At 44.8% G+C, this 67817-nt stretch overlaps 16 non-coding genes and 42 pseudogenes across 16 annotated transcripts; all 58 read right to left on the minus strand.

Moving 5' to 3' along the window:
• Positions 1 to 14459: 14459 nt before the first annotated feature.
• On the minus strand, positions 14460 to 14574 carry LOC136737862 (U5 spliceosomal RNA). Its single transcript, XR_010812485.1, has one exon. It is a non-coding gene; the product is annotated as a U5 spliceosomal RNA (small nuclear RNA).
• Positions 14575 to 21033: 6459 nt separating this feature from the next.
• Positions 21034 to 21152, minus strand: LOC136737624 (uncharacterized; annotated as a pseudogene).
• Positions 21153 to 21373: 221 nt separating this feature from the next.
• Positions 21374 to 21492, minus strand: LOC136737718 (uncharacterized; annotated as a pseudogene).
• Positions 21493 to 21701: 209 nt separating this feature from the next.
• LOC136737587 (5S ribosomal RNA) lies at positions 21702 to 21820 on the minus strand. Its single transcript, XR_010812450.1, has one exon. It is a non-coding gene; the product is annotated as a 5S ribosomal RNA (ribosomal RNA).
• Positions 21821 to 22036: 216 nt separating this feature from the next.
• Positions 22037 to 22155, minus strand: LOC136737626 (uncharacterized; annotated as a pseudogene).
• Positions 22156 to 22369: 214 nt separating this feature from the next.
• LOC136737846 (uncharacterized) lies at positions 22370 to 22488 on the minus strand (annotated as a pseudogene).
• Positions 22489 to 22704: 216 nt separating this feature from the next.
• On the minus strand, positions 22705 to 22822 carry LOC136737635 (uncharacterized; annotated as a pseudogene).
• Positions 22823 to 23043: 221 nt separating this feature from the next.
• LOC136737815 (uncharacterized) lies at positions 23044 to 23162 on the minus strand (annotated as a pseudogene).
• Positions 23163 to 23383: 221 nt separating this feature from the next.
• LOC136737687 (uncharacterized) lies at positions 23384 to 23502 on the minus strand (annotated as a pseudogene).
• Positions 23503 to 23718: 216 nt separating this feature from the next.
• On the minus strand, positions 23719 to 23837 carry LOC136737748 (5S ribosomal RNA). The gene has a single exon (XR_010812465.1). It is a non-coding gene; the product is annotated as a 5S ribosomal RNA (ribosomal RNA).
• Positions 23838 to 24052: 215 nt separating this feature from the next.
• LOC136737688 (uncharacterized) lies at positions 24053 to 24171 on the minus strand (annotated as a pseudogene).
• A 220-nt stretch (positions 24172 to 24391) lies between these two features.
• LOC136737686 (uncharacterized) lies at positions 24392 to 24510 on the minus strand (annotated as a pseudogene).
• Positions 24511 to 25065: 555 nt separating this feature from the next.
• On the minus strand, positions 25066 to 25184 carry LOC136737578 (uncharacterized; annotated as a pseudogene).
• A 209-nt stretch (positions 25185 to 25393) lies between these two features.
• LOC136737488 (uncharacterized) lies at positions 25394 to 25512 on the minus strand (annotated as a pseudogene).
• Positions 25513 to 25737: 225 nt separating this feature from the next.
• Positions 25738 to 25856, minus strand: LOC136737570 (uncharacterized; annotated as a pseudogene).
• Positions 25857 to 26067: 211 nt separating this feature from the next.
• Positions 26068 to 26186, minus strand: LOC136737705 (uncharacterized; annotated as a pseudogene).
• Positions 26187 to 26395: 209 nt separating this feature from the next.
• Positions 26396 to 26514, minus strand: LOC136737693 (uncharacterized; annotated as a pseudogene).
• A 227-nt stretch (positions 26515 to 26741) lies between these two features.
• On the minus strand, positions 26742 to 26860 carry LOC136737639 (uncharacterized; annotated as a pseudogene).
• Positions 26861 to 27071: 211 nt separating this feature from the next.
• LOC136737681 (uncharacterized) lies at positions 27072 to 27190 on the minus strand (annotated as a pseudogene).
• A 215-nt stretch (positions 27191 to 27405) lies between these two features.
• Positions 27406 to 27524, minus strand: LOC136737849 (uncharacterized; annotated as a pseudogene).
• A 214-nt stretch (positions 27525 to 27738) lies between these two features.
• Positions 27739 to 27857, minus strand: LOC136737717 (uncharacterized; annotated as a pseudogene).
• A 210-nt stretch (positions 27858 to 28067) lies between these two features.
• LOC136737465 (5S ribosomal RNA) lies at positions 28068 to 28186 on the minus strand. Its single transcript, XR_010812424.1, has one exon. It is a non-coding gene; the product is annotated as a 5S ribosomal RNA (ribosomal RNA).
• Positions 28187 to 28405: 219 nt separating this feature from the next.
• Positions 28406 to 28524, minus strand: LOC136737628 (uncharacterized; annotated as a pseudogene).
• Positions 28525 to 28740: 216 nt separating this feature from the next.
• Positions 28741 to 28859, minus strand: LOC136737661 (5S ribosomal RNA). The gene has a single exon (XR_010812457.1). It is a non-coding gene; the product is annotated as a 5S ribosomal RNA (ribosomal RNA).
• Positions 28860 to 29073: 214 nt separating this feature from the next.
• Positions 29074 to 29192, minus strand: LOC136737741 (uncharacterized; annotated as a pseudogene).
• Positions 29193 to 29410: 218 nt separating this feature from the next.
• On the minus strand, positions 29411 to 29529 carry LOC136737633 (5S ribosomal RNA). The gene has a single exon (XR_010812454.1). It is a non-coding gene; the product is annotated as a 5S ribosomal RNA (ribosomal RNA).
• A 212-nt stretch (positions 29530 to 29741) lies between these two features.
• LOC136737723 (uncharacterized) lies at positions 29742 to 29860 on the minus strand (annotated as a pseudogene).
• A 209-nt stretch (positions 29861 to 30069) lies between these two features.
• LOC136737760 (5S ribosomal RNA) lies at positions 30070 to 30188 on the minus strand. Its single transcript, XR_010812466.1, has one exon. It is a non-coding gene; the product is annotated as a 5S ribosomal RNA (ribosomal RNA).
• A 209-nt stretch (positions 30189 to 30397) lies between these two features.
• Positions 30398 to 30516, minus strand: LOC136737462 (5S ribosomal RNA). Its single transcript, XR_010812421.1, has one exon. It is a non-coding gene; the product is annotated as a 5S ribosomal RNA (ribosomal RNA).
• Positions 30517 to 30740: 224 nt separating this feature from the next.
• LOC136737757 (uncharacterized) lies at positions 30741 to 30859 on the minus strand (annotated as a pseudogene).
• Positions 30860 to 31067: 208 nt separating this feature from the next.
• Positions 31068 to 31186, minus strand: LOC136737725 (5S ribosomal RNA). The gene has a single exon (XR_010812463.1). It is a non-coding gene; the product is annotated as a 5S ribosomal RNA (ribosomal RNA).
• A 213-nt stretch (positions 31187 to 31399) lies between these two features.
• LOC136737803 (uncharacterized) lies at positions 31400 to 31518 on the minus strand (annotated as a pseudogene).
• Positions 31519 to 31728: 210 nt separating this feature from the next.
• On the minus strand, positions 31729 to 31847 carry LOC136737683 (uncharacterized; annotated as a pseudogene).
• A 209-nt stretch (positions 31848 to 32056) lies between these two features.
• LOC136737445 (5S ribosomal RNA) lies at positions 32057 to 32175 on the minus strand. Its single transcript, XR_010812405.1, has one exon. It is a non-coding gene; the product is annotated as a 5S ribosomal RNA (ribosomal RNA).
• Positions 32176 to 32400: 225 nt separating this feature from the next.
• LOC136737597 (uncharacterized) lies at positions 32401 to 32519 on the minus strand (annotated as a pseudogene).
• Positions 32520 to 32728: 209 nt separating this feature from the next.
• Positions 32729 to 32847, minus strand: LOC136737556 (uncharacterized; annotated as a pseudogene).
• Positions 32848 to 33055: 208 nt separating this feature from the next.
• On the minus strand, positions 33056 to 33174 carry LOC136737586 (uncharacterized; annotated as a pseudogene).
• Positions 33175 to 33389: 215 nt separating this feature from the next.
• LOC136737640 (uncharacterized) lies at positions 33390 to 33508 on the minus strand (annotated as a pseudogene).
• A 220-nt stretch (positions 33509 to 33728) lies between these two features.
• LOC136737524 (uncharacterized) lies at positions 33729 to 33847 on the minus strand (annotated as a pseudogene).
• Positions 33848 to 34398: 551 nt separating this feature from the next.
• On the minus strand, positions 34399 to 34516 carry LOC136737476 (5S ribosomal RNA). The gene has a single exon (XR_010812434.1). It is a non-coding gene; the product is annotated as a 5S ribosomal RNA (ribosomal RNA).
• Positions 34517 to 34736: 220 nt separating this feature from the next.
• Positions 34737 to 34855, minus strand: LOC136737436 (5S ribosomal RNA). The gene has a single exon (XR_010812396.1). It is a non-coding gene; the product is annotated as a 5S ribosomal RNA (ribosomal RNA).
• A 221-nt stretch (positions 34856 to 35076) lies between these two features.
• LOC136737729 (uncharacterized) lies at positions 35077 to 35195 on the minus strand (annotated as a pseudogene).
• A 554-nt stretch (positions 35196 to 35749) lies between these two features.
• On the minus strand, positions 35750 to 35868 carry LOC136737658 (uncharacterized; annotated as a pseudogene).
• A 210-nt stretch (positions 35869 to 36078) lies between these two features.
• LOC136737573 (uncharacterized) lies at positions 36079 to 36197 on the minus strand (annotated as a pseudogene).
• Positions 36198 to 36406: 209 nt separating this feature from the next.
• On the minus strand, positions 36407 to 36525 carry LOC136737442 (5S ribosomal RNA). Its single transcript, XR_010812402.1, has one exon. It is a non-coding gene; the product is annotated as a 5S ribosomal RNA (ribosomal RNA).
• A 228-nt stretch (positions 36526 to 36753) lies between these two features.
• On the minus strand, positions 36754 to 36872 carry LOC136737737 (5S ribosomal RNA). Its single transcript, XR_010812464.1, has one exon. It is a non-coding gene; the product is annotated as a 5S ribosomal RNA (ribosomal RNA).
• Positions 36873 to 37083: 211 nt separating this feature from the next.
• Positions 37084 to 37202, minus strand: LOC136737656 (uncharacterized; annotated as a pseudogene).
• Positions 37203 to 37429: 227 nt separating this feature from the next.
• Positions 37430 to 37548, minus strand: LOC136737571 (uncharacterized; annotated as a pseudogene).
• A 210-nt stretch (positions 37549 to 37758) lies between these two features.
• Positions 37759 to 37877, minus strand: LOC136737756 (uncharacterized; annotated as a pseudogene).
• Positions 37878 to 38086: 209 nt separating this feature from the next.
• LOC136737463 (5S ribosomal RNA) lies at positions 38087 to 38205 on the minus strand. The gene has a single exon (XR_010812422.1). It is a non-coding gene; the product is annotated as a 5S ribosomal RNA (ribosomal RNA).
• Positions 38206 to 38414: 209 nt separating this feature from the next.
• LOC136737506 (5S ribosomal RNA) lies at positions 38415 to 38533 on the minus strand. Its single transcript, XR_010812442.1, has one exon. It is a non-coding gene; the product is annotated as a 5S ribosomal RNA (ribosomal RNA).
• Positions 38534 to 38758: 225 nt separating this feature from the next.
• Positions 38759 to 38877, minus strand: LOC136737614 (uncharacterized; annotated as a pseudogene).
• A 212-nt stretch (positions 38878 to 39089) lies between these two features.
• Positions 39090 to 39208, minus strand: LOC136737735 (uncharacterized; annotated as a pseudogene).
• Positions 39209 to 39435: 227 nt separating this feature from the next.
• Positions 39436 to 39554, minus strand: LOC136737762 (uncharacterized; annotated as a pseudogene).
• Positions 39555 to 39764: 210 nt separating this feature from the next.
• LOC136737809 (uncharacterized) lies at positions 39765 to 39883 on the minus strand (annotated as a pseudogene).
• A 219-nt stretch (positions 39884 to 40102) lies between these two features.
• Positions 40103 to 40221, minus strand: LOC136737545 (uncharacterized; annotated as a pseudogene).
• Positions 40222 to 40438: 217 nt separating this feature from the next.
• LOC136737680 (uncharacterized) lies at positions 40439 to 40557 on the minus strand (annotated as a pseudogene).
• A 210-nt stretch (positions 40558 to 40767) lies between these two features.
• Positions 40768 to 40886, minus strand: LOC136737511 (uncharacterized; annotated as a pseudogene).
• Positions 40887 to 67817: the final 26931 nt, after the last annotated feature.

Below are 67817 nucleotides of genomic sequence, written 5' to 3' on the forward strand. Positions count from 1 at the left end.
GCGCTCCTTTTTTTTTTTTTTTCTAATAGTAGGTCAAACCCACTTAAGCCTGCGGGAACCCAGACAGGAAAACACAGTCCTGTTCCTTCACAAACAAGAAGACACAGTCAAGTCTATGGTAACCCTAAGAAACCATGCTCCTCGGTTATTGATGTCAATGGATCTCATTATCCTGAAACTTTCATGATCGAAACATGGAATACTGTTTGTCAGTTTCCATAAAACTATGCATTAAGAGTAATGCAACAGTCACTTATCATTTTGAGCAGCTGTATCAATTGATAGTTAGATCTTTGTAATGAAATGAATAGACAGTGATCTCAGATGTAATGTGTGAATTGCATTTTGAAATGGTAATACTTTGATGTTAAGTTGTGTCATTTTAGTTCAATGAACAAATGATCTGAGGTTGATGTGTATTGTATCCAAGCAATTGTAAAAAAGTGTTAGAGTTTTGAAAAATGTGCATTTTGATCATCGGGTGTGAGTTTAGTGTCTAGAGTTTTGAAAAATGACATCAAGGTTCTGAAATGAGTGCCAAAGTGATTGTAAAAAAGTGTAATATCAGGGGACAGTGGCTATTAGTGATCTGGCCTTCCGTGGCCTCTGTATTAATGTAACAGGTCACATTGTATGTGTACACTGATACTTGATAGTATAATATAGTACAAGTAAAAAACATACATAGGTATCATAGAAGTATTTTGCAGAAATGATTATGGATAGTTATCAAAATGGAGAGGAAATGCTAAATCCAGTCTCCCCAGGCTGAGCTTCTATTGCTGCACCTGCTAAGTGGCTGCTGGCCCCACTATATGGATAGAGCCACACCAAGTACAAGAGTCTCCCCATTGCTATTTATATCTCCCTATCCAATCTTTTATACGTGTCAGGGTGGGGTGCCTATTCCCCTGCATGCTTTGAAACCTATAGCACCTGGGACGCACACTTGGGATCCGGTTCCTCTGCCCCTCACATACACATGAGGAATCCCAGGTGCTCAATACGTCATACTGTCTCTTTCATCTCATGTGTAAACTATGGACAAATACATGACTAAACGTGTTTAGTTGCTTTTCCCAGAATGCTTTGCGCCACGATATGCAAATAAGGGGGACTATGATTGGCTCCCTGACATTACCCACACTGCGACTGATGCTACCCATTTCACTACCCAACAAAGACCCATAATATGCATGTGTCTGTCTGTCTGTCTGTCTGTCAAAGTATGTGTCTGTGTCTGTTTGTGTGTGTTTGTGTGTCTGTCTCTGTGTGAAAATGTGCCTGTCTCTGTGTGAAAGTGAGTGTGTCTGTGTCTGTGTCTGTCTGTCTGTGAAAGTGAGTGTGTGAAAGTGTGTGTGAGTGTCTGTCTGTCTGTCTGTCTTTGAAAGTGTGTGTGAGTGTCTGTCTGTCATGTAACTTGCACATCTGTTAGGGCACCATATGCAGAGATGTACACATATTGTTCCTTTTCCATATACACTCACCTAAAGGATTATTAGGAACACCATACTAATACTGTGTTTGACCCCCTTTCGCCTTCAGAACTGCCTTAATTCTACGTGGCATTGATTCAACAAGGTGCTGAAAGCATTCTTTAGAAATGTTGGCCCATATTGATAGGATAGCATCTTGCAGTTGATGGAGATTTGTGGGATGCACATCCAGGGCACGAAGCTCCCGTTCCACCTGTAGCGTAAGGTACACTTATAAATTTCAATTAAAGAAGTGAATTTATAGTATCACCTTATCACGAATCCTGGAATCTTGTAGAACTCAATTTCTGTAATAATTGGACACAGACACCAATTCCAAAGATATAAATTGTCAAATTTATTCAAAACAAAGACTAAATGTAGCACTACACTAATTATACAAAAGGGAAAAACTAATTAAAATTCAACTCTAGATCAACAAATCAAAGACAAATCACTTCCGTGACCAAATCAAAGACCATGGGATCGCATATGATAACACAAATCGTTAAACAAAAGAGGTTATAAACACATTGACTACAATACCAGTTAGTAAGATGAAGGTGAGTCTCTTGTTAGTATTATTAGTCAGACATTAAATAACTACGCAGGTTAGTATTTATGTCAGGTAACTTCTCGTTATATATATATCAGTCTCATTAACGTTTAGGTGGAGAGAAAGATCCTATCATTACTTGTTACCACAATTTCCCTTAACTGATTATTATTCAATGATTAAGGATAGGCAGGGCCACCTATAATCTGGTGTCTATTAACTTGTGTCAATTTCAGACTAAACAGTTAAACAGGAATGAGAAGATATTTCTCGGCGTTGACAGATTTTATTTCTAAAATTATCAACAAAACAGTTGAATGCAACACACATTTATATTTAAGAAAACTAAATGATATTACACATTCTAGAGTTATGAATCACAGATTAACATTTCTAATTGATTTCTCAAATGTCATGAATCATGAACTCCAAACTGTTAAACTTATCTGAACTTCGTCGCAGAGAGGCCTCTCTGCCTTCGGGCTCAGATAACAGCACACGGCACGAGGTCCGTGTGGTTTGGAACAAAGGCAGTCCGGTTCGGCTTTGTCCAAGAACTTCCACTCAGTCGATGCACCTGGAAGTTGGGGTTTCGCGAAAGTAGAGTCGTTTCCAAACAGATTTTCCACTGGTTTGAAGGCTCCAAGGTTGTGCACAAAATCTTCTTTGTAAGCAGGGTTCCACCGTAGTTACTTGAAGACAAAGTCTTTGAGGAAAGCAGGGCCCTGTTTGTTCCAAGGGTCAAGTTTCTTAAAACTCAAATAGCTATTTAAATGACTGACACTTTCGTATTCAGTCGACTTAGTCATTTGTCCAGCTGTAAAACTCCACTGATCAGGTGGGCACAGGCGGGCAGCGCAGTCTGTAAAGTTCTTTATTTAATAAAGTCCTTTAAAAGAATTCTTTGTACGGCTCAATCTCCTTCTCCCAGTTTAACTCTTCTGTTGCCGGCAAAGACTTGGTTGGTTTCTGGTTCCGGTTCGGGCAACAGAGCTACAGGTTGAGCTGTGGCAGCGAGTTACTGGTTCAGGTGAGAGAGAGAGAGAAAGAAAGGCCGTGTTTGTCCTTTATAGTCTATCAGATCAATAGGTGATTGGTTCCTGAGTTCTTGAGATTGGATTTCGGTTTCAGCCCCCAGTGTCCTATTGGAGGGGGGCTTGATTTATGACTGATGTCAATCCATGCCATCTTTTGGAAATGCCGGTTGGCCTGGGTTCGTAGCTCTATGTCGGGATTTCGGCTCTCATCCACTTCAAAGAGTTTTTATCACCTACAGGCCCCTTTCTCCAGACATCTCATAGCAGAATAACAAACTATTTGGACTCTTCTCGGTGCCATCCTCCCCAAAACTGTCACTTTGATGCAAACCAGTTCCAAGCTGATGAGCTAAGGAAATCTGATAACTTTGGGGGGGAGAGGTCTTCTTTAGATCCGTGCTTCAGCTCAGAGCCCAAATACTCTTATCCAAATACACCCAACATAACGCTACATACCCCCTTTCTTGAATGGGACTGAGGTCGACTAGGGCGTTATCCCCTTCAAGACAAAATAAGACGTTAAGCATTTATCTCAAAGTTATGTAACAGAATTCAACAGTGGACTTCACCATTCATGACCCCGAGAAATCAAAGAAAACAAACTAATAGTTCATTATTTAAGCAGAATGTATTCCAATCAAATTGACAATCCTATACTAGCACATATACAGGTTACATATTATAACACAAGTACATTAAAACAAAAAAACAATTGGTATTACTCAGTATTGAGTATGGTTACTGACGGTAACCAATAGGTGGAAGTTGATTAACAGAGGGAGGTGACTGGGAATTCAGGTGTTATTCAGGCACCTGACCTTCACTATGTCTATAATAGTTGGTAGGGACCTGGGTTCGAATGGTTGGCTTACATGGTAAGCCGGTGCCCCCTTTAGGGACATGCACAAAAAATGGTCTCATTGGGAAGTTGTACCTTGGTGGCTGTATCATATCTGTCATTCAATTCCACAGGCTTTGGTGATTCAACTTGAGCCCACAACCTGTTCAATAGGTCCTGACCAATGATCAACTTCTCTGTTTCAAATTTGGAAATATAAACTGGATGAACCAACTTAATCTTCCCAAAGGTGAACTCTAACAATGCCTTTTGAGTGAGCTGTGCCTTAGTCTCTGTGTAACTTGTAATGTTCACACTACAAGCTTCCACTTTCAGTCGTTGGTCTGAGGTTTCCATAATTTGTTTCAGGTTGCCCATTGTGGTGGCAGACATTAAACAAATTTCAGCCCCAGTGTCCAACAAGGCTCCTCACTCCCACACATTCTCAATGGTCACTTCTATGTAAACTTGCTTGGCTCTGCCTCTCTGTGTCAGATCACCCAGTAACATCACCAAAGGTTCAGCTTGCCTGCAGGCAACTTCCCCCACTGGGAGGTCCCAGTGGGCTGATGTGTCAGAGAAACCCCCCTGCTGTTCCTCACATCCAATCAAAAACACAGAGGCGGGGACAGGGGGTGGTTCCAGAGCTAGTCATTCCTTAGGTGGCGAGTCCGGCCCTTTACCCTGGCTACTAACTTCCAGTTTGGGAAGAGGGGGCAAAGGGAGCAGAGCTAAGCGTAGCAGTAGCTCAGAAACTGCAACATTGCTCAGAGACTGAGTTAACCCACCTAGGCTAGGAGCAGATTTCTTTTTTTTATTGTAAGCCTGGGTGTCTTGGATTCCATCCTTGGGAGGTTCTTTCCTTCTTTGAATCTCTGTCCCCTCTAACTCCAGTGGAGAAATAGGGCTCTCAGAGCGCCTTGCCAGTACTTGGGTGCTTGAATCTTTACGATCAGAAGTGCTATTGTACTTGCTTTCCCAAGCTTTCTGTGCCATTTTTTCGAATTTCAGCTATGTTCATATACGTTGCGTCTGCATGTAATATGATCATTTCCTTAATCGTTGGGAACAAATTAGCAACAAACAACCCTTTAAAGCTCACCTCTTCCTCGGCCCCGGGTCGATCTTGACCCGCAAAATAGGTTTTCCTAAGCTTTTCATAGTAATCACAGGGGGACTCATGCTTACCCTGTTTGATCTGGTGTGCGGCAGTCACTGCTGCCACTGGATCAATGAACCTGGAATAGTCCCTAACTAATGCTCTGCACAAGCGTTGAAACCTATCGCAGACCATGGACCCTTGCCTCTCCATCCAAGAATGGACTTGGCGAGAGGTAGTTTTGCGGATTAGGAGAACCTTTTCCTTCTCCGTAGCCTCAGGATAGAAACTCAAAGCATACTTAATGTCCTTAATATACGCTTCCACATTTCCTTCCTTGTCTGCTGGGTTAAAGGTTTCACAATCTTTAGCCAGTTCTCTCAACTGGCGCATGTTAACCTTTCGGTCTGGACTCTCGGGAGAGGAAGTTCGTCTGTGCGACGAGCTTCTTACCCTGGATGGAGAAAGACTACAGGGAGGGGTACGATCAGGACGAGGCAACCCGGGGCCTAAATGTGGAGACGGTGTGCGACTCCGTGCATTGGCCGGTTCCGGCTGTTCCTTTATGCTGTCAGGTGTCAGCTTTGCAGCCCACCAAGAGGCAGCTTTCAGGGCCCCTATTTGTTGCTTGAGACGCTCATTTTCAACTTCAGTTGATTTGAGTTCTCCCCTAAGCACCTGATTTACTCTCCTCATTTCTTCACTGTCCCTTTTTAAATGTATGACCTCGCCTTCGAGTATCTCCATTTTTACAGTGCCCAAATCTTTCTCCCTGACTGTTTTGCAAAGACGCATTTCCAAAACATCCCGGTCCTTCAAAACTATCCTTTCATTTTCAACCGCTTTACATCTGTCATTTTGCAGACCTTTTACTTGGATCAGAGTTGTTTCCAATTCAACTTGACATTGTCTTAAATCATTTCCTAATTGCTCTCTCTGTTCAATTAAGTCCTCTTTTTCAGCATTCAACACAATGACTTGTTTTCCACAAGTATCTAGCTTTCCTTCAAATTCTAAAACCATTCCATGCCGTTTGGCTCTTTCTTCTTTCGCTTTAGCATACTTTTCTCCTAGCTTTTTCAGTTTTTCAAACTTGCTTATGATCCAGTTCACTACCCTTGAGCTCGCAAGTGCTAAGCTAGCCATAACTTTCATCAGCTCTATCGACTCTTTTTCGAGTTGCGTCGTAGTGTCGTTTACCAACTGAGTTCGACGCGACTCTACTTCAAAGTCCAAACTGCCTAGGCGTCCAAGGAATTCAGGAATCTCTGTTCCTGGTACCTTAACAATCAATGCTTCACATGGGGACATTTGGGTAATCATTGTTTTGGCTATTCAGTAACAACCCAACAGAACAGTACTCGATTAATCACCTAATGACTCTAATGCCAACGCTTAGGATATCAACAATTTATCACAAGTAACTAAAACAGACTTAATCTTTTGTGACTTTGGATTTATGACTGATGTCAATCCATGCCATCTTTTGGAAATGCCGGTTGGCCTGGGTTCGTAGCTCTATGTCGGGATTTCGGCTCTCATCCACTTCAAAGAGTTTTTATCACCTACAGGCCCCTTTCTCCAGACATCTCATAGCAGAATTCCAAACTATTTGGCCTCTTCTCGGTGCCATCCTCCCCAAAACTGTCACTTTGATGCAAACCAGTTCCAAGCTGATGAGCTAAGGAAATCTGATAACTTTGGGGGGGAGAGGTCTTCTTTAGATCCGTGCTTCAGCTCAGAGCCCAAATACTCTTATCCAAATACACCCAACATAACGCTACACACCACATCCCAAAGATGCTCTATTGGGTTGAGATCTGGTGACTGTGGGGGCCAGTTTAGTACAGTGAACTCATTGTCATGTTCAAGAAACCAATTTGAAATGATTCGACCTTTGTGACATGGTACATTATCCTGCTGGAAGTAGCCATCAGAGGATGGGTACATGGTGGTCATAAAGGGATGGACATGGTCAGAAACAACGGGCCGTGGCATTTAAACGATGCCCAATTGGCACTAAGGGGCCTAAAGTGTGCCAAGAAAACATCCCCCACACCATTACATCCACCACCACCAGCCTGCACAGTGGTAACAAGGCATGATGGATCCATGTTCTCATTCTGTTTACGCCAAATTCTGACTCTGAAATCGAGACTCATCAGACCAGGCAACATTTTTCCAGTCTTCAACTGTCCAATTTTGGTGAGCTTGTGCAAATTGTAGCCTCTTTTTCCTATTTGTAGTGGAGATGAGTGGTACCCAGTGGGGTCTTCTGCTGTTGTAGCCCATCCGCCTCAAGGTTGTACGTGTTGTGGCATCACAAATGCTTTGCTGCATACCTCGGTTGTAACGAGTGGTTATTTCAGTCAAAGTTGCTCTTCTATCAGCTTGAATCGAGTCGGCCCATTCTCCTCTGAGCTCTAGCATCAACAAGGCATTTTCGCCCACAGGACTGCCGCATACTGGATGTTTTTCCCTTTTCACACCATTCTTTGTAAACCCTAGAAATGGTTGTGCGTGAAAATCCCAGTAACTGAGCAGATTGTGAAATACTCAGACCGGCCCGTCTGGCACCAACAACCATGCCACGCTCAAAATTGCTTAAATCACCTTTCATTCCCATTCAGACATTCAGTTTGGAGTTCAGGAGATTGTCTTGACCAGGACCACACCCCTAAATGCATTGAAGCAACTGCCATGTGATTGGTTGGTTAGATAATTGCATTAATGAGAAATTGAACAGGTGTTCCTAATAATCCTTTAGGTGAGTGTATATGTATGTATGTATGTATGCATGTCCAATTGCTTTGACAATTCAAATGCATTGAATTGAGAGAGAGAGAGAGAGAGAGAGAGAGAGAGAGAGAGAGAGAGTTGTAGTCCAGACCACTGCAAAATTCCTGCTGAAGTGATCTGGATCACCACCCAATGGCCCAAGGACCACTGCAAACTTGGATTTCAATGTATTTGTGTAATCTGTGTTGCAATAGCACCTACCATGTTCCTTTGTGGTGATCTGGTTAATTCTGATCTGGGAAAACCACAATCCTGCAGGTTTAATAAGTCTCTCTACACATCAGTCCCTGAGTACCTTCAACCAATGGTCATTTTGACCAATTAAGCCCAAGATTTGAGTCAATTAAGTTGTCAAGGACTACCCAGTGAAGACGTGAACTCACGACTAGGTCACACTGTGAGCTCACCAGAGCAGACATTACACTGAGCTCACTGTGAGCTCACTTAGCGCTTTTCCAGCGACATGGTGACGGTGCTGGAGCCGGAGCCGCTGCCCTTAGCCGGTGGCTAACCCACCTCTATGTTACAAATGTTCCCTAAACACTTATTTTGCAAGATCAATAAAAATCCTTTAGGAAATTTAAACTTTTACTGACACACATAGTTAATAGCAATGTATTATAACTTTACCAAAAATAATAATCTGTATATCTTTAATTGTTTAGACGTTATTAAGATATAATGCATCTTTCACATAGGGAACATTTGTAACATGTTAGGAAAAACAAACAAATGATTTGAAAATATTCATAATTACAGCATACAATTTGTCAGGCTTCATAACAATGGTATTTATAACATACTCTGTAAAAATCAAGCAAATAGCATTTGTGGTTCACGAGAAAATATATATATATAATCAAAGCTATCAGACTATAGCAGCCGGTGTATGAAGACACATACGATTATACAGCATTATTTGGCAGCTTCGCAAGACCTAATTTGAAACGTTGTTGGTAAGTTAGATAATTAGTGGGGACCCTCTATTTGCAGTTCTTCCCCTCCATAATTGCTAAAATAAAGTTTTACTGACATTTTATTGACCCTACCACTGCATAGGGCACATCTGTAACATGAACGCTACTGAATGGCACATACATTGAAAACTACGGAGAACTGAGACAAATCCACTTTACACTTCATAAATAATCTTAAAACGTTTCCAACCAAGGCAACACCCACTTGAAATACGTTCATTCTCATTTTTGGTAAACAAAAAGAGAGATTGTTACATATGTTCCCTATGATGCATCTACAGAGAGAGAGAGACAGACAGACACTAACTCTCTCTCTCTCTCTCTCTCTCTCTCTCTCTCTCTCAGCTGGGAGTGTGTGGGAGGGGTCTGCAGTGAGCGGGAGTGCTGCTGAGAGCTCTGTCCTTTGGCTGCGTTTTTTTGTTGCTTTACTTTTTTCAGTTTGTTTATTTTGTCTTCTGTTTTCAGTGCTTTTCTTATTGTGGGGGAACAGGGGAGGGGAGGGGGGAGTACCGGTAGTTCTTCCCGGGTCGGGGGGTCGGACCCCCTGAATGCGTCTTTTGAAAAACTGACCCGACGCCATGGAGTCAAGATCGCTCCGGTGCAGTTCTGCCCCCTAGAGCAGTGTGTGTTAGCGGTTGGGGAGGTAGCAGGGTGTGAAAATATCAAGTCTGCTGCCATTGTTATCTTCTTAAAAACCACTGATCTGCTCAATCAGCTAGTGGCTAATGGCACAGTGTTAGACGACACTTTCACCCCGGTGTTGCCGCTCGCTGCTCCTGCCCGGAAGGTAACGCTGTCTAACGTCCCTCCGTTCATCCGCACCGGCTCGGGCAGCTGATGTCCGGCATTAAGAGGGTCCCGCTGGGCTGCAAAGCCCCGCAACTGAAACACGTCGTGTCCTTCCGAAGGCAGCTGTATATGATCCTCAATAACATCAATGAGGATCTTAATGTCTCCGAAGTTGGATCTCTCTTGCTGCCACCACCACGAAGATTGCTCTTTAGTAATGTTGGAAAGTCAAAGACAGCAACCGTCAGGGTTCTTGCATATGACGTATTCGTGCTGCACCTCTCTGCAAGGATCCAGGACAGTTTGTCAATGTAAACTCCAGTGCCTGGGAACTTTTCCACCTAAAAGACAATGGTAAATAAAAAACAAGTTTATCCCCAAACTATTCTTATATTATGTTAAGTGGAATACATTATCAGTAAGGCTGTGATTTTGTTACAGAAATGTGTTATTAAAGACCACAGTATGTCTCAATTCTAAGTTTATTAATTTACAGACATAATAAAGTCAGTGAATCTGTGACACCCATAATTCAATTACATTCTTATTATCAACTATAACTATGAATATAACTGATAATGTAGCATCATTAGATTGTTTACAACCAATATTTGTTTTCAATATATATATTTTTACCTTGTCTTTGTAATATTGTAGACCAAGAGTGTTATACCTGTTTTGGTGATTCTTTGTCAGATTCAGAACAATTTGCTGTGGGGCTGTCAGAACCACTTGATGGTGACACACTTTTGTCTTCATTGCTGATAAATGTGGCTTTTGTTACAATTTTTTTCAGATTGTCCAAAAGGTCTGGAATCTCTGGAGAAAAAAACCTTAGTATTAAATGATAATCATTTCTAGTAATATATTTAATACAAAGTGAAAACAAAACCATCAATGCCTGCAATTATACTTGAGAGACTTGCTCTATGTTATTGGCAAACTGACCTTTTTGTGGGTCATTAACATTAGCTACGAAAAAAATAAAAGAGATAAAATACAAGAATTACCAGGTCTAATGTAATGCATATAGTCATTAATGTAGGATTATGAAGTTATGTTGAAAAACTTTATTTAATAATCAGTATTATTAAACTATTAGACAGTGCACATTAAGAGTCTGTATTGTGGTTCTAGATTACTTCAGTATGATCAACTATAATACATTACTCTGGAATCTAAATTACTGAAGAATAACATTTATCAAGGTAAGGAATTATTTGCTATAAATAAAAAAACTTACCATCAACCATACGGTTTCGAAGACATTGGTTTTCAATTTTAAGTCTTGTGTTTTCCTTTTCGAGCTGCTTAACGTTTTGCTGTAGCTCAACTTCACTGGACTCTTTAAATGTCTGTAGAATATGACGGGATCTAATTCTTGAAGCTCCATCGGTTTTCTTTCTTATTTTGTGCTGTATTCAGAGAGAAAAAGAGTTTAAAATGAATATATATATATATATATATATATATATATATATATATATATATGAAAATGATTTAAAAAACACAATCCTGCAATACATTTATTTAATATTTGCAGTAATTATCTCACCGGTAACTGTGGTTCATCAAGGTCACTATCATCTGAAATTTGAAGTTTTTTGTTTGGTTTAGGTACTGTCTTCATTTTAGGACAGGGCATTTTTGTTAGGTCATTAAGTTTTCTTCTTAGTTCGCCTTCTTTTCCTAAAATAAAAATAAAATAAATAAAACCCTGCATTATGTCCACAGATATTTGGGGATTATATTTATTTGTCATAAAAATACTGTGCTTTGACCATACAAATTAAGATGAACAGCCAACACTGAATCAAAACTGAAGTTAAATTATATCTGGTTTAATTTATTTTGTGATTTGGGGGATTTTATTGTAAAGCACAACACACAATAAATCGTTCTTACAAATGCCAGTCATGTATGACGAGTTTTTAGTGCCCTCACCACCACCTACCATGTTATAAGAGTATGTTAGAAGTACAACACATTAATAACTTAAACATTCATTTCAAATATACTGTGATTGTATATATCAAATAGCATGTAAAGACTTTAATGTTTTTTTTTTTTAAATAAACATTGTTACCAGTCATAATGATCTGCGCTTCATGGACAGGCCATCCACCTTTTGGAGGTTTGTTCGTGTCTCTCCACTCTGCTCTGAAGTTTCGAGTCGTCTCTTCGTCATCATCAGCAATGCTGAATAAATCAAAATTGCGAAAGCAAGCAGTGGGAATCACGCTGTAAGAGTCTTTGTCGACCCCGCTTTCCCACTTCACCAACGCGTGCATCACCGCCATACTACCTTCACCTTCTCGTCCGTTTTTTCTGCGCGTTTTTCCCCCGACAAGTCACGGCACAAAAAACAGTCCCGCTCTGCATTCTGGTACTTGGCGTTCTTAATAACACCAACAGGGTGTAATCGCATAGACCACTCGAGTATAAAGTACTACATATCCCATCTGTTACAGTTTTTTTTCTTCTTCTGAAACTGCAAGCGCACTACATAAAGTTTGGCAAATGAAGAAATTTGGATGATGAGTTTACAATCTTATAAACAGTATTTAAGTAAACCTAGATATGCAATTCCAAAAAGAACAGCATCGAGATGGAGAAACAGGATACAAAAATAATAATACAATGTTTATACTTTTTGTATTTTAATTACAGTATGTAATTATTGCCTTTTGATTTACATTTACAGAAAAAGAACGGCGGCAAACGTGGACTACCCAACAAGAAGCAACAAAGTTACTAAAATATCAGATTCTCAGGTAAGCTTCATGCAGCCATACATGTATAATTATAAAATCAATCCAAAAAATAGACCTTGTTTACCCTACAACTGATTTGAGTGTTAATTCTATTTAAGATATAAAAAAATATTTTGTTTTCTGAACTAATAATCTGTGAACATTCTATTATCTCTATAATTTTAATTAATACATTTATTTTATTATTGGTGGAACATTATATTTTTCAGCTCAGATGATTTCACGTACCATCAATTTTTCTGTTAATAAATGTGCAAAAACAAATCAGATGGATAGGCCCCTACATATGAACATTAAGTTAAAGGCCTAGAGTGAGTGTTCTTCACTTCCAGTCATGGCGGGCCACAATCCAGCTCTTTGTAACTCATCAACAACCAAAGACCTGGGAAAAGGGTTAAATGGCTTCAGTTAAGCCAATTAGGTAAGTAAGAGCTCAACTGGAAAAAAAACAGCAGGCATAGGGGTACTTTAGGACCACAGTCACTGATATAACCTACAATGTTGTTGTAATGAAAATCAGCAGACAGTGGGCCTCCTCCAGGACTAAGGTTGAGAAGCACTGGTCTTGAAGACCACAATAACAATCGACCTCAAGGGCTAGGGATATTCGAGGTGATGCTAAACCAGTCCTGAATGTTTAAATATAATGTTATTTTCTTGTAGTGTGCCGTTGCTGTTAATGCAACCAGTTATATTGAGCCATCAAATACAGAAGCTGACGAAAGACATCAACATGTAAATTTAGTTGTAAATTTAAAGTGTGTGTGAAAAGTATTTTGTATATGGAGATTAACCCATAGTTTCACAGATAAATTGTGGACCAGTGATATTCAGGATCTTCAAAACAAGTCCTGAATGCTCAAACTTAACACTTCTTTTTTTAGAGTGTCGTTGCTGTCAATCCAGCCAGTGATGTGGAGCCATCAGATACAGAAGCTGATGAAAAACAACATGTAAATTTCCTAAATTAATATGGTGCATCAAAATACTTATTTAGCACTTTCAACTGTTTCTTTGTGATTCCTAAAATTACTTTACAGGCTGGGGCTGGGGGAAGACACTGCGCCCGCCTGGAGAAGCCTGTACAAGCCCCCCTCAATAAGAGAGCTGGCAATCTGCAGTGGAGGGTGTTACACACCATTATTGCTGTCAATTCTTTTATTACTGTTCTTAACCCTGCTGTGTCCGACGCCTGCCCATTCTGTGCTCAGAGAGAGACCGTGTTTCACTGTTTCAGCACTTGCTCTCGGTTGTCACCCATTTTTAGTCTTTTAACTCGTCTTTTTACTGATCTTAACCTGATTTTTAACACAAAGGTTTTTATTTTAGGGGCGCGATACACCAGAAGGACCAAACATGTGGACCAGCTGGTAAACTTCTTGCTGGGCCAGGCTAAAATGGCCGTCTATAAGACTAGGAAGAACAGAGTGTGTGGGGAGGGCAGTGAGGATGCAGTGAGAGTGTTTGCCATGCTGGTCAAGTGCAGAGTCAGACTAGAGTTTAACTATTACAGGCTGATGAATGATTTGGAGAGTTTTGAACAGGTCTGGTGTATTAATGATGCCCTTTGTGAATTGTATGACGGGGAGTTGGTTTTTATTATGTAATTCATTTATAGGGTTTAGTATTTGATGGTTGTTTTGTTGTGTGTATTGGGTTGCTTTCTTTAAAAGTGTACAGATCAGTGGCGGAGTTAATGCTTGTTGGGGGGAGACAAACAAAGGGGAACACTATTTTTTATTTATTTATTTATTTTCTTTTGTATGAATTATTGCGTGTTGCAAACAGGCAATGAAGTCTGATAAAAGTCAAAAAGTCTCTCTCTCTCTCACACACACACACACAGCCAGCAAGACACACAGAGCCAGCCAGCTCAGCGATGACATCACAAACATCTCTCTCAGGTGACTCCTATGACATCACAGAGCACGTACATTCCGTTGCTTGCCGTCTGTCAACCACTCAGTCACTGCCAGCCAGACTGGCTGGCTGACTGGATGGTGGGGCTGCTTGCTGCTGCTGCGTACCTTAGCAAGCTTATTTGCTTGACCGGCCTTCCTCCTCCGCCCACATGCCCACCTATGTCCGATCTGCTGTTCACCTGGATCACAGCTCCGCCCCAACAAGGCAGAGCCTCCCAAGAATGGTACAAACTCACCCACGATCCCCTCCACGGAAAGCTATAGCAAAAGGCAAAAGCATTATACGTAATGAAGAGGAACCCGAGTCCAAGACGCATCCGACCAGCCATACATATTTGTGTGTATTAAAGATCACATTTTATTACATTTAGATTTTCTGTACTTTATTACATCTTTTTGTGATTTTTAAATGTATTGTTTCTTTTCCTTATATATGTATGTATGTATGTATGTATGTGTGTGTGTGTCTGTGTGAAAGTGTATGTGTTTGTGTGTCTCTGTGTGAAAGTGAGTGTGTGTGTGTCTGTCTCTGTGTTTGTGTGTCTGTCTCTGTGTGAAAGTGAGTGTGTGTGCGTGTGTCTGTCTGTGAAAGTGTGTGTGTGTGTGTGGGTGTGACAGTGTGTATGAGTGTCTGTCTGTCATGTAACTCGCACATCTGTGAGGGCACCATTTTTGCAGAAAGAGATGTACACATTTTGGAGCAACATATGCTGCCATCCAGACATCGTCTTTTCCAGGGACGTACCTGCATTTTTCAGCAGGATAACGCCAAACCACATTCTGCCCAGATTTCAAGCGCATGGTTGCGTAGGCAGAGAGTGCGGGTGCTAGCATGGCCTGCCTGCAGTCCTGACCTGTCTCCGAATTGAGAATGTGTGGCGCACTATGAAGTGCAAATTAAGACAACGAAGGCCCTGTGCAGTTGCGCAGCTGAGGAAATGCATAATGGATGAATGGGGGGAAATCCCGCTTGCTAAACTTAACCAAGTGGTGTCTTCAGTGCCCAAGTGCTTAATAAGTGTTATGAAAAGAAAAGGTGATGTTACATAGTGGTAAACAGTCGACTGTCCCAACTTTCTTGGTTTCTTTTCACTGCTAATGAGATGCTGTAGAGTGAGTTAGTTATATTGCTTTCAGGATCTCTAATCGTATTGATGAGTTCATGCAGCATTTGTAATTGAATTTCAAAAAGAAATCCTTGCTGTCTGGCCTGTGTGTATGAGATGTACTCTGTCAATCTTTGGCTAACAACTGAAACATTGGTAGAACAGAAATGGCAACATAAAAAAGAAAAGTACATTTTAAAAGAGCACATTAAATAGGATGAATATACAGTTTTTTACAATCACTTTGTCACTCATTTCAGAACCTTGATGTCATTTTTCAAAACTCTAGACACAAAACTCAAAACGGTCATCACTTGTAACACAGGCTGTCCAATGTTCAAAACATTGCATTGTGCATTCATATCTTTAAAGAAACCTTGCACTTGCAGACTTGTTGGTTCAAATAATTCATTTATCATGAAATACCATAGTAACATTTATTTAGATCACCCACACAGAAGATACCGATAGATTCACTGTGTAGTTGTTCGTACAATCATTAAATATTGTAGTACAAAATATGTGATACATGTTTCATTATGGTACTACACATAAATACATCACTGTAAAAGGACTAGTAGAGAGAATACTACAGACACAGTGGAATCATTGAACAAAATCTGAAATGTATTGATGCAATACAATCAAATCACACCATAGGTTTCTTTGAAGCCATGCAACAATAATTAGCTACAAAAAAGAACAAAACTACAGTAAAATGTCAACTGCAGTGTTCCTCACCTGGCTTAGTGTAAAACAAAGGATTGATTACTGTACTTCTGAATTTCCATCAGCCCTGTGTTCAGGTTCAGGTTCTCACAACCATTTTTCACAAGAGGCATCTTGAAACTGAACATACCTGAACATACTCAGTCATCAGCTGCTTCACTCTGTCTGCATTTCTTTCAAAAGGCACACTATACTCTGTGCTACACATTGGTATGCAGTATACAGTCATTTGACAATTGAGAGTAGCCTAATGTTTAGTGCATGCTGAAGACTTGCCGCTTCTCAGTACGGAAATTTCTGATGATTGAGGCCACAGTTGATCCTGAGTTGATTCTGAGGTTTGATTGAATCATTGTAGCTGCCTCAGTCATGGTCATGCCATGATTTACAACATGCTCTACAACTATTTCTCGGATTTCACTGGACACTATTTGCTGTTGCTGCCGCTGTCTGGTCCGTGGCCTTGTCCTCTACCACGTTCCCCCAACACCTCTCAAATTAGGCCCATGGCTGCCTCTCTGGTGAGGCCTAAGCCCTCCTCTATGACGAGGCCCACGACCACCTCTCAGAAGGGGTGCATGTCCCCTTCCATTCCTTTGACCACCACGTCTTCCTCCTCCCACTGCTTGACCTCTATTGTGACCTGGATGACTTGCCGGCTCCATGTTATCACTGTGTTGCTGGGGTGGATAGCACTCATTTCACTCGATACTCGTACCACAATGTGAAATCAATCATCAATAACCAGTTGGCAGTATTGGAAAAGCAATTACAAGGGCCTGCATACATACAGTAATGTCAAATCTGATGTGGAAGAACAATCATCTTCAACCAGGTTGGAGCGTTAGTTGCAATGCCTTTAATACATGCAGCGTGGAGAGGAACAGTGACTCAAGTAGATCCCAAAGTCGCTCTGCCTTCATTTTAACAGTCAGAGCTTTTATACACAAAAATCAAAGAGCTGGTTATAATCAGAAAGTCATTACTATGTTATCTTAAAAGTTAGCTAAGCAGAATTTATATCATTATAGGACAGAGTTCATAGATCAACACATGGATTAGGGAGCAGGCACTTCAATCATACTGTTTGACATTGTCTCCAAGATTCTCATCGTAAATAACAAACAGAAATCAAACTACCTTCTGGCCTGACCTTCTAGCTTGACCTTATCTTTCTTAAGTATACAAGAGAGAAAAACAGGTATTAGAGAAAAAAATTCTAACTTTCCTTCCACACTGCAAACATGGTGTGGAAAAGTGCTACATGATGATGAATGATGATGAAATATTACATCCATAGATAATGTAGTCCAACTGGTTCATGCTCCTCGTTTATTGATGTCAATGGATCTCATTATCCTGAAACTTTCATGATCGAAACATGGAATATTGTTTGTCAGTTTCCATAAAATTATGCATTAAGAGTAATGCAACAGTCACTTATCATTTTGAGCAGCTGTATCAATTGATAGTTAGATCTTTGTAATGAAATGAATAGACAGTGATCTCAGATGTAATGTGTGAATTGCATTTTGAAATGGTAATACTTTGATGTTAAGTTGTGTCATTTTAGTTCAATGAACAAATGATCTGAGGTTGATGTGTATTGTATCCAAGCAATTGTAAAAAAGTGTTAGAGTTTTGAAAAATGTGCATTTTGATCATCGGGTGTGAGTTTAGTGTCTAGAGTTTTGAAAAATGACATCAAGGTTCTGAAATGAGTGCCAAAGTGATTGTAAAAAAGTGTAATATCAGGGGACAGTGGCTATTAGTGATCTGGCCTTCCGTGGCCTCTGTATTAATGTAACAGGTCACATTGTATGTGTACACTGATACTTGATAGTATAATATAGTACAAGTAAAAAACATACATAGGTATCATAGAAGTATTTTGCAGAAATGATTATGGATAGTTATCAAAATGGAGAGGAAATGCTAAATCCAGTCTCCCCAGGCTGAGCTTCTATTGCTGCACCTGCTGGCCCCACTATATGGATAGAGCCACACCAAGTACAAGAGTCTCCCCATTGCTATTTATATCTCCCTATCCAGTCTTCTATAGGTGTCAGGGTGGGGTGCCTATTCCCCTGCATGCTTTGAAACCTATAGCACCTGGGACGCACACTTGGGATCCGGTTCCTCTGCCCCTCACATACACATGAGGAATCCTAGGTGCTCAACACGTCATACTGTCTCTTTCATCTCATGTGTAAACTATGGACAAATACATGACTAAACGTGTTTAGTTGCTTTTCCCAGAATGCTTTGCGCCACGATATGCAAATAACGGGGACTATGATTGGCTCCCTGACATTACCCACACTGCGACTGATGCTACCCATTTCACTACCCAACAAAGACCCATAATATGCGTGTGTCTGTCTGTCTGTCTGTCAAAGTATGTGTGTGTGTGTCTGTGTCTGTCTGTCTGTGTGTGAAAGTGTGTGTGTGTCTGTCTGTCTGTCTGTCATGTAACTTGCACATCTGTGAGGGCACCACTAATGCAGAAAGAGATGTACACATATTGTTTATTTTCCATATATATGTATGTATGTATGTATGCATGTCCAATTGCTTTGACAATACAAATGAATTGAATTGAGAGGGAGAGAGAGAGAGTAAGAGAGAGAGAGAGAGACAGACAGACAGACAGACAGAGAGACACACACACACACACACACACACACACAGAGAGCCAGCCAGCCAGCTCAGCGATGACATGACGAGCCTCTCTCAGCTTACTGCTATGACATCACAGAGCACGTACATTCCGTTTAACAAATCGTTAAACAAAAAAGGTTATAAACACATTGACTACAATACCGGTTAGTAAGACGAAGGTGAGTCTCTCGTTAGTATTATTACTACGCAGGTTAGTATTTATGTCAGGTAACTTCTCGTTATATATATATCAGTCTCATTTACGTTTAGGTGCCGAGAAAGATCCTATTTGTTACCACAATTTCCCTTAACTGATTATTATTCAATGATTAAGGATAGGCAGGGCCACCTATAATCTAATGTCTATTAACTTGTGTCAATTTCAGACTAAACAGTTAAACAGGAATGAGAAGATATTTCTCGGCGTTGACAGATTTTATTTCTAAAATTATCAACAAAACAGTTTAATGCAACTCACATTTATATTTAAGAAAACTAAATGATATTACACATTCTAGAGTTATGAATCACAGATTAACATTTCTAATTGATTTCTCAAATGTCATGAATCACAAACTCCAAACTGTTAAACTTATGTGAACTTCGTCGCAGAGAGGCCTCTCTGGCTTCGGGCTCAGATAACAGCACACGGCACGAGGTCCGTGTGGTTTGGAACAAAGGCAGTCCGGTTCGGCTTTGTCCAAGAACTTCCACTCAGTCGATGCACCTGGAAGTTGGGGTTTCGCGAATGTAGAGTCTTTTCCAAACAGATTTTCCATTGGTTTGAAGGCTCCAAGGTTGTGCACAAAATCTTCTTTGTAAGCAGGGTTCCACCATAGTTACTTGAAGACAAAGTCTTTGAGGAAAGCAGGGCCCTGTTTGTTCCAAGGGTCAAGTTTCTTAAGACTCAAATAGCTATTTAAGTGACTGACACTTTCGTATTCAGTCGACTTAGTCAATTGTCCAGCTGTAAAACTCCACTGATCAGGTGGGTCTGTGAAGTTATTTATTTAATAAAGTCCTTTAAAATAATTCTTCGCTCAATCTCCTTCTCCCAGTTTAACTCTTCTGTTGCCGGCAAAGACTTGGTTGGTTTCTGATTCCGGTTCTGGCAACAGAGCTACAGGTTGAGCTGTGGCAGCGAGTTTCTGGTTCAGGTGAGAGAGAGAGAGAGAGAAAGACTGTCCGCTGTTCCTTATAGTCTGTCAGATCAGTAGGTGATTGGTCCCTGAGTTCTTGAGATTGGATTTCGGTTTCAGCCCCCAGTGTCCTATTGGAGGGAGGCTTTATTTATGACTGATGTCAATCCATGCCATCTTTTGGAAATGCCGGTTGGCCTGGGTTCGTAGCTCTATGTCGGGATTTCGGCTCTCATCCACTTCAAAGAGTTTTTATCACCTACAGGCCCCTTTCTCCAGACATCTCATAGCAGAATTCCAAACTATTTGGCCTCTTCTCGGTGCCATCCTCCCCAAAACTGTCACTTTGATGCAAACCAGTTCCAAGCTGATGAGCTAAGGAAATCTGATAACTTTGGGGGGGAGAGGTCTTCTTTAGATCAGTGCTTCAGCTCAGAGCCCAAATGCTCTTATCCAAATACACCCAACATAACGCTACATATGTATGTATGTATGTATATATGTGTAGAAGGAAAATTAGAAATTATTTTCTTACACCTGTTTTTCTCTCTTGTATACTTAAGAAAGATACGGTCAAGCTAGAAGGTCAGCCCAGAAGATAGTTTGATTTCTGTTTGTTATTTACGATGAGAACCTTGGAGACATTGTCAAACGGTACGACCTACGTGCCTGTTCCCTAAAACCATGTGTTGACCTATGAACTCTGTTCTATAATGATATATGTTCTGCTTAGTTAGCCTTTAAGATAACATAGTAATGACTTTCTAGCATGTATGGATGTATGTATGTATATATATATATATATATATATATATATATATATGTATGTATGTATGTATGTCCAATTGCTTTGACAATACAAATGAATTGAATTGAGAGGAAGAGAGAGAGAGAGAGAGAGAGAGAGACAGACAGACAGACAGACAGCTCAGCGATGACATCACGAGCCTCTCTCAGCTGACTGCTATGACATCACAGAGCACGTACATTCCGTTGCTTGTCGTCTGTCAACCACTCAGTCACTGCTAGCCAGACTGTCCCTAAGACAAAGTGTACAATACTTCAATTATATCTCCTCCAGACAGATAAAGAGTATTAAGAGCTACGATGAAGTTACCCAGGAGACGTAAAAAGCTTGCATCACCTGGTATTTCCTGGAGGTCACCCATCCAAGTACTAACCAGGCCCTGGCCCGTTTAGTTTCCAAGGTCTGACGAAATCGGGCACGTTCAGGACGGTGTGGCCGCAAGCCGAGATGCCTGGCTGCATGATGTCTCTTAAAGGCTGGCGGGTATTGACGGAATTTCCAGCAAAAAATAAAAAATAAAAAAATAAAAAAATGGAGGGAAAAATAACAGTGCAGGAAAGGGTGTTGAAAGTAGCCGGGAACGTGTACAATTCTTCAATTATATCTCCTCCAGACAGAAAGAGAGTATTAAGAACTATGATGAAGTTACCCAGGAGACGTAAGAAGCTTGCAGCACCTGGTATTTCTAGGAGATCTCCCATCCAAGTACTGACCAGGCCATGCCCCGTTTAGCTTCCGAGATCTGACGAGACGGGGTGCGTCCAGGACGGTGTAGCCGCAAGCCGAGAGGCCTGGCTGCATGATGTCTCTTAAAGGCTGACGGGTGTTGACGGAACTTCCAGCAAATAAAAAAAGAAAAATGGAGGGAAAAATATCAGTTCAGCAAAGGGTGTTGAAAGTAGCCGGGTACGTGTACATTTCTTCAATTATATCTCCTCCAGACAGAAAGAGAGTATTAAGATCTACGATGATGTTACCCAGGAGACGTATAAAGCTTGCAGCACCTGGTATTTCCAGGAGGTCACCCATCCAAGTACTGACCAGGCCCTGCCCTGTTTAGCTTCCGAGATCTGATGAGATCGGTCGCGTTCAGGACGGCGTGGCCGCAAGCCGAGAGGCCTGGCAGCATGATGTCTCTTAAAGGCGGGCGGGTTTTGACGGACCTTCCAGCAAAAAAAAAAAGAAAAAAGAAAAATGGAGGGAAAAATATCAGTGCAGCAAAGGATGTTGAAAGTAGCCGGGTACGTGTACAATTCTTCAATTATATCTCCTCCAGACTGAAAGAGAGTATTAAGAGCTACGATGAAGTTACACAGGATAAGTAAAAAGCTTGCATCACCTGGTATTTCCAGGAGGTCACCCATCCAAGTACTAACCAGGCCCTGGCCCATTTAGTTTCCAAGGTCTGACGAGATCGGGCGCGTTCAGGACGGTGTGGCCGCAAGCCAAGAGGCCTGGCTGCATGATGTCTCTAAATGGCTGGAGGGTATTGACAGAACTTCCAGCAAAAAAAAATGAAAAAAGAAAAATGGAGGGAAAAATATCAGTGCAGCAAAGGGTGTTAAAAGTAGCCGGGTACGTGTACAATACTTCAATTATATCTCCTCCAGACAGAAAGAGAGTATAAAGAGCTACGATGAAGTTACCCAGGAGACGTAAAAGCTTGCAGCACCAGGTATTTCTAGGAGGTCTCACATTCAAGTACTGACCAGGTCCTGCCCCGTTTAGCTTCCGAGATCGGATGAGTTCTGGCGCGTTCAGGACAATGTGTCCGCATGCCAAGAGGCCTGGCTGCATGATGTCTCTTAAAGGCTGGAGGGTATTGACGGAACTTCCAGCAAAAAAAAGAAGAAATAATAAAAATGGAGTGGAAAATATCAGTTCAGGAAAGGGTGTTGAAAGTAGCCGGGTACGTGTACAATTCTTCAATTATATCTCCTCCAGACTGAAAGAGAGTATTAAGAGCTACGATGAAGTTACCCAGGAGACGTAAAAAGCTTGCAGCACCTGGTATTTCCAGGAGGTCACCATCTAAGTACTGACCAGGCCCTGCCCCGTTTAGCTTCCGAGATCTGACGAGATCAGGCGCGTTCAGGACGGTGTGGCTGGAAGCCAAGAGGCCTGACTGCATGATGTCTCTTAAAGGCTGGAGGGTATTGATGGAACTTCCAGCAAAAAAAAATAATAAAAAAAATAGAAAAATTGAGGGAAAAATATCAGTGCAGCAAAGGGTGTTGAAAGTAGCCGGGTACGTGTACAATTCTTCAATTATATCTCCTCCAGACTGAATGAGAGTATTAAGAGCTACGCTGAAGTTACCCAGGAGACGTAAAAAGCTTGCAGCACCTGGTATTTCCAGGAGGTCACCCATCCAATTACTGACCAGGCCCTGCCCAGTTTTTCTTCCGAGATCTGACGAGTTCTTTCGTATTCAGGACGGTGTGGCCTCAAGCCAAGAGGCCTGGCTGCATGATGTCTCTTAAAGGCTGGCGGGTATTGACGGAACTTCAAGCAAAAAAAAATAATAAAAAAAATAGAAAAATGGATGGAAAAATATCAGTGCAGGAAAGGGTGTTGAAAGTAGCCGGGTACGTGTACAATTCTTCAATTATATCTCCTCCAGACAGAAAGAGAGTATTAAGAGCTACGATGAAGTTCCCCAGGAGACGTAAAAAGCTTGCAGCACCTGGTATTTCCAGGAGGTCTCCCATCCAAGAACAGACCAGGCCCTGCCCCGTTTAGGTACCGAGATCTGACGAAATCGGGCACGTTCAGGACGGTGTGGCCGCAAACAAAGAGGTCTGGCTGCATGATGTCTCTTAAAGGCTGGCGGGTATTGATGGAACTTCCAGCAAAAAAAATAAGAAATAAGAAAAATGGAGGGAAAAATATCACTGCAGCAAAGAGTGGTGAAAGTAGCCGGGTACGTGTACAATTCTTCAATTATATCTCCTCCAGACAGAAAGAGAGTATTAAGAGCTACGATGAAGTTACCCAAGTGACGAAAAAAGCTTGCAGCACCTGGTATTTCCAGGAGGTCACCCATCCAAGTACTGACCAGGCCCTGCCCCGTTCAGCTTCCGAGATCTGACGAGATCGGGCGCGTTCAGGACGGTGTGGCCGCAAGCCAAGAGGCCTGGATGTATGAAGTCTCTTAAAGGCTGGCGGGTATTGACGGAAGTTCCAGCAAAAAAAAAAGAAATAAGAAAAATGGAGGGAAAAATATCAGTGCAGCAAAGGGTGTTAAATGTAGCTGGGTACGTGTACAATTCTTCAATTATATCTCCTCCAGACAGAAAGAGAGTATTAAGAGCTACGATGAAGTTCCCCAGGAGACGTAAAAAGCTTGCAGCACCTGGTATTTCCAGGAGGTCTCCCATCCAAGAACAGACCAGGCCCTGCCCCGTTTAGGTACCGAGATCTGACGAAATCGGGCACGTTCAGGACGGTGTGGCCGCAAACAAAGAGGTCTGGCTGCATGATGTCTCTTAAAGGCTGGCGGGTATTGACGGAACTTCCAGCAAAATATAAAAAATAAATAAATAGAAAAATGGAGGGAAAAATATCAGTGCAGCAATGGGGGTTGACAGTAGCTGGGTACGTGTACAATACTTCAATTATATCTCTTCCAGACAGATAGAGAGTATTAAGAGCTACGATAAAGTTACCCAGGAGACGTAAAAGCTTGCAGCACCAGGTATTTCCAGGAGGTCTCACATTCAAGTACTGACCAGGTCATGCCCCGTTTAGCTTCCGAGATCTGACGAGATCGGGCGCGTTCAGGATGGTGTGGCAGCAAGCCGAGACGCCTGGCTGCATGATGTCTCTTAAAGGCTGGCGGGTATCGACGGAACTGCCAGCAAAAAAAAAAAAGAAAAATAGAGGGAAAAATACCAGTGCAGCAAAGGGTTTTGAAAGTAGCCGGGTACGTGTACAATACTTCAATTATATATTCTCCAGACAGAAAGAGAGTATTAAGAGCTACGATGAAGTTCCCCAGGAGACGTAAAAAGCTGGCAGCACCTGGTATTTCAAGAAGATCTCCCATCCAAGTACTGACCAGGTCCTGCCCCATTTAGTTTCCGAGATCTTCCGAGATCGGGCGCGTTCAGGACTGTGTGTTCGCAAGCCAAGAGACCTGGCTGCATGATGTCTCTTAAAGGCTGGCGGGTATTGACGGAACTTCCAGCAAAAAAAAATAAAAAAATAAAAAGAAAAAGAAAAATGGAGGGAAAAATATCAGTGCAGCAAAGGGTGTTGAAAGTAGACGGGTACGTGTATAATACTTCAATTATATCTCCTCCCGACAGATAGAGAGTATAAAGAGCAACAATAAAGTTACCCAGGAGACGTAAAAGCTTGCAGCACTAGGTATTTCCAGGAGTTCTCACAATCAAGTACTGACCAGGTCCTGCCCCGTTTAGCTTCCGAGATCTGACGAGATCGGGCGCGTTCAGGATGGTGTGGCCGCAAGCCGAGACGCCTGGCTGCATGATGTCTCTTAAAGGCTGGCGGGTATTGACGGAACTGCCAGCAAAAAAAAAAAGAAAAATAGAGGGAAAAATACCAGTGCAGCAAAGGCTGTTGAAAGTAGCCGGGTACATGTACAATTCCTCAATTATAACACCTCCAGACAGATAGAGAGTATTAAGAGCTACGATGAAGTTTCCCAGGAGACGTTAAAAGCTTGCAGCACCAGGTATTTCCTGGAGGTCTCCCATCCAAGTACTGATCAGGCCCTGCCCCGTTTAGCTTCCGAGATCTGACGAGATCGGGCGCGTTCAGGACAATGTGGCCGCAAGCCAAGAGGCCTGGCTGCATGATGTCTCTTAAAGGCTGACGGGTATTGACGGAACTTCCAGCAAAAAATAAAAAATAAATAAAGAAAAAGAAAAATGGAGGGAAAAATATCAGTGCAGTAATGGGTTTTGAAAGTAGCCGGGTACGTGTACAATTCTTCAATTATATCTCCTCCAGACAGAAAGAGAGTATTAAGAGCTACGATGAAGTTACCCAGGAGACGTAAAAAGCTTGCAGCACCTGGCATTTCAAGGAGGTCACCCATCCAAGTACTGACCAGGCCCTGCCCCGTTTAAATTCCAAGATCTGATGAGATCGGGGGCGTTCAGGACGGTGTGGCTGCAAGCCGAGAGGCCTGGCTGCATGATGTCTCTTAATGGTTGGCGGGTTGTGACGGAACATCCAGCAAATAAAAAAAAAGAGAAATGGTGGTAAAAATATCAGTGCAGTAAAGGGTGTTGAAAGTAGCCAGGTACGTGTACAACTCTTCAATTATATCTCCTCCAGACAGAAAGAGAGAATTAAGAGCTACGATGAAGTTACCCAGGAGACGTAAAAAGTTTGCAGCACCTCGTATTTCCAGAAGGTCACCTATAAAAGTACTGACCAGGCCCTGCCCCGTTTAAATTCCGAGATCTGACGAGATCGGGCGCGTTCAGGACGGTGTGGCCGCAAGCCGAGAGGCCTGGCTGCATGATGTCTCTTAAAGGCTGGCGGGTATTGACGGAACTGCCAGCAAAAAAAAAAAGAAAAATAGAGGGAAAAATACCAGTGCAGCAAAGGCTGTTGAAAGTAGCCGGGTACATGTACAATTCCTCAATTATAACACCTCCAGACAGATAGAGAGTATTAAGAGCTACGATGAAGTTTCCCAGGAGACGTTAAAAGCTTGCAGTACCAGGTATTTCCTGGAGGTCTCCCATCCAAGTACTGATCAGGCCCTGCCCCGTTTAGCTTCCCAGATCTGACGAGATCGGGCGCGTTCAGGACAATGTGGCCGCAAGCCAAGAGGCCTGGCTGCATGATGTCTCTTAAAGGCTGACGGGTATTGACGGAACTTCCAGCAAAAAAATAAATAAATAAATAAAGAAAAAGAAAAATGGAGGGAAAAATATCAGTGCAGTAATGGGTTTTGAAAGTAGCCGGGTACGTGTACAATTCTTCAATTATATCTCCTCCAGACAGAAAGAGAGTATTAAGAGCTACGATGAAGTTACCCAGGAGACGTAAAAAGCTTGCAGCACCTGGCATTTCCAGGAGGTCACCCATCCAAGTCCTGACCAGGCCCTGCCCCGTTTAAATTCCAAGATCTGATGAGATCGGGGGCGTTCAGGACGGTGTGGCTGCAAGCCGAGAGGCCTGGCTGCATGATGTCTCTTAATGGTTGGCGGGTTGTGACAGAACATCCAGCAAATAAAAAAAAAGAGAAATGGTGGTAAAAATATCAGTGCAGCAAAGGGTGTTGAAAGTAGCCAGGTACGTGTACAACTCTTCAATTATATCTCCTCCAGACTGAAAGAGAGAATTAAGAGCTACGATGAAGTTACCCAGGAGACGTAAAAAGTTTGCAGCACCTCGTATTTCCAGAAGGTCACCCATAAAAGTACTGACCAAGCCCTGCCCCGTTTAAATTCCGAGATCTGACGAGATCGGGCGCGTTCAGGACGGTGTGGCCGCAAGCCGAGAGGCCTTCCTGCATGATGTCTCTTAATGGCTGGCGGGTATTGACGGAACTGCCAGCAACAAAAACAGAAAAAAGAAAAATGGAGGGAAAAATATCAGTGCAGCAAAGGGTGTTGAAAGTAGCCGGGTACGTGTACAATTCTTCAATTATATCTCTTCCAGACAGAAAGAGAGTATTAAGAGCTACGATGAAGTTACTCAGGAGACGTAAGATGCTTGCAGCACCTTTTATTTCCAGCAGGTCTCCCATGCAAGTACTGAACAGGCACTGCCCCGTTCAGCTTCCGAGGTCTGACGAGATTGAGGGTGTTCAGGGCGGTGTGGCCGCAAGCCGAGAGGCCTGGCTGCATGATGTGTCTTAATGGTTGGCGGGTATTGACGGAGCTTCCAGCAAAAAAAAAAAAAAAAGAAAAATGGAGGGAAAAATATCAGTGCAGCAATGGGTGTTGAAAGTAGCCGGGTACGTGTACAATACTTCAATTATATCTCCTCCAGACAGAAAGAGAGTATTAAGAGCTACGATAAACTTACCCAGCAGACGTAAAAAGCTTGCAGCACCTGGTATTTCCAGGAGGTCTCTCATCCAAGTACTGACCAGGCCCTGCCCCACTCAGTTTCCGAGATCTTACGAGATCGGACGCGTTCAGGACGGTGTGGCCGCAAGCCGAGATGCCTGGCTGCATGATGTCTCTTAAAGGCTGGCGGGTATTGACGGAACTGCCAGCAATAAAAAAAAAGAGAAATGGAGGGAGAAATACCAGTGCAGCAAAGGGTGTTGAAAGTAGCCGGGTACGTGTACAATACTTGAATTATATCTCCTCCAGACAGAAAGAGCGTATTAAGAGCTACGATGAAGTTACCCAGGAGACGTAAAAAGCTTGCAGCACCTGGTATTTCTAGGAGGTCAGCCATCCAAGTACTGACCAGGCCCTGCCCCGTTTACCTTCCGAGATCTGACGAGATCGGGCGCGTTCAGGACGGTGTGGCCGCAAGCCAAGAGGCCTGGCTGCATGATGTCTCTTAAAGGCTGGCGGGTATTGACGGAACTTCCAGCAAAAAAAAAACAAAAAAAAAAGGAAAATGGAGGGAAAAATATCAGTGCAGCAAAGGGTGTTGAAAGTAGCCGGGTACGTGTACAATTCTTCAATTATATCTCCTCCAGACAGATAGAGAGTATAAAGAGCTACGATGAAGTTACCCAGGGGACGTAAAAAGCTTGCAGCACCTGGTATTTCCAGGAGGTCACACATCCAAGTACTGACCAGGCCCTGCCCCGTTTAGCTTCCGAAATCTGATATGATCGGGCGCGTTCAGGACGGTGTGACTACAAGCCAAGAGGCCTGGCTGCATGATGTCTCTTAAAGGCTGGCGGATATTGACAGAACTTCCAGCAAAAAAATAAAATAAAAAGAAAAATGGAGGGAAAAATATCATTGCAGCAAAGGGTGTTGAAAGTAGCCTAGTAAGTGTACAATTCTTCAATTATATCTCCTGGAGACAGAAAGAGAGTATTAAGAGCTACGATGAAGTTACCCAAGAGACGTAAAAGGCTTGCAGCACCTGGTATTTCTAGGAGGTCTCCCATCCAAGTACTGACCAGGCCCTGTCCCGTTTAGCTTCCGAGATCTGACGAGATCGGGCGCATTCAGGACGGTGTGGCCGCAAGCCGAGAGGCCTGGCTGCATGATGTCTCTTAAAGGTTGGCGGGTATTGACGGAACTTCCAGCAAAAAAAAAAAAAAAAAAAAAAATGGATGGAAAAATATCAGTGCAGCAAAGGGTGTTGACAGTAGCTGGGTACATGTACAATACTTCAATTATATCTCCTCCAGACAGATAGAGAGTATTAAGAGCTACGATAAAGTTACCCAGGAGACGTAAAAGCTTGCAGCACCAGGTATTTCCAGGAGGTCTCACATTCATGTACCGACCAGGTCCTGCCCCGTTTAGCTTCCAAGATCTGACGAGATCGGGCGAGTTCAGGATGGTGTGGCCGCAAGCCGAGATGCCTGGCTGCATGATGTCTCTTAAAGGCTGGCGGGTATTGACGGAATTTCCAGCAAAAAAAAAAAAAAAAAATAGAAAAATGGAGGGAAAAATATCAGTGCAGGAAAGGGTGTTGAAAGTAGCCGGGTACGTGTACAATTCTTCAATTATATCTCCTGGAGAGAGAAAGAGAGTATTAAGAGCTACGATGAAGTTACCCAGGAGACGTAAAAAGCTTGCAGCACCTGGTATTTCTAGGAGGTCTCCCATCCAAGTACTGACCAGGCCCTGCCCCGTTTAGCTTCCGAGATCTGACGAGATCGGGCGCATTCAGGACGGTGTGGCCACAAGCCGAAAGGCCTGGCTGCATGATGTCTCCTAAAGGTTGGCGGGTATTGACGGAACTTCCAGCAAAAAAAAAAAAAAAAAAAAATGGATGGAAAAATATCAGTGCAGCAAAGGGTGTTGACAGTAGCTGGGTACGTGTACAATACTTCAATTATATCTCCTCCAGACAGATAGAGAGTATTAAGAGCTACGATAAAGTTACCCAGGAGACGTAAAAGCTTGCAGCACGAGGTATTTCCAGGAGGTCTCACATTCATGTACTGAACAGGTCCTGCCCCGTTTAGCTTCCGAGATCTGACGAGATCGGGCGCGTTCAGGATGGTGTGGCCGCAAGCCGAGATGCCTGGCTGCATGATGTCTCTTAAAGGCTGGCGGGTATTGACGGAACTGCCAGCAAAAAAAAAAAGAAAAATAGAGGGAAATATACCAGTGCAGCAAAGGGTGTTGAAAGTAGCCGGGTACGTGTACACTTCTTCAATTATATCTCCTGGAGACAGAAAGATAGTATTAAGAGCTACGATGAAGTTACCCTGGAGACGTAAAAAGCTTGCAGCACCTGGTATTTCTAGGAGGTCTCCCATCCAAGTACTGACCAGGCCCTGCCCCGTTTAGCTTCCGAGATCTGACGCGATCGGGAGCGTTCAGGATGGTGTGGCCGCAAGCCGAGATGCGTGGCTGCATGATGTCTCTTAAAGGCTGGCGGGTATTGACGGAACTGCCAGCAAAAAAAAAAAGAAAAATAGAGGGAAATATACCAGTGCAGCAAAGGGTGTTGAAAGTAGCCGGGTACGTGTACAATTCTTCAATTATATCTCCTGGAAACAGAAAGAGAGTATTAAGAGCTACGATGAAGTTACCCAGGAGACGTAAAAAGCTTGCAGCACCTGGTATTTCTAGGAGGTCTCCCATCCAAGTACTGACCAGGCCCTGCCCCGTTTAGCTTCCGAGATCTGACGAGATTGGGCGCATTCAGGACGGTGTGGCCGCAAGCCGAAAGGCCTGGCTGCATGATGTCTCTTAAAGGTTGGCGGGTATTGACGGAACTTCCAGCAAAAAAAAAAAAGAAAAAAAGAAAAAAGAAAAATGGATGGAAAAATATCAGTGCAGCAAAGGGTGTTGACAGTAGCTGGATACGTGTACAATACTTCAATTATATCTCCTCCAGACAGAGAGAGAGTATTAAGAGCTACGATAAAGTTACCCAGGAGTCGTAAAAGCTTGCAGCACTAGGTATTTCCAGGAGGTCTCACTTTCATGTACTGACCAGGTCCTGCCCCGTTTAGCTTCCGAGATCTGACGAGATCGGGCGCGTTCAGGATGGTGTGGCCACAAGCCGAGATGCCTGGCTGCATGATGTCTCTTAAAGGCTGGCGGGTATTGACGGAACTGCCAGGAAAAAAAAAAAGAAAAATAGAGGGAAATATACCAGTGCAGCAAAGGGTGTTGAAAGTAGCCGGGTACGTGTACAATTCTTCAATTATATCTCCTGGAGACAGAAAGAGAGTATTAAGAGCTACGATAAAGTTACCCAGAAGACGTAAAAGCTTGCAGCACCAGGTATTTCTAGGAGGTCTCCCATCCAAGTACTGACCAGGCCCTGCCCCGTTTAGCTTCCGAGATCTGACGAGATCGGGCGCATTCAGGACGGTGTGGCCACAAGCCGAAAGGCCTGGCTGCATGATGCCTCTTAAAGGTTAGCGGGTATTGACGGAACTTCCAGCAAAAAAAAAAAAAAAAGAAAAATGGATGGAAAAATATCAGTGCAGCAAATGGTGTTGACAGTAGCTGGGTACGTGTACAATACTTCAATTATATCTCCTCCAGACAGATAGAGAGTATTAAGAGCTACGATAAAGTTACCCAGGAGACGTAAAAGCTTGCAGCACAAGGTATTTCCAGGAGGTCTCACATTCATGTACTGACCAGGTCCTGCCCCATTTAGCTTCCGAGATCTGACGAGATCGGGCGCGTTCAGGATGGTGTGGCCGTAAGCCGAGATGCCTGGCTGCATGATGTCTCTTAAAGGCTGGCGGGTATTGACGGAACTGCCAGCAAAACAAAAAAAGAAAAATTGAGGGAAAAATACCAGTGCAGCAAAGGGTGTTGAAAGTAGACGGGTACGTGTACAATTCTTCAATTATATCTTCTCCAGACAGAAAGAGAGTATTAAGAGCTACGATGAAGTTACCCAGGAGACGTAAAAAGCTGGCAGCACCTGGTATTTCCAGGAGGTCTCACATTTAAGTACTGACCAGGTCCTGCCCCGTTTAGCTTCCGAGATCTGACAAGATCGGGCGCGTTCAGGACGGTGTGGCCGCAAGCCGAGATGTCTGGCTGCATGATGTCTCTTAAAGGCTAGCGGGTATTGACGGAATTTCCAGCAAAAAAAAAAAAAAAAATAGAGGGAAATATACCAGTGCAGCAAAGGGTGTTGAAAGTAGCCGGGTACGTGTACAATTCTTCAATTATATCTCCTGGAGACAGAAAGAGAGTATTAAGAGCTACGATGAAGTTACCCAGGAGACGTAAAAAGCTTGCAGCACCTGGTATTTCTAGGAGGTCTCCCATCCAAGTACTGACCAGGCCCTGCCCCGTTTAGCTTCCGAGATCTGACGAGATCGGGCGCATTCAGGACGGTGTGGCCACAAGTCAAAAGGCCTGGCTGCATGATGTCTCTTAAAGGTTGGCGGGTATTGACGGAACTTCCAGCAAAAAAATAAAAAGAAAAAAAGAAAAAAGAAAAATGGATGGAAAAATATCAGTGCAGCAAAGGGTGTTGACAGTAGCTGGATACGTGTACAATACTTCAATTATATCTCCTCCAGACAGAGAGAGAGTATTAAGAGCTACGATAAAGTTACCCAGGAGACGTAAAAGCTTGCAGCACCTGGTATTTCTAGGAGGTCTCCCATCCAAGTGCTGACCAGGCCCTGCCCCGTTTAGCTTCCGAGATCTAACGAGATCGGCCGCGTTCAGGATGGTGTGGCCGCAAGCCAAGATGCCTGGCTGCATGATGTCTCTTAAAGGCTGGCGGGTATTGACGGAACTGCCAGCAAAAAAAAAAAGAAAAATATAGGGAAATATACCAGTGCAGCAAAGGGTGTTGAAAGTAGCCGGGTACGTGTACAATTCTTCAATTATATCTCCTGGAGACAGAAAGAGAGTATTAAGAGCTACGATGAAGTTACCCAGGAGACGTAAAAAGCTTGCAGCACCTGGTATTTCTAGGAGGTCTCCCATCCAAGTACTGACCACACCCTGCCCCGTTTAGCTTCCGAGATCTGACGAGATCGGGCGCATTCAGGACGGTGTGGCCGCAAGCCGAAAGGCCTGGCTGCATGATGTCTCTTAAAGGCTGGCGGGTATTGACGGAACTGCCAGCAAAAAAAAAAGAAAAATAGAGGGAAATATACCAGTGCAGCAAAGGGTGTTGAAAGTAGCCGGGTACGTGTACAATTCTTCAATTATATCTCCTGGAGACAGAAAGAGAGTATTAAGAGCTACGATGAAGTTACCCAGGAGACGTAAAAAGCTTGCAGCACCTGGTATTTCTAGGAAGTCTCCCATCCAAGTACTGACCAGGCCCTGCCCCGTTTAGCTTTCGAGATCTGACGAGATCGGGCGCATTCAGGACGGTGTGGCCGCAAAACGAAAGGCCTGGCTGCATGATGACTCTTAAAGGTTGGCGGGTATTGACGGAACTTCCAGCAAAAAAAAAAAAAAAAAAGAAAAATGGATGGAAAAATATCAGTGCAGCAAATGGTGTTGACAGTAGCTGGGTACGTGTACAATACTTCAATTATATCTCCTCCAGACAGATAGAGAGTATTAAGAGCTACGATAAAGTTACCCAGAAGACGTAAAAGCTTGCAACACCAGGTATTTCCAGGAGGTCTCACATTCATGTACTGACCAGGTCCTGCCCCGTTTAGCTTCCGAGATCTGACGAGATCGGGCGCGTTCAGGATGGTGTGGCCGCAAGCCGAGATGCATGGCTGCATGATGTCTCTTAAAGGCTGGCGGGTATTGCCGGAATTTCCAGCAAAAAGAAAAAAAAAAAAAATAGAAAAATGGAGGGAAAAATATCAGTGCAGGAAAGGGTGTTGAAAGTAGCCGGGTACGTGTACAATTCTTCAATTATATCTCCTGGAGACAGAAAGAGAGTATTAAGAGCTACGATGAAGTTACCCAGGAGACGTAAAAAGCTTGCAGCACCTGGTATTTCTAGGAGGTCTCCCATCCAAGTACTGACCAGGTCCTGCCCCCTTTAGCTTCCGAGATCTGACGAGATCGGGCGCATTCAGGACGGTGTGGCCGCAAGCCGAGAGGCCTGGCTCCATGATGTCTCTTAAAGGTTGGCGGGTATTGACGGAACTTCCAGCAAAAAAAAAAAAAAAAAAGAAAAGTGGATGGAAAAATATCAGTGCAGCAAATGGTGTTGACAGTAGCTGGGTACGTGTACAATACTTCAATTATATCTCCTCCAGACAGATAGAGAGTATTAAGAGCTACGATGAAGTTACCCAGGAGACGTAAAAAGCTTGCAGCACCTGGTATTTCCAGGAGGTCTCACATTCAAGTACTGACCAGGTCCTGCCCCGTTTAGCTTCCGAGATCTGACGATATCATGCGCGTTCAGGACGGTGTGGCTGAAGGCCAAGAGGCCCGGCTGCATGATGTCTCTTTAAGGCTGGCGGGTATTGACGGAACTTCCAGCAAAAAAAAAAAGAAAAAAGAAAAATGGAGGGAAAAATATCAGTGCAGCAAAGGGTTTTGAAAGTAGCCGGGTACGTGTACAATTCTTCAATAATATCTCCTACAGACTGAAAGAGAGTATTAAGAGCTATGATGAAGTTACCCAGGAGACGTAAAAAGCTTGCAGCACCTGGTATTTCCAGGAGGTCACCCATCCAAGTACTGACCAGGCCCTGCCCCGTTAGCTTCCGAGATCTGACGAGATCGGGCGCGTTGAGGACGGTGTGGCCGCAAGCTAAGAGGCCTGGCTGCATGATGTCTCTTAAAGGCTGGCGGGTATTGACGGAACTTCCAGCAAAAAAAAAAAAAAAAAAAAATGGAAAATGGAGGGAAAAATATCAGTGCAGCAATGGCTGTTGAAAATAGCCGGGTACGTGTACAATACTTCAATTATATCTCCTCCAGACAGATAGAGAGTATTAAGAGCTACGATGAAGTTTCCCAGGAGACGTAAAAAGCTTGCAGCACCAGGTATTTCCAGGAGGTCTCCCATCCAAGTACTGACCAGGCCCTGCCCCGTTTAGCTTCCGAGATCTGACGAGATCGGGCGTGTTCAGGACGGTGTGGCCGCAAGCCAAGAGGCCTGGCTGCATGATGTCTCTTAAAGGCTGGCGGGTATTGACGGAACTTCCAGCAAAAAATAAAAAATAAATAAATAGAAAAATGGAGGGAAAAATATCAGTGCAGGACAGGGTGTTGAAAGTAGTCGGGTACATGTACAATTCTTCAATTATATCTCCTCCAGACTGAATGAGAGTATTAAGAGCTACGCTGAAGTTACCCAGGAGATGTAAAAAGCTTGCAGCACCTGGTATTTCCAGGAGGTCACCCATCCAATTACTGACCAGGCCCTGCCCAGTTTTTCTTCCGAGATCTGACGAGATCTTGCGTCTTCAGGACGGTGTGGCCTCAAGCCAAGAGGCCTGGCTGCATGATGTCTCTTAAAGGCTGGCGGGTATCGACGGAACTGCCAGCAAAAAAAAAAAAGAAAAATAGAGGGAAAAATACCAGTGCAGCAAAGGGTTTTGAAAGTAGCCGGGTACGTGTACAATTCTTCAATTATATATTCTCCAGACAGAAAGAGAGTATTAAGAGCTACGATGAGGTTTCCCAGGAGACGTAAAAAGCTGGCAGCACCTGGTATTTCCAGAAGATCTCCCATCCAAGTACTGACCAGGTCCTGCCCCGTTTAGTTTCCGAGATCTTCTGACATCGGGCTCATTCAGAACTGTGTGTCCGCAAACCGAGAGGCCTGGTTGCATGATGTCTCTTAAAGGCTGGCGAATATTGACGGAACTGCCAGCAAAAAAAAAAAAAAAAAAAAAAAAAAAAGAAAAATGGATGGAAAAATATCAGTGCAGCAAAGGGTGTTGACAGTAGCTGGGTACGTGTACAATACTTCAATTATATCTCCTCCAGACAGAAAGAGAGAATTAAGAGCTACGATAAAGTGACCCAGGAGACGTAAAATCTTGCAGCACCAGGTATTTCCAGGAGGTCTCACATTCAAGTACTGACCAGGTCCTGCCCCGTTTAGCTTCCGAGATCTGACGAGATCGGGCGCGTTCAGGATGATGTGGCCGCAAGCCGAGACGTCTGGCTGCATGATGTCTCTTAAAGGCTGGCGGGTATTGACGGAACTGCCAGCAAAAAAAAAAAAGAGAAATGGAGCGAGAAATACCAGTGCAGCAAAGGGTGTTGAAAGTAGCCGGGTACGTGTACAATACTTGAATTATATCTCCTCCAGACAGAAAGAGACTATTAAGAGCTACGATGAAGTTACCCAGGTGACGTAAAAAGCTTGCAGCACCTGGTATTTCCAGGAGGTCTCCCATCCAAGTACTGACCAGGCCCTGCCCCATTCAGTTTCCGAGATCTGACGAGATCGGGCGCGTTCAGGACGGTGTGGCCGCAAGCCGAGATGCCTGGCTGCATGATGTCTCTTAAAGGCTGGCGGGTATTGACGGAACTGCCAGCAAAAATAAAAAGAGAAATGGAGGGAGAAATACCAGTGCAGCAAAGGGTGTTGAAAGTAGCCGGGTACGTGTACAATACTTGAATTATATCTCCTCCAGACAGAAAGAGACTATTAAGAGCTACGATGAAGTTACCCAGGTGACGTAAAAAGCTTGCAGCACCTGGTATTTCTAGGAGGCCTCCCATCCAAGTACTGACCAGGCCCTGCCCCGTTTAGCTTCCGAGATCTGACGAGATCGGGCGCATTCAGGACGGTGTGGCCACAAGCCGAGAGGCTTGGCTGCATGATGTCTCTTAAAGGTTGGCGGGTATTGACGGAACTTCCAGCAAAAAAAAAAAAAAAAAAAAAAAAGTAAAAGAAAAATGGAGGGAAAAATATCAGTGCAGTAATGGGTTTTGAAAGTAGCCAGGTACGTGTACAATTCTTCAATTATATCTCCTCCAGACAGAAAGAGAGTATTAAGAGCTACGATGAAGTTACCCAGGAGACGTAAAAAGCTTGCAGCACCTGGTATTTCCAGGAGGACACCCATCCAAGTACTGACCAGGCCCTGCCCCGTTTGGCTTCCGAGATCTGACGAGATCGGGCGCGTTCAGGACGGTGTGGCCGCAAGCCAAGAGGCCTGGCTGCATGATGTCTCTTAAAGGCTGGCGGGTATTGACGGAACAGCCAGCAAAAAAAAAAAAAGAGAAATGGAGGGAAAAATATCAGTGCAGCAAAGGCTGTTGAAAGTAGCCGGGTACGTGTACAATTCTTCAATTATATCTCCTCCAGACAGAAAGAGAGAATTAAGAGCTACGATGAAGTTACCCAGGAGACGTAAAAAGTTTGCAGCACCTCGTATTTCCAGAAGGTCACCCATAAAAGTACTGACCAGGCCCTGCCCCGTTTAAATTCCGAGATCTGACGAGATCGGGCGCGTTCAGGACGGTGTGGCCGCAAGCCGAGAGGCTTGGCTGCATGATGTCTCTTAATGGCTGGCGGGTATTGACAGAACTTCCAGCAAAAAAAAAAAAAAAAAAAAAAAGAAAAAGAAAAATGGAGGGAAAAATATCAGTGCAGTAATGGGTTTTGAAAGTAGCCGGGTACGTGTACAATTCTTCAATTATATCTCCTCCGGACAGAAAGAGAGTATTAAGAGCTACGATGAAGTTACCCAGGAGACGTAAAAAGCTTGCAGCACCTGGCATTTTCAGGAGGTCACCCATCCAAGTACTGACCAGGCCCTGCCCCGTTTAAATTCCAAGATCTGAAGAGATCGGGGGCGTTCAGGATGGTGTGGCCGCAAGCCGAGAGGCCTGGCTGCATGATGTCTCTTAAAGGCTGGCGGGTATTGACGGAACTGGCAGCAAAAAAAAAAAAGAAAAATAGAGGGAAAAATACCAGTGCAGCAAAGGGTGTTGAAAGTAGCCGGGTACGTATACAATTCTTCAATTATATCTTCTCCAGACAGAAAGAGAGTATTAAGAGCTACGATGAAGTTCCCCTGGAGACGTAAAAAGCTGGCAGCACCTGGTATTTCCTGGAGGTCTCACATTTAAGTACTGACCAGGTCCTGCCCCGTTTAGCTTCCGAGATCTGACAAGATCGGGCACGTTCAGGACGGTGTGGCCGCAAGCCGAGATGCCTGGCTGCATGATGTCTCTTAAAGGCTGGCGGGTATCGACGGAACTGCCAGAAAAAAAAAAAAGAAAAATAGAGGGAAAAATATCAGTGCAGCAAAGGGTGTTGAAAGTAGCCAGGTACGTGTACAATTCTTCAATTATATCTCCTCCAGACTGAAAGAGAGTATTAAGAGCTACGATGAAGTTACCCAGGAGACGTAAAAAGCTTGCAGCACCTGGTATTTCCAGGAGGACACCCATCCAAGTACTGACCAGGTCCTGCCCCGTTTAGCCTCCGAGATCTGACGAGATCGGGCGCGTTCAGGACGGTGTGGCCGCAAGCCAAGAGGCCTGGCTGCATGATGTCTCTTAAAGGCTGGCGGGTATTGACGGAACAGCCAGCAAAAAAAAAAAGAGAAATGGAGGGAGAAATACCAGTGCAGCAATGGGTGTTGAAAGTAGCCGGGTACGTGTACAGTTCTTCAATTATATCTCCTGCAGACAGAAAGAGAGTATTAAGAGCTACGATGAAGTTACCCAGGAGACGTAAAAAGCTTGCAGCACCTGGTATTTCTAGGAGGTCTCCCATCCAAGTACTGACCAGGCCCTGCCCCGTTTAGCTTCCGAGATCTGACGAGATCGGGCGCGTTCAGGATGGTGTGGCCGCAAGCCGAAAGGCCTGGCTGCATGATGTCTCTTAAAGGTTGGCGGGTATTGACGGAACTTCCAGCAAAAAAAAAAAAAAAAAAAAAAAAAAAGAAAAATGGATGGAAAAATATTAGTGCAGCAAAGGGTGTTGACAGTAGCTGGGTACGTGTACAATACTTCAATTATGTCTCCTCCAGACAGAAAGAGAGTATTAAGAGCTACGATGAAGTTACCCAGGAGACGTAAAAAGCTTGCAGCACCTGGTATTTCTAGGAGGTCAGCCATCCAAGTACTGACCAGGCCCTGCCCCGTTTAGCTTCCGAGATCTTACGAGATCGGGCGCATTCAGGACGGTGTGGCCACAAAGCCGAGAGGCCTGGCTGCATGATGTCTCTTAAAGGTTGGCGGATATTGACGGAACTTCCAGCAAAAAAAAATAAAGAAAAATGGAGGGAAAAATATCAGTGCAGCAAAGGGTGTTGAATGTAGCCGGGTACGTGTACAATTCTTCAATAATATCTCCTGCAGACAGAAAGAGAGTATTAAGAGCTACGATGAAGTTACCCAGGAGACGTAAAAAGCTTGCAGCACCTGGTATTTCTAGGAGGTCTCCCATCCAAGTACTGACCAGGCCCTGCCCCATTTAGCTTCAGAGATCTGACGATATCGTGCGCGTTCAGGACGGTGTGGCCACAAGCCGAAAGGCCTGGCTGCATGATGTCTCTTAAAGGATGGCGGGTATTGACAGAACTTCAAGCAAAAAAAATAAATAAAATAAAATAAAAATAAAAAAATGGATGGAAAAATATCAGTGCAGCAAAGGGTGTTGACAGTAGGTTGGTACGTGTACAATACTTCAATTATATCTCCTCCAGACAGATAGAGAGTATTAAGAGCTACGATAAAGTTACCCAGGAGACGTAAAAGCTTGCAGCACGAGGTATTTCCAGGAGGTCTCACATTCATGTACTGAGCAGGTCCTGCCCCGTTTAGCTTCCGAGATCTGACGAGATCGGGCGCGTTCAGGATGGTGTGGCCGCAAGCCGAGAGGCCTGGCTGCATGATGTCTCTTAAAGGCTGGCGGGTATTGACGGAACTGGCAGCAAAAAAAAAAAAGAAAAATAGAGGGAAAAATACCAGTGCAGCAAAGGGTGTTGAAAGTAGCCGGGTACGTGTACAATTCTTCAATTATATCTTCTCCAGACAGAAAGAGAGTATTAAGAGCTACGATGAAGTTCCCCAGGAGACGTAAAAAGCTGGCAGCACCTGGTATTTCCTGGAGGTCTCACATTTAAGTACTGACCAGGTCCTGCCCCGTTTAGCTTCAGAGATCTGACAAGATCGGGCACGTTCAGGACGGTGTGGCCGCAAGCCGAGATGTCTGGCTGCATGATGTCTCTTAAAGGCTGGCGGGTATTGACGGAATTTCCAGCAAGAAAAAAAAAAAAAAAAAAGAAAAATGGAGGGAAAAATATCAGTGCAGGAAAGGGTGTTGAAAGTAGCCGGGTACGTGTACACTTCTTCAATTATATCTCCTGGAGACAGAAAGAGAGTATTAAGAGCTACGATGAAGTTACCCAGGAGACGTAAAAAGCTTGCAGCACCTGGTATTTCTAGGAGGTCTCCCATCCAAGTACTGACCAGGCCCTGCCCCGTTTAGCTTCCGAGATCTGACGAGATCGGGCGCATTCAGAACGGTGTGTCCACAAGCCGAAAGGCCTGGCTGCATGATGTCTCTTAAAGGTTGGCGGGTATTGACGGAACTTCCAGCAAAAAAAATAAATAAAAAAAGAAAAATGGATGGAAAAATATCAGTGCAGCAAAGGATGTTGACAGTAGCTGGATACGTGTACAATACTTCAATTATATCTCCTCCAGACAGAGAGAGAGTATTAAGAGCTACGATAAAGTTACCCAGGAGACGTAAAAGCTTGCAGCACTAGGTATTTCCAGGAGGTCTCACATTCATGTACTGACCAGGTCCTGCCCCGTTTAGCTTCCGAGATCTGACGAGATCGGGCGCGTTCAGGATGGTGTGGCCGCAAGCCGAGATGCCTGGCTGCATGATGTCTCTTAAAGGCTGGCGGGTATTGACGGAACTGCCAGCAAAAAAAAAAAAGAAAAATAGAGGGAAATATACCAGTGCAGCAAAGGGTGTTGAAAGTAGCCGTATACGTGTACAATTCTTCAATTATATCTCCTGGAGACAGAAAGAGAGTATTAAGAGCTACGATGAAGTTACCCAGGAGACGTAAAAAGCTTGCAGCACCTGGTATTTCTAGGAGGTCTCCCATCCAAGTACTGACCAGGCCCTGCCCCGTTTAGCTTCCGAGATCTGACGAGATTGGGCGCATTCAGGACGGTGTGGCCACAAGCCAAGAGGCCTGGCTGCATGATGTCTCTTAAAGGCTGACGGGTATTGACGGAACTTCCAGCAAAAAAAAAATGGATAAAGAAAAATGGAGGGAAAAATATCAGTGCAGCAATGGGTGTTGAAAGTAGCCGGGTACGTGTACAATACTTCAATTATATCTCCTCCAGAGAGAAAGAGAGTATTAAGAGCTACGATGAACTCACCTAAAGGATTATTAGGAACACCATACTAATACTGTGTTTGACCCCCTTTCGCCTTCAGAACTGTTTTAATTCTACGTGGCATTGCTTCAACAAGGTGCTGAAAGCATTCTTTAGAAATGTTGGCCCATATTGATAGGATAGCATCTTGCAGTTGATGGAGATTTGTGGGATGCACATCCAGGGCACGAAGCTCCCGTTCCACCACATCCCAAAGATGCTCTATTGGGTTGAGATCTGGTGACTGTGGGGGCCAGTTTAGTACAGTGAACTCAATGTCATGTTCAAGAAACCAATTTGAAATGATTCGACCTTTGTGACATGGTGCATTATCCTGCTGGAAGTAGCCATCAGAGGATGGGTACATGGTGGTCAAAAAAGGATGGACATGGTCAGAAACAATGCTCAGGTAGGCCGTAGCATTTAAACGATGCCCAATTGGCACTAAGGGGCCTAAAGTGTGCCAAGAAGACATCCCCCACACCATTACACCACCACCACCAGCCTGCACAGTGGTAACAAGACATGATGGATCCATGTTCTCATTCTGTTTACGCCAAATTCTGACTCTACCATCTGAATGTCTCACCTCTTTTTCCTATTTGTAGTGGAGATGAGTGGTACCCGGTGGGGTCTTCTGCTGTTGTAGCCCATCCGCCTCAAGGTTGTACGTGTTGTGGCTTCACAAATGCTTTGCTGCATACCTCGTTTGTAACGAGTGGTTATTTCAGTCAAAGTTGCTCTTCTATCAGCTTGAATCAGTCACCCCATTCTCCTCTGACCTCTAGCATCAACAAGGCATTTTCGCCCACAGGACTGCCGCATACTGGATGTTTTTCCCTTTTTACACCATTCTTTGTAAACCCTAGAAATGGTTGTGCGTGAAAATCCCAGTAACTGAGCAGATTGTGAAATACTCAGACCGGCCCGTCTGGCACCAACAACCATGCCACGCTCAAAATTGCTTAAATCACCTTTCATTCCCATTCAGACATTCAGTTTGGAGTTCAGGAGATTGTCTTGACCAGGACCACACCCCTAAATGCATTGAAGCAACTGCCATGTGATTGGTTGATTAGATAATTGCATTAATGAGAAATTGAACAGGTATTCCTAATAATCCTTTAGGTGAGTGTATATGTATGTATGTGTATGTATGTCCAATTGCTTTGACAATACAAATGAAATGAATTGAGAGAGAGAGAGAGAGAGAGAGAGAGAGAGAGAGAGAGAGGAATATGAGCTCCTAAAAAACATTTGTTTTTATACATAAGCGGATTTAGTTTGTGATTTACAAATGAATATATAGCACTATAAACATACACAGAAGACATGGAATAGAAATTCAGAAGAAAAAGTATTCAAAAAATAATAATTTTAAGAGAAACACAAAAAGAAGAAAGCAGAGAGACAGTTCAGGAAGAAAAGTCAGAAAAGAAAAGCTGAAGACAAGAATTGGAGGTAAGAGACAAATAATTAAACAAAAAAATATGTATTAATAAAATAAATAAGCATTCTCAGTAGTTGACTCAGCCAATGAAAATGCAGAGCTCCGATTTGAATAGAGTGACAGTAGGAGAGAGCCCAACTGCCACTGAGACTGATAGAAATCTATCGAACAGCAGTCTGACTGCAGAGCTGCCTTTTGAAATCCGATACCCTGAAGACATTCGCTCTGCACAGGCTAAGAAGGACTACAAACAAGCTGTGATGAGAGCATCTCCTTAGACCCTCATCCTAGACTACACCGGTAAAGGAGAAAACAGGGTCAAGAACAATCTACTGTTCTACACCGCCTTTCACAAAACCCTGTGCCAGACATACCCCAATAACAACAAGAGGGGCATTAGCAGAGGCAGGCAGATCTCAGTGCTGGTAGAGAAAGACACAGACAGTGTGATGCTCACTTTTAATGTATACCACAACGGGACCATCATGGTGCAGGGCAGCGAGAGCAGCCTGGACCAATTAGCTCTCGGCTTCCACACCTCAAAGCAGCAGACTGAGGTAGAGAAACAAGAGCCAGAGCCGGCCACCCTGCAGTCTGCCCCCAGCCACACGGAGCCAGACAGTGCCCCATCTCCCACAGACTGCCCCCCTGTCTCCCCAAAACTCTCCAGCAACATTAAAACACTAAAGGAATGCCTATCAGTGCTGGAGCTGGAGTTTGCGGAGTTCAGGGAGCAGACCTTGAGCACCCTGGCCCAGACCTCCTTGTGCGATCAGCTCCGGGATGAGATGCACAGACTAAAGATGCAGCACAAGGCTGAGATCCATGAGCTGAGAGCAGCAGTGAGAGACCTGGAGGAGCAGAGCCAAACCCTGAGGACGGAGCTGCGCAGAGCGAGGGAGGAGCTGACCAGGACACCCCAGCACAGCCAGCTAAGGAGCCTGCAGAGCCAGCTGGAGGAGCTAAGAGAGGAGCTACACATCACTGGAGCACAGAGACTGCACTGCACTGACCCCACAACACCTCCAACCCCTGACGCACCCACTGATCCACCCACACTCCCCACCACTCCTGACACACCCACTATCACCAGACCTGCCACTAATACACAACCCCCTGAAACGCCACTCCCCCAAAACACACCCGCTGCCCCCACCACTCCCGACGCAAACCCGAAGAGGCAGGTCAACGCAGAGGTGGTCATTCTGAGCGAATCCAATGGGAAGTTCCTGGTTGAGAGGCGCCTCTTCCCTGGGCGAAAAGTGAAAAAGCTTTGGTGCTCCACAGCACAGAGAGCCCTGGAGCTGCTCTCCAAGAGGAGGCTTTGCCAAGTCAAACACATCCTCATCCACACCGGCACTAACGACCTGAGTGCCCGCAGGGGCGATGTGGCCTCAGCCCTGAGACAGGTAGCAACGAAAGCCACAGAGGAATTCCCAACTGCCAAAATTTCCATCTCCACACTGCTGCCCCGCACAGACGTGCCCCTGCACATCATCCAGGCCATCAACGCAGAAGTGTCCCGAAGATGTGCCCTCCTCCCCAACGTCCACCTGGCACACCACTGAGACATCCAGCCACATCACCTGTATGACCACGTCCACCTCAACAAGACGGGTGTGAGGATCATCTCAAAGGTCCTCAAGGACACAACCCTGGGCCGAAACCCCACACACCCCCACCTCGAGACCAGGAGCAAACCCCCCAGCCCCCGGCCACATCCCCAGCCACCGGCTCCACCCCAGCCCCAGCCCCTGAGACCCCGCGGCCCCATTCCCCACCCCCCCATCCCCAGAGGGCCCGTCCAGCACAGCAGAGCGGACAGCCGGGGACCAGCACAGCCACACAGCCACGCAGCAGCGGCTTCCAGAGCCTGGAGGCCCGATGCTGCCCAGCTGGCCCAGATAAGGCAACTCCTCAGTGTCATCTGTACCACACTGCTGAGTTAACTGAGCCTCAACACACATATATATGGTTGTGGAGATGGAGAGTAAGAAAAAATGTGATTTAATTATTCTGATATTTTGATGCAAAGATAAAATCTTTGTGTGATTATTATGTATATCCATATATAATTATTAATAGTAATATAATATCAGTTGTAGATCACAAATTAAACTTTCTTATGTAGAAGAGACAAGTATAATAAAATATATTAACATGTCCTTTAAAATAAGCAGTTGGAATATGCAGGGTTTACGCTCCTCAACTTTTGGAATGAAGAGCACAGGCCCTGAACTGATCAACACTGTAAATAGTTCAGATGTTTTCATTCTTGTAGAGACTTGGTGCTGTGCAGATATGTCTATACACTGGATGGATACAATGGATACAGGGAGCTGATTGTGCCCTCCTATAAAAAACCCAAAGTCAGGTGTGGCAGGGCCTCGTGGGGGATTATCGTGTGGTACAGGGAGGAGCTCCGAGCAGCCCTATGCCCAGTACAGAGAGGAGACACACACCTGTGGATGAAAATCAGAAAAGACACCCTACAAAATAACACAGATATATACCTATGTGCAATTTATATGCCACCCGCAGACTCCCCCTACTATAATGAGGAAGGCTTTCATGAGCTTCAAAACGAAATCTGCCACTTCCAGACCCTGGGCTCTGTACTGCTGTGTGGCGATCTCAATGCCAGGACTGGCAGAGAGATGGACTACATCAATACAGAGGGGAACACACACCTGTTCGGAGACTCCCCGCTGTGCCACACACACACCTCCACACTGACACAGCCACGACAGCGTGGTAAACAAGAGCAGGAAGCAGGTAGTGCGCCTATGTAAAAGCCTGGGTCTATATATCATCAATGGCAGGACCAGGGGGTACTCTCTGGGGAGATTCACATACTGCTCGGCTCTGGGCAGCAGTGTGGTGGACTACGCCATAACTGACCTGGACCCACAAGCCAACAATGCGTTTATAGTCAGACAACAATCTCCACTATCAGACCACAGCCAAATAACACTTTACCTAAAAAGATCAGCGCAGCCACAAGTCAGAGCCAAACTTCCCACAAAACTGGTCTCCCTGCCACCCAGTTAGAGATGGTCAGAGCCCAGCACAGAGAACTACACAAGAGCCCTGAATAGTGATGAGATTGAAAACATGTTAGACAGATATCAATCCTCACACTATCAAATAAACCAAAACGGAATAAACTCAGCCACCAAAACACTGAATGAAATATTTGAGAGACTGGCTTTAAAATCAAACATTAAAACAATTAAAAACCAAAATATGAAATCGTCTAAAAGAAAAAAAGAACAGTGGTGTGACCAGGAGTGTGAAACTTCTAGGAAACACCTGAGACATCTCTCCAACACTAAACACAGAGAGCCCGACAACCAGGAGGCTCGCCTCAGCTACTGCCAGGCCCTGCGGCACTACAAGCAACTCCTCAGTAAGAAAAAAGACCACTATATGGGCAGAATAAATACCCCAAAAACAAAAAATGAAATACCAATTCAAAATGGAGAAATCTGGAAAACACACTTTGAAAAACTTTACCAAAATGTTGAAAACAATCCAAAGCCAGAACAGGTTAAAATATTAAAAAACCTAAATAAATTGGAAGAAATCATTAAGAATAACCAAAATCCCTTAGATAACCCATTTACAATACAGGAACTAAAACATCAACTCAAAATCCTCAAACCCAGGAAAGCCAGCGGCCCCGACAGCATCAGCCCTGAGATGCTGAAGCACAGCAGCCCGCAGCTGCAGGAGGCTCTGCTCAAACTCTTTAACCTGGTGCTGAGAGCCGGGTGTTTCCCTGAGGTCGGGAATCAAGGATTGATCACCCCGATTTTTAAAAGTGGAGACAAATTAGACCCCAATAACTACTGGGGCAGCTGTGTGAGCAGTAACCTGGGGAAGGTGTTCTGCAGTATCATCAACGCCCAGATACTGGCCTTCCTTACCAAGCACAGTGTCCTGAATAAGAGTCAGATTGGCTTCCTACCAAAACACAGCACAACCGATCATATTTACACTCTACACACCCTCATAAATAAATATACCCAAAACAATAAAGGAAAAATATTTGCCTGTTTTGTAGACTTTAGAAAGGCATTTGACTCAATCTGGCACAAGGGATTATTTTATAAACTTCTACAGAGTGGTGTAGGGGGTAAAGTTTATGACATCATTAAATCAATGTATTCTGAAAACAAATGCGGAGTTCAAATTGGCAACTCAAGAACAGAGTTCTTCACTCAGGGGCGGGGAGTGAGACAGGGCTGCAGTCTGAGTCCAACACTGTTCAACATCTACATCATCGAGTTGGCCACAGTGTTGGAGCAGTCTGACGCCCGCAGCCTAACTCTCCATGACACAGAGATCAAGTTCCTGCTCTACGCAGACGACCTGGTGCTGCTGTCGCCCACAGAGCAGGGGCTTCAGCAGAACCTGGCGCTGCTAGAGCAGTACTGTCAGAAATGGGCCCTGGCAGTCAATCTGGACAAGACCAGAGTTATGGTTTTCCAGAAAAAAGCCCCATCTCAGGGAAACAGGTACCGCTTCACTCTGGGCAGCACTGGATTAGAGCACTGCACCAGATACAACTACCTTGGCCTGACCATCAGTGCGTCAGGGAGCTTCAGCCTGGCTATAAACGCATTAAAAGACAAGGCACGCCGGGCATTTTATGCCATAAAGACACAATTTGGGAAAACAACAATACCAATAACTATTTGGATTAAAATATTAAACTCCATCATCCAACCAATCCTGCTATATGGGAGCGAAGTGTGGGGTCCCCTCATGAACCTCAATAACAACAATTGGGACAAAAGCCCCATGGAAATATTCCACCTAGAATTTAATAAAAACATCTTACACATACACAGAAACGCCCCCACGGCTCTGAGGCTCACAGAGCCCGAACACACAATGACCAAAACAACAACAATTGGGAAAATTGACATGTACCTGAAAAGCAAATACACAAAAGATTAGAGACACGAATTAGAATTACAAAACAAATTGGAATGCTACCGGGCCCTGAATAGAAACATTACATTGGCTGAATACTTAAAAATCCAAAATATAAAAGAGAGACAAAATCTAACTAAATACAGGCTCAGTGACCACAGCCTCGCCATTGAAAAAGGCCGCTACAGAAAATTCTGGGTTGCCAGAGAAGAGTGGCTGTGCAGCCAGTGTGACCTAGGGGAGGTCGAAACACAGGCGCATTTCCTGCTGTCCTGCCCTAAATACACAAAAATCAGGGAGACATACTTTAAAATATTAAAAATGCATATCCCTGAGTTCAGCATGATCCCCGATTGCTGCAAACTCCCCGTCCTGCTGGGAGAGGAGGAGCGCACTGCCTTCTTAGCAGCGCAATATGTATCCACCTGCCACAGCCTGCGAGACAGTGTGTAGACACCAGCCTGTGGCACTCCATTTGCAAAACAAAATAAAAACAGTGATTTTTCTGATGTCATGACACAAATTTTGATACAAACAACAAATATGGTTTATATCCTACTTAATTTTATTTCAATGTGTACTATATTTGTTCCACTGAATCTTGTATTGCAATGTTTTGTCTTGATTGATAGAACATTTGTATCTGCTTTGGCAATATTGTGATAGATCATGCCAATAAAGAACCTTTGAATTGAATTGAAATGAATTGACAGACAGACAGACACACGCACACACACACACACACACACACACACACACACACAGAGCCAGCCAGACAGACAGCCAGCCAGCTCAGCCATGACATCACGAGCCTCTCTCAGCTGACTGCTATGACATCACAGAGCACGTACATTCCGTTGCTTGCCGTCTATCAACCACTCAGTCACTGCCAGCCAGACTGGCTGGCTGGCTGGATGGGGGGGCTGCTTGCTGCTGCTGTGTACCTTAGCAAGCTTATTTGCTTGACCGGCCTTCCTACTCCTCTGCCCACATGCCCACCTATGCCCGATCTGCTGTTCACCTGGATCACAGCTCCGCCCCAACAAGGCAGATCCTCCCAAAAATGGTACAAACTGATCCACGTTCCCCTCCACAGAAAGCTTTAGCCCAAAATAAGGGACACATTCTGCCCAATATGTCAGCGCCAACCACAGCCTGAGGGACACAGTGACACACGAGCACCGGCTGTAAATATAATGTAAATACTCGTTTGTAATGCATGTCATTGTATTTCAAAAAAGGAATCTGGAAATGGTATACCTATTTTCTTTATTTGTATGTATTAAAGATCACATTTTATTACATTTTCTTTTTCTGTACTTCATTACATCTTATTGTGATTCATAATTCTATTATTTATTTTCCGTGTATATGTATGTATGTATGTATTGTGACAAACCAAGGGGCAGGGTCATACATGGCAGATATGTCAGGCCAGGTCTGCTGCAAGGTGTGTACTCTAGGGTAGAATACCGACCCTAGGCAACTACACTCCCCAGAAACCCTCAGGCAGCCATTCTAGCACCTAATGTGGTCACTTGGTGTTACTTCCTCAATTATTCACCAGGTATATAAGGCGGGCCTGAGAGAGAGAGAAGTGAGAGACAATAGGGTGAGTTATCTGGAAAACAGAGGTAGCTCATAAGGAGAAAGCCAAGACTTATTTATTCCAGACTTTGTTTAAAATAGAATGATTATGTAAGATTAGTTACAACTCCAGTGTGAGTTAGGTTTTGTTTTCAGATTTGTTTTGTTTGAAGTAAACATACAGGCACAGCCCTGTATTTGCAACCTCCTCCCTGGGTCATGACTGGTTTTTACTCCTAAGAAGATCACAGAGAAGACCCGCACATGTGTACAGCCAAGGCGTTTTGTCACATTTGGTGTAGAATGCGGGCAGCACCTCATGAAACCCAGACTGGCTGAGTGAATTTTTTTATCCCAAAAAAAAAAAACTACAGGCTGTAATAGCCCAACAGGAAGCGACCAGGGTGCAGCAGGTGGCTCACCAGGATGCTATGCGGATGCATCAGGAAGCACTGCAGGTCCAGCATGATACAAATAAAATGTTTAGAGAAGAGCAGGAAAAGGTGACTAAAGAGCTGAAAGAGAGTGTTGAAGCACTTGCAACCAGGATTGGTCCACAGGGGGCTGCAACCCATTCCACTCCCCGCACCAATCACTTTCTGCAGAAAATGACAAAACAGGACGATGTTGAGGCCTTCCTTATGACCTTTGAGAGGACAGCAGAGAGAGGGATGGCCAAAAGATTCCTGGGCAGGGCTTGTGGCACCTTATCTGGCAGGGGATGCACAGAAAGCGTACTTTGATCTGGAGCTGAAGGACGCTCAGGACTATGATAAATTGAAAGCGGAGATAATGACCCGATTGGGCGTGACCACCGCAGTGAGGGCACATCGGTTTCAGCAGTGGGCCTACCAACCAGGACAACCAATCCGAACGCAGATGTTTGATCTGATCCATCTGGCCAGGAAATGGCTACAGCCAGAGGTCCATTCATCAGCCGAGGTGGTGGAGGCCATAGTCCTTGACAACTACCAACGCTGTTTGCCCAAGGACGTTCGACGCTGGGTTGGCCAGAATGAGGTGCTGTCCGCTGACACCTTGGTGGCCATTGTAGAGCGGTTCTATACAGCCGGAGCAGCAGAGCATGTACCGGAGGTTAAAAACTCGTTCCCCAGGCCATGACGAGCCAGCGGACCGGGTAAGATGGTTCCAAAGTACTCTGGGAAACATGACGCGCTGGGTTGGAAGAAAAGAGCAAGACTGGGGGGGGCAAAGGTGGGGCCTAAAGCCGAGACTAAGGGTTATAGGGGGTCACCATCACAACCAATTGTCTGCTACAATTGTGACAAAGTAGGACATATTGCGGCCCACTGCCCAGGTAGAGAGGAACCAATGCAATGTAATGTGTGTGATATGGGGAAAGAGAAACCGGTATTTTATGCCTGCCCTGTTGGGACGGATGTTTTCATAGGCGGAGTACCTAATCCAAAACACATGTGTACAGTGATAGTCGATGAGAAAGAAGTGGCTGCTCTGCTCGACTCTGGCAGTATGGTTACACTGGTCACAGAAAAATTAGTAGCGACCAACAAGCTGGATAGACATCAGGAGCTCAGTATCACATGCACACATGGTGACACACGCCCCTATCCCACAGCCCTTGTAAACATACAGACAGAGGCCGGGAAACTAGATTACGAAGTCGGTGTGGTACCCAACATGCCATATGATGTGATACTGGGACGATATTTTCCTAATTTTGGAAAACTAGATAGAAAACATAGTAAATTGGAAATGCACACTGAAAACTGTAAGCCAGAAGTTGCCTCGATCCCACAACTAGAGCTAAAAGTAGACCTGGTTCCAGTTGAGTCGACAGTGAAGGTTTTGGTTGGGGAAAATTAAACTGAAAACATAGGGGTGGAATGTAGTGACGTAGATGACCCTATGGAGGGTGAGGAACCCAGCACTAGCAGGGTGGGTGAGAATCCATTCATAGAGACCCCTGAAGCTGACAATGTAGAAGTGTCAGTGTTAGAGGGACTCCCCACTGATTTTGGCAGCGCACAGGTGCGAGATCTCACTCTACACTATGCTAAAGAAAATGTGAAGGTAGTAAATGGGACCCCTATGACTACTGCAGACCCGCCAACAGCTTATCCTTATTTTATGGTAAAAAATGACCTATTGTACCGTGTAAATAAGATAGGGGTGGACATTGTGGAGCAATTGCTAGTTCCCACCCCATTCAGACGAACAGTTCTCAATCTGGCACATGGGCATATCCTGGGGGGACATCTGGGGATGGACAAAACCAAGGATAGACTCCTGAGGAGGTTTTACTGGCCAGGCGTACATGCAGACGTGACAGAACATTGTAGCTCATGTCCTGAATGTCAACTACATGCTCCTAAACCAGCCTTCAGAAGCCCACTGGTCCCTTTGCCCATCATAGAGACCCCCTTTGCTAGGATAGCTATGAATGTGGTGGGACCTCTCCCGAAATCAGCCAGAGGGCATCAGTATATACTGGTTATTTTGGAATATGCCACCAGGTACCCAGAAGCCATTCCACTGCGGACCATGGCTTCAAAAGGTATTGCAAAAGAGCTAATGTTGATGTGTAGTAGGGTGGGGATACCGAGGGAGATATTAACAGATCAGGGCACACCCTTTATGTCTAAGGTTATGACCGATCTGTGTAAATTGTTGCAGGTTAAGCAGTTGAGAACATCAGTCTACCACCCACAAACAGATGGGTTGGTTGAGAGATTTAATAGGACCCTGAAGTCCATGCTAAGAAAGGTAATCGATAAGGATGGGAAAAATTGGGAATTCATGCTGCCCTACTTGATGTCTGCCATTAGGGAAGTCCCACAGGCTTCCCTGGGCTTTTCGCCTTTTGAACTGTTATATGGGAGGCACCCCAGGGGGATATTAGACATAGCCCGTGAAACGTGGGAACACGAGTCCACTCCTTTCCGGAGTGTAGTCGAGCACATCAATGCTATGCAAGAGAGAATAGCCACAGTCACTCCCATTGTGAGAGAGCACCTAAGGCAGGCACAGGAACACCAACAATTCGCCTATAATCGTCAGGCTACACTGAGGGTGTTCCAGCCTGGTGATAGGGTGTTGGTGTTGGTTCCCACTGTAGAATGTAAATTTCTGGCTACGTGGATGGGACCTTATGAGATTATAGAGCGAATACGGGAAGTGAACTATAAGGTTCAGCAACCCGGCCGCCGACCCCCAGAACAAATATATCATGTCAACTTAATAAAAGCCTGGAAGGACAGGGAAGTGTTGATGTTGACTTACCCCCCTCAGCCACTAGGGACACCGAAGGTGAATATTGCAGCTGCCTTGTCACCTGACCAGTTGAAGGAGGTGAACGACTTGATAATACGTAATAGGGAAGTTTTCTCAGGCATACCGGGGCGTACCCATTTAGTCTCTCACAACATTGTGTCTCTCCCAGGAAAGAAGGTAAATATGAGGCCTTACAGGGTACCAGAAGCTCGCAGGAACACTATTAGAAATGAGGTTAAGGAAATGCTGGAGGCAGGGGTTATTGAAGAATCCCACAGTGAGTGGTCCAGCCCTATAGTCATGGTTTCCAAACCTGATGGCTCCTGGAGATTCTGTAATGATTTTAGAAAGGTTAATGAAATTTCAAAGTTTGATGCATACCCAATGCCCCGAGTAGATGAATTGTTAGAGAATATTGGGAATGCTCGCTATATTTCAACTATTGACTTAGCCAAGGGCTACTGGCAGATTCCCTTGACCCCGGGTGCCAAAGAAAAAACAGCCTTTGCAACCCCAGATGGTCTGTTTCACTACACAGTGATGCCCTTTGGCCTGCATGGTGCTCCTGCCACCTTTCAAAGGTTGATGGACCACATACTTAGACCACACAGGACGTATGCGGCAGCATATTTAGATGATGTGGTCATTCACAGTCCAGATTGGGAATCACATTTGTCTCAGCTCCAAGCGGTATTGGATTCAATACATGCAGCAGGCCTGATGGCTAATCCAACCAAATGCAATTTGGGGTTGGAAGAGGCCAAATACTTGGGCTATACAGTAGGGAGGGGTATGGTGAAACCCCAAATATCCAAGGTTGAAGCCATAAACTCTTGGCCTAGGCCTGTCAATAAAAAGCAGGTTAGGGCATTTTTAGGGTTAACTGGGTATTACCGGAGGTTTATTCCCAACTATGCTACCTTAGCGGCCCCTCTGACTGATATGACTAAGGCTACAGAACCCAATATGGTTAGATGGGGTGATACAGCAAACCGGGCTTTCCGGAGCCTACAGGAGGCGCTCTGCCGCAACCCCGTTTTAATGGTACCAGACTTTCAGAAAGAATTTATAGTCCAGACGGACGCCTCTGAGGTGGGGATCGGAGTGGTTTTGTCCCAAAGAATGGGTGATCACGAACACCTGGTGTTGTTCCTTAGCAGAAAGTTGGAATCCAATGAAATAAATTATTTGGTAGTTGAAGAAGAATGTTTGGCAGTGAAGTGGGCTTTGGACAGTCTTCGATACTATTTGTTGGGCAGGCACTTCACCCTGATCACTGACCATGCCCCCCTCACTTGGATGCATCGTTCGAAAGACAGGAATGCCCGTGTGATGAGGTGGTTTTTGAGTCTCCAACATTTTCATTTCACCCTGCAGCACAGGCCAGGGAAGGCCATGGGGAATGTTGATGGGCTGTCCCGGGTGCATGCTTTTTTGCGGCTGTCGCTCGACCTATGGGGTCGCAGCTGGGGGGGAGGATGTGGGACAAACCAAGGGGCAGGGTCATACATGGCAGATATGTCAGGCCAGGTCTGCTGCAAGGTCTGCACTCTAGGGAAGAAAACCGACCCTAGACAACTACACTCCCCAGAAACCCTCAGGCAGCCTAATGTGGTCACTTGGTGCTACTTCCTCAATTATTCACCAAGTATATAAGGCGGAAAGATAGAGTCAAGCTAGAAGGTCAGGCCAGAAGCTAGTTTGATTTCTGTTTGTTATTTACGATGAGAACCTTGGAAACAATGTCAAACAGTATGACCTACGTGCCTGTTCCCTAAAACCATGTGTAGACCTATGGGCTTAGTTAGCCTTTAAGATAACATAGTAATGACTTTCTAGCATGTATGCATGTATGTATGTATATATATATATATATATATATATATATATATATGTATGTATGAATGTATGTATGTCCAATTGCTTTGACAATACAAATGAATTGAATTGAGAGGGAGAGAGAGAGAGAGAGAGAGAGACAGACAGACTGAAAAACAGACAAACAGACACACACACACACACAGACATACACACACACACACAGAGCCAGCCAGCCAGCCAGCTCAGCGATGACATCACGAGCCTCTCTCAGCTGACTGCTATGACATCACAGAGCACGTACATTCCGTTGCTTGCCGTCTGACAACCACTCAGTCACTGCCAGCCAGACTGGCTGGCTGGCTGGATGTGGGGGATGCTTGCTGCTGCTGCGTACCTTAGCAAGCTTATTTGCTTGACCGGCCTTCCAACTCCTCTGCCCACATGCCCACCTATGCCCGATCTGCTGTTCACCTGGTCACAGCTCCGCCCCAACAAGGCAGATTCTCCCAAAAATGGTACAAACTGATCCACGTTCCCCTCCACGGAAAGCTTTAGCCCAAAATAAGGGACAAATTCTGTAACAACATAATGGATGCCCACCCAACCTGTGACAAAACTGAGAAAAAAGTAAAACGCCAGTCCTCCTGGGGGAGGGACACACAGCCACCCTGGCTGCCCAATATGTCAGCGCCTACCACAGCCTGAGGGACACAGTGACACACGAGCACCGGCTGTAAATATAATGTAAATACTTGTTTGTTATGCATGTCATTGTATTTCAAAAAAGGAATCTGGAAATAGTAAACCTATTTTCTTTATTTGTATGTATTAAAGATCACATTTTTTTACATTTTCATTTTCTGTACTTCATTACATCTTATTGTGATTCATAATTCTATTATTTATTTTCCGTGTAGATGTATGTATGTATGTATGTATGTATGTATATGTATGTATGTCCAATTGCTTTGACAATACAAATGAATTGAATTGAGAGGGAGAGAGAGAAAGAGAGAGAGAGAGAGAGAGAGAGAGAGAGAGAGAGAGAGGAATATGAGCTCCTAAAAAACATTTGTTTTTATACATAAGCGGATTTAATTTGTGATTTACAAATGAATATATAGCACTATAAACATACACAGAAGACATGGAATAGAAATTCAGAAGAAAAAGTATTCAAAAAATAATAATTTTAAGAGAAACACAAAAAGAAGAAAGCAGAGAGACAGTTCAGGAAGAAAAGTCAGAAAAGAAAAGCTGAAGACAAGAATTGGAGGTAAGACTTTTCACCTATAGAGACAAATAATTAAACAAAAAAATATGTATTAATAAAATAAATAAGCATTCTCAGTAGTTGACTCAGCCAATGAAAATGCAGAGCTCCGATTTGAATAGAGTGACAGTAGGAGAGAGCCCAACTGCCACTGAGACTGATACAAATCTATCGAACAGCAGTCTGACTGCAGAGCTGCCTTTTGAAATCCGATACCCTGAAGACATTCGCTCTGCACAGGCTAAGAAGGACTACAAACAAGCTGTGATGAGAGCATCTCCTGAGACCCTCATCCTAGACTACACCGGTAAAGGAGAAAACAGGGTCAAGAACAATCTACTGTTCTACACTCAGTACCCCACCGCCTTTCACAAAACCCTGTGCCAAACATACGACAATAACAACAAGAGGGGCATTAGCAGAGGCAGGCAGATCTCAGTGCTGGTAGAGAAAGACACAGACAGTGTGATGCTCACTTTTAATGTATACCACAACGGGACCATCATGGTGCAGGACAGCGAGAGCAGCCTGGACCAATTAGCTCTCGGCTTCAACACCTCTAAGCAGGAGACTGAGGTAGAGAAACACGAGCCAGAGCCGGCCACCCTGCAGTCTGCCCCCAGCCACACGGAGCCAGACAGTGCCCCATCTCCCACAGACTGCCCCCCTGTCTCCCCAAAACTCTCCAGCAACATTAAAACACTAAAGGAATGCCTATCAGTGCTGGAGCTGAAGTTTGCGGAGTTCAGGGACTAAAGATGCACCACAAGGCTGAGATCCATGAGCTGAGAGCAGCAGTGAGAGACCTGGAGGAGCAGAGCCAAACCCTGAGGACGGAGCTGCGCAGAGCGAGGGAGGAGCTGACCTGGACACCCCAGCACAGCTAGCTGAGGAGCCTGCAGAGCCAGCTGGAGGAGCTAAGAGAGGAGCTACACATCACTGGAGCACAGAGACTGCACTGCACTGACCCCACAACACCTCCAACCCCTGACGCACCCACTGATCCACCCACACTCCCCACCACTCCTGACACACCCACTATCACCAGACCTGCCACTAATACACAACCCCCTGAAACGCCACTCCCCCAAAACACACCCGCTGCCCCCACCACTCCCGACGCAAACCCGGAGTGGCAGGTCAACGCAGAGGTGGTCATTCTGAGCGAATCCAATGGGAAGTTCCTGGTTGAGAGGCGCCTCTTCCCTGGGCGAAAAGTGAAAAAGCTTTGGTGCTCCACAGCACAGAGAGCCCTGGAGCTGCTCTCCAAGAGGAGGCTTTGCCAAGTCAAACACATCCTCATCCACACCGGCACTAACGACCTGAGTGCCCGCAGGGGCGATGTGGCCTCAGCCCTGAGACAGGTGGCAACGAAAGCCACAGAGGAATTCCCAACTGCCAAAATTTCCATCTCCACACTGCTGCCCCGCACAGACGTGCCCCTGCACATCATCCAGGCCATCAACGCAGAAGTGTCCCGAAGATGTGCCCTCCTCCCCAACGTCCACCTGGCACACCACTGAGACATCCAGCCACATCACCTGTATGACCACGTCCACCTCAACAAGACGGGTGTGAGGATCATCTCAAAGGTCCTCAAGGACACAACCCTGGGCCGAAACCCCACACACCCCCACCTCGAGACCAGGAGCAACCCCCCCAGCCCCCGGCCACATCCCCAGCCACCGGCTCCACCCCAGCCCCAGCCCCTGAGACCCCGCGGCCCCATTCCCCACCCCCCCATCCCCAGAGGGCCCGTCCAGCACAGCAGAGCGGACAGCCGGGGACCAGCACAGCCACACAGCCACGCAGCAGCGGCTTCCAGAGCCTGGAGGCCCGATGCTGCCCAGCTGGCCCAGATAAGGCAACTCCTCAGTGTCATCTGTACCACACTGCTGAGTTAACTGAGCCTCAACACACATATATATGGTTGTGGAGATGGAGAGTAAGAAAAAATGTGATTTAATTATTCTGATATTTTGATGCAAAGATAAAATCTTTGTGTGATTATTATGTATATCCATATATAATTATTAATAGTAATATAATATCAGTTGTAGACCACAAATTAAACTTTCTTATGTAGAAGAGACAAGTATAATAAAATATATTAACATGTCCTTTAAAATAAGCAGTTGGAATATGCAGGGTTTACGCTCCTCAACTTTTGGAATGAAGAGCACAGGCCCTGAACTGATCAACACTGTAAATAGTTCAGATGTTTTCATTCTTGTAGAGACTTGGTGCTGTGCAGATATGTCTATACACTGGATGGATACAATGGATACAGGGAGCTGATTGTGCCCTCCTATAAAAAACCCAAAGTCAGGTGTGGCAGGGCCTCGTGGGGGATTATCGTGTGGTACAGGGAGGAGCTCCGAGCAGCCCTATGCCCAGTACAGAGAGGAGACACACACCTGTGGATGAAAATCAGAAAAGACACCCTACAAAATAACACAGATATATACCTATGTGCAATTTATATGCCACCCGCAGACTCCCCCTACTATAATGAGGAAGGCTTTCATGAGCTTCAAAACGAAATCTGCCACTTCCAGACCCTGGGCTCTGTACTGCTGTGTGGCGATCTCAATGCCAGGACTGGCAGAGAGATGGACTACATCAATACAGAGGGGAACACACACCTGTTCGGAGACTCCCCGCTGTGCCACACACACACCTCCACACTGACACAGCCACGACAGCGTGGTAAACAAGAGCAGGAAGCAGGTAGTGCGCCTATGTAAAAGCCTGGGTCTATATATCATCAATGGCAGGACCAGGGGGTACTCTCTGGGGAGATTCACATACTGCTCGGCTCTGGGCAGCAGTGTGGTGGACTACGCCATAACTGACCTGGACCCACAAGCCAACAATGCGTTTATAGTCAGACAACAATCTCCACTATCAGACCACAGCCAAATAACACTTTACCTAAAAAGATCAGCGCAGCCACAAGTCAGAGCCAAACTTCCCACAAAACTGGTCTCCCTGCCACCCAGTTAGAGATGGTCAGAGCCCAGCACAGAGAACTACACAAGAGCCCTGAATAGTGATGAGATTGAAAACATGTTAGACAGATATCAATCCTCACACTATCAAATAAACCAAAACGGAATAAACTCAGCCACCAAAACACTGAATGAAATATTTGAGAGACTGGCTTTAAAATCAAACATTAAAACAATTAAAAACCAAAATATGAAATCGTCTAAAAGAAAAAAAGAACAGTGGTGTGACCAGGAGTGTGAAACTTCTAGGAAACACCTGAGACATCTCTCCAACACTAAACACAGAGAGCCTGACAACCAGGAGGCTCGCCTCAGCTACTGCCAGGCCCTGCGGCACTACAAGCAACTCCTCAGTAAGAAAAAAGACCACTATATGGGCAGAATAAATACCCCAAAAACAAAAAATGAAATACCAATTCAAAATGGAGAAATCTGGAAAACACACTTTGAAAAACTTTACCAAAATGTTGAAAACAATCCAAAGCCAGAACAGGTTAAAATATTAAAAAACCTAAATAAATTGGAAGAAATCATTAAGAATAACCAAAATCCCTTAGATAACCCATTTACAATACAGGAACTAAAACATCAACTCAAAATCCTCAAACCCAGGAAAGCCAGCGGCCCCGACAGCATCAGCCCTGAGATGCTGAAGCACAGCAGCCCGCAGCTGCAGGAGGCTCTGCTCAAACTCTTTAACCTGGTGCTGAGAGCCGGGTGTTTCCCTGAGGTCGGGAATCAAGGATTGATCACCCCGATTTTTAAAAGTGGAGACAAATTAGACCCCAATAACTACTGGGGCAGCTGTGTGAGCAGTAACCTGGGGAAGGTGTTCTGCAGTATCATCAACGCCCAGATACTGGCCATCCTTACCAAGCACAGTGTCCTGAATAAGAGTCAGATTGGCTTCCTACCAAAACACCGCACAACCGATCATATTTACACTCTACACACCCTCATAAATAAATATACCCAAAACAATAAAGGAAAAATATTTGCCTGTTTTGTAGACTTTAGAAAGGCATTTGACTCAATCTGGCACAAGGGATTATTTTATAAACTTCTACAGAGTGGTGTAGGGGGTAAAGTTTATGACATCATTAAATCAATGTATTCTGAAAACAAATGCGGAGTTCAAATTGGCAACTCAAGAACAGAGTTCTTCACTCAGGGGCGGGGAGTGAGACAGGGCTGCAGTCTGAGTCCAACACTGTTCAACATCTACATCATCGAGTTGGCCACAGTGTTGGAGCAGTCTGACGCCCGCAGCCTAACTCTCCATGACACAGAGATCAAGTTCCTGCTCTACGCAGACGACCTGGTGCTGCTGTCGCCTACAGAGCAGGGGCTTCAGCAGAACCTGGCGCTGCTAGAGCAGTACTGTCAGAAATGGGCCCTGGCAGTCAATCTGGACAAGACCAGAGTTATGGTTTTCCAGAAAAAAGCCCCATCTCAGGGAAACAGGTACCGCTTCACTCTGGGCAGCACTGGATTAGAGCACTGCACCAGATACAACTACCTTGGCCTGACCATCAGTGCGTCAGGGAGCTTCAGCCTGGCTATAAACGCATTAAAAGACAAGGCACGCCGGGCATTTTATGCCATAAAGACACAATTTGGGAAAACAACAATACCAATAACTATTTGGATTAAAATATTAAACTCCATCATCCAACCAATCCTGCTATATGGGAGCGAAGTGTGGGGTCCCCTCATGAACCTCAATAACAACAATTGGGACAAAAGCCCCATGGAAATATTCCACCTAGAATTTAATAAAAACATCTTACACGTACACAGAAACGCCCCCACGGCTCTGAGGCTCACAGAGCCCGAACACACAATGACCAAAACAACAACAATTGGGAAAATTGACATGTACCTGAAAAGCAAATACACAAAAGATTAGAGACACGAATTAGAATTACAAAACAAATTGGAATGCTACCGGGCCCTGAATAGAAACATTACATTGGCTGAATACTTAAAAATCCAAAATATAAAAGAGAGACAAAATCTAACTAAATACAGGCTCAGTGACCACAGCCTCGCCATTGAAAAAGGCCGCTACAGAAAATTCTGGGTTGCCAGAGAAGAGCGGCTGTGCAGCCAGTGTGACCTAGGGGAGGTCGAAACACAGGCGCATTTCCTGCTGTCCTGCCCTAAATACACAAAAATCAGGGAGACATACTTTAAAATATTAAAAATGCATATCCCTGAGTTCAGCATGATCCCCGATTGCTGCAAACTCCCCGTCCTGCTGGGAGAGGAGGAGCGCACTGCCTTCTTAGCAGCGCAATATGTATCCACCTGCCACAGCCTGCGAGACAGTGTGTAGACACCAGCCTGTGGCACTCCATTTGCAAAACAAAATAAAAACAGTGATTTTTCTGATGTCATGACACAAATTTTGATACAAACAACAAATATGGTTTATATCCTACTTAATTTTAATTCAATGTGTACTATATTTGTTCCATTGAATCTTGTATTGCAATGTTTTGTCTTGATTGATAGAACATTTGTATCTGCTTTGGCAATATTGTGATAGATCATGCCAATAAAGAACCTTTGAATTGAATTGAAATGAATTGACAGACAGACAGACACACGCACACACACACACACACGCAGAGCCAGCCAGACAGACAGCCAGCCAGCTCAGCCATGACATCACGAGCCTCTCTCAGCTGACTGCTATGACATCACAGAGCACGTACATTCCGTTGCTTGCCGTCTGTCAACCACTCAGTCACTGCCAGCCAGACTGGCTGGCTGGCTGGATGGGGGGGCTGCTTGCTGCTGCTGCGTATCTTAGCAAGCTAATTTGCCTGACCGGCCTTCCTACTCCTATGCCCAAATGCCCACCTAAGCCCGATCTGCTGTTCACCTGGATCACAGCTACGCCCCAACAAGGCAGATCCTCCCAAAAATGGTACAAACTGATCCACGTTCCCCTCCACGGAAAGCTTTAGCCCAAAATAAGGGACACATTCTGTAACAACATAACGAATGCCCACCCAACCTGTGACAAAACTGAGAAAAAAGAAAAACGCTCAGTCCTCCTGGTGGAGGGACACACAGCCACCCTGGCTGCCCAATATGTCAGCGCCTACCACAGCCTGAGGGACACAGTGACACACGAGCACCGGCTGTAAATATAATGTAAATACTCGTTTGTAATGCATGTCATTGTATTTCAAAAAGGAATCTGGAAATAGTAAACCTATTTTCTTTATTTGAATGTATTAAAGATCACATTTTATTACATTTTCTTTTTCTGTACTTCATTACATTATATTGAGATTCATAATTCTATTATTTATTTTCCGTATGTATGTATGTATGTATTATTGTATGGAAGGAAAGTTAGAAATTATTTTCTCAAACCTGTTTTTCTCTCTTGTATACTTAAGAAAGATAAGGTCAAGCTAGAAGGTCAGGAGGCCATAAGGTAGTTTGATTTCTGTTTGTTATTTACGATGAGAACCTTGGAGACAATGTCAAACGGTATGACCTACGTGCCTGTTCCTTAAAACCATGTGTAGATCTATGAACTCTGTTCTATAATGAAATATGTTCTGCTTAGTTAGCCTTTAAGATAACATAGTAATGATTTTCTAGCATGTATGTATGTATGTATGTATGTATGTCCAATTGCTTTGACAATACAAATGAATTGAATTGAGAGGGAGAGAGAGAGAGAGAGACAGACAGACAGACAGACTGACAAACACAAACAGACACACACACACACACACACACACACACACACACAGACACACACACAGCCAGCCAGCCAGCCAGCCAGCCAGCTCAGCGATGACATCACAAGCCTCTCTCAGCTGACTGCTATGACATCACAGAGCATGAACATTCCGTTGCTTGCCGTCTGTCAACCACTCAGTCACTGCCAGCCAGACTGGCTGGCTGGCTGGATGGGGGGGCTGCTTGCTGCTGCTGTGTACCTTAGCTAGCTTATTTGCTTGACCGGCCTTCCTACTCCTCTGCCCACATGCCCACCTATGCCCGATCTGCTGTTCACCTGGATCACAGCTCCGCCCCAACAAGGCAGATCCTCCCAAAAATGGTACAAACTGATCCACGTTCCCCTCCACAGAAAGCTTTAGCCCAAAATAAGGGACACATTCTGCCCAATATGTCAGCGCCAACCACAGCCTGAGGGACACAGTGACACACGAGCACCGGCTGTAAATATAATGTAAATACTCGTTTGTAATGCATGTCATTGTATTTCAAAAAATGGAATCTGGAAATGGTATACCTATTTTCTTTATTTGTATGTATTAAAGATCACATTTTATTACATTTTCTTTTTCTGTACTTCATTACATCTTATTGTGATTCATAATTCTATTATTTATTTTCCGTGTATATGTATGTATGTATGTATTGTGACAAACCAAGGGGCAGGGACATACATGGCAGATATGTCAGGCCAGGTCTGCTGCAAGGTGTGTACTCTAGGGTAGAATACCGACCCTAGGCAACTACACTCCCCAGAAACCCTCAGGCAGCCATTCTAGCACCTAATGTGGTCACTTGGTGTTACTTCCTCAATTATTCACCAGGTATATAAGGCGGGCCTGAGAGAGAGAGAAGTGAGAGACAATAGGGTGAGTTATCTGGAAAACAGAGGTAGCTCATAAGGAGAAAGCCAAGACTTATTTATTCCAGACTTTGTTTAAAATAGAATGATTATGTAAGATTAGTTACAACTCTAGTGTGAGTTAGGTTTTGTTTTCAGATTTGTTTTGTTTGAAGTAAACATACAGGCACAGCCCTGTATTTGCAACCTCCTCCCTGGGTCATGACTGGTTTTTACTCCTAAGAAGATCACAGAGAAGACCCGCACATGTGTACAGCCAAGGCGTTTTGTCACATTTGGTGTAGAATGCGGGCAGCACCTCATGAAACCCAGACTGGCTGAGTGAATTTTTTTATCCAAAAAAAAAAAACTACAGGCTGTAATAGCCCAACAGGAAGCGACCAGGGTGCAGCAGGTGGCTCACCAGGATGCTATGCGGATGCATCAGGAAGCACTGCAGGTCCAGCATGATACAAATAAAATGTTTAGAGAAGAGCAGGAAAAGGTGACTAAAGAGCTGAAAGAGAGTGTTGAAGCACTTGCAACCAGGATTGGTCCACAGGGGGCTGCAACCCATTCCACTCCCCGCACCAATCACTTTCTGCAGAAAATGACAAAACAGGACGATGTTGAGGCCTTCCTTATGACCTTTGAGAGGACAGCAGAGAGAGGGATGGCCAAAAGATTCCTGGGCAGGGCTTGTGGCACCTTATCTGGCAGGGGATGCACAGAAAGCGTACTTTGATCTGGAGCTGAAGGACGCCCAGGACTATGATAAATTGAAAGCGGAGATAATGACCCGATTGGGCGTGACCACCGCAGTGAGGGCACATCGGTTTCAGCAGTGGGCCTACCAACCAGGACAACCAATCCGAACGCAGATGTTTGATCTGATCCATCTGGCCAGGAAATGGCTACAGCCAGAGGTCCATTCATCAGCCGAGGTGGTGGAGGCCATAGTCCTTGACAACTACCAACGCTGTTTGCCCAAGGACGTTCGACGCTGGGTTGGCCAGAATGAGGTGCTGTCCGCTGACACCTTGGTGGCCATTGTAGAGCGGTTCTATACAGCCGGAGCAGCAGAGCATGTACCGGAGGTTAAAAACTCATTCCCCAGGCCATGACGAACCAGCGGACCGGGTAAGATGGTTCCAAAGTACTCTGGGAAACATGACGCGCTGGGTTGGAAGAAAAGAGCAAGACTGGGGGGGGCAAAGGTGGGGCCTAAAGCCGAGACTAAGGGTTATAGGGGGTCACCAACACAACCAATTGTCTGCTACAATTGTGACAAAGTAGGACATATTGCGGCCCACTGCCCAGGTAGAGAGGAACCAATGCAATGTAATGTGTGTGATATGGGGAAAGAGAAACCGGTATTTTATGCCTGCCCTGTTGGGACGGATGTTTTCATAGGCGGAGTACCTAATCCAAAACACATGTGTACAGTGATAGTCGATGAGAAAGAAGTGGCTGCTCTACTCGACTCTGGCAGTATGGTTACACTGGTCACAGAAAAATTAGTAGCGACCAACAAGCTGGATAGACATCAGGAGCTCAGTATCACATGCACACATGGTGACACACGCCCCTATCCCACAGCCCTTGTAAACATACAGACAGAGGCCGGGAAACTAGATTACGAAGTCGGTGTGGTACCCAACATGCCATATGATGTGATACTGGGACGATATTTTCCTAATTTTGGAAAACTAGATAGAAAACATAGTAAATTGGAAATGCACACTGAAAACTGTAAGCCAGAAGTTGCCTCGATCCCACAACTAGAGCTAAAAGTAGACCTGGTTCCAGTTGAGTCGACAGTGAAGGTTTTGGTTGGGGAAAATTAAACTGAAAACATAGGGGTGGAATGTAGTGACGTAGATGACCCTATGGAGGGTGAGGAACCCAGCACTAGCAGGGTGGGTGAGAATCCATTCATAGAGACCCCTGAAGCTGACAATGTAGAAGTGTCAGTGTTAGAGGGACTCCCCACTGATTTTGGCAGCGCACAGGTGCGAGATCTCACTCTACACTATGCTAAAGAAAATGTGAAGGTAGTAAATGGGACCCCTATGACTACTGCAGACCCGCCAACAGCTTATCCTTATTTTATGGTAACAAATGACCTATTGTACCGTGTAAATAAGATAGGGGTGGACATTGTGGAGCAATTGCTAGTTCCCACCCCATTCAGACGAACAGTTCTCAGTCTGGCACATGGGCATATCCTGGGGGGACATCTGGGGATGGACAAAACCAAGGATAGACTCCTGAGGAGGTTTTACTGGCCAGGCGTACATGCAGACGTGACAGAACATTGTAGCTCATGTCCTGAATGTCAACTACATGCTCCTAAACCAGCCTTCAGAAGCCCACTGGTCCCTTTGCCCATCATAGAGACCCCCTTTGCTAGGATAGCTATGGATGTGGTGGGACCTCTCCCGAAATCAGCCAGAGGGCATCAGTATATACTGGTTATTTTGGATTATGCCACCAGGTACCCAGAAGCCATTCCACTGCGGACCATGGCTTCAAAAGGTATTGCAAAAGAGCTAATGTTGATGTGTAGTAGGGTGGGGATACCGAGGGAGATATTAACAGATCAGGGCACACCCTTTATGTCTAAGGTTATGACCGATCTGTGTAAATTGTTGCAGGTTAAGCAGTTGAGAACATCAGTCTACCACCCACAAACAGATGGGTTGGTTGAGAGATTTAATAGGACCCTGAAGTCCATGCTAAGAAAGGTAATCGATAAGGATGGGAAAAATTGGGAATTCATGCTGCCCTACTTGATGTCTGCCATTAGGGAAGTCCCACAGGCTTCCCTGGGCTTTTCGCCTTTTGAACTGTTATATGGGAGGCACCCCAGGGGGATATTAGACATAGCCCGTGAAACGTGGGAACAAGAGTCCACTCCTTTCCGGAGTGTAGTCGAGCACATCAATGCTATGCAAGAGAGAATAGCCACAGTCACTCCCATTGTGAGAGAGCACCTAAGGCAGGCACAGGAACACCAACAATTCGCCTATAATCGTCAGGCTACACTGAGGGTGTTCCAGCCTGGTGATAGGGTGTTGGTGTTGGTTCCCACTGTAGAATGTAAATTTCTGGCTACGTGGATGGGACCTTATGAGATTATAGAGCGAATACGGGAAGTGAACTATAAGGTTCAGCAACCCGGCCGCCGACCCCCAGAACAAATATATCATGTCAACTTAATAAAAGCCTGGAAGGACAGGGAAGTGTTGATGTTGACTTACCCCCCTCAGCCACTAGGGACACCGAAGGTGAATATTGCAGCTGCCTTGTCACCTGACCAGTTGAAGGAGGTGAACGACTTGATAATACGTAATAGGGAAGTTTTCTCAGGCATACCGGGGCGTACCCATTTAGTCTCTCACAACATTGTGTCTCTCCCAGGAAAGAAGGTAAATATGAGGCCTTACAGGGTACCAGAAGCTCGCAGGAACACTATTAGAAATGAGGTTAAGGAAATGCTGGAGGCAGGGGTTATTGAAGAATCCCACAGTGAGTGGTCCAGCCCTATAGTCATGGTTTCCAAACCTGATGGCTCCTGGAGATTCTGTAATGATTTTAGAAAGGTTAATGAAATTTCAAAGTTTGATGCATACCCAATGCCCCGAGTAGATGAATTGTTAGAGAATATTGGGAATGCTCGCTATATTTCAACTATTGACTTAGCCAAGGGCTACTGGCAGATTCCCTTGACCCCGGGTGCCAAAGAAAAAACAGCCTTTGCAACCCCAGATGGTCTGTTTCACTACACAGTGATGCCCTTTGGCCTGCATGGTGCTCCTGCCACCTTTCAAAGGTTGATGGACCACATACTTAGACCACACAGGACGTATGCGGCAGCATATTTAGATGATGTGGTCATTCACAGTCCAGATTGGGAATCACATTTGTCTCAGCTCCAAGCGGTATTGGATTCAATACATGCAGCAGGCCTGATGGCTAATCCAACCAAATGCAATTTGGGGTTGGAAGAGGCCAAATACTTGGGCTATACAGTAGGGAGGGGTATGGTGAAACCCCAAATATCCAAGGTTGAAGCCATAAACTCTTGGCCTAGGCCTGTCAATAAAAAGCAGGTTAGGGCATTTTTAGGGTTAACTGGGTATTACCGGAGGTTTATTCCCAACTATGCTACCTTAGCGGCCCCTCTGACTGATATGACTAAGGCTACAGAACCCAATATGGTTAGATGGGGTGATACAGCAAACCGGGCTTTCCGGAGCCTACAGGAGGCGCTCTGCCGCAACCCCGTTTTAATGGTACCTGACTTTCAGAAAGAATTTATAGTCCAGACGGACGCCTCTGAGGTGGGGATCGGAGTGGTTTTGTCCCAAAGAATGGGTGATCACGAACACCCGGTGTTGTTCCTTAGCAGAAAGTTGGAATCCAATGAAATAAATTATTTGGTAGTTGAAAAAGAATGTTTGGCAGTGAAGTGGGCTTTGGACAGTCTTCGATACTATTTGTTGGGCAGGCACTTCACCCTGCTCACTGACCATGCCCCCCTCACTTGGATGCATCGTTCGAAAGACAGGAATGCCCGTGTGATGAGGTGGTTTTTGAGTCTCCAACATTTTCATTTCACCCTGCAGCACAAGCCAGGGAAGGCCATGGGGAATGTTGATGGGCTGTCCCGGGTGCATGCTTTTTTGCGGCTGTCGCTCGACCTATGGGGTCGCAGCTGGGGGGGAGGATGTGGGACCAACCAAGGGGCAGGGTCATACATGGCAGATATGTCAGGCCAGGTCTG

This window comes from Amia ocellicauda, unplaced genomic scaffold (assembly GCF_036373705.1).
Source record: "Amia ocellicauda isolate fAmiCal2 unplaced genomic scaffold, fAmiCal2.hap1 HAP1_SCAFFOLD_54, whole genome shotgun sequence".
Lineage (NCBI taxonomy): Eukaryota > Metazoa > Chordata > Actinopteri > Amiiformes > Amiidae > Amia > Amia ocellicauda.